The 72,089-nt window shown below is 44.7% G+C and overlaps 1 protein-coding gene across 1 annotated transcript; it reads left to right on the top strand.

The window, feature by feature from the left end:
• Positions 1–16,242: 16,242 nt before the first annotated feature.
• Positions 16,243–64,862, top strand: LOC144251420 (tyrosine-protein kinase SYK-like). Its single transcript, XM_077794350.1, is given in 12 exon segments — positions 16,243–16,656; positions 17,990–18,150; positions 34,183–34,321; positions 40,321–40,402; positions 50,767–50,853; positions 52,022–52,092; positions 52,094–52,203; positions 55,376–55,585; positions 56,107–56,296; positions 60,823–60,963; positions 62,075–62,187; positions 64,790–64,862. Coding segments are annotated over 12 exon segments (1,791 nt in total).
• Positions 64,863–72,089: the final 7,227 nt, after the last annotated feature.

Here is a 72,089-nt window from a genome sequence, read left to right as displayed (position 1 = left end):
TACTTGTGGAAGTACATGGGTTGCCTCACTTTTATAACACCTCATTCTCAAAGTCACTCATCCAGTTCCTTGAGACCTTGCTCACTCCTTTGAGATTGACATCAATCTTGTCCAAGGGTGGTACCTGGGAACAGATTACCACATACTAGGCCCCGCCTTTTAAAGGTCCACAACCTCAATACACCACACTGGGGATCAGTTCCAGTAGCACATGGGCCTTTGGGGACACACTCAAACCATCTCCAAACCATCGCCCTACGTTAGATAAAGGAAATATGGAAAGTTAATAGCCTACAGTTCCACTTTAGGAAACTACAGGGGGGGAAAAAGCAGATTAGGCTTCATCCAACAAAAAAAGGAACAAATTAAAATGAAGACAGAAATCATGGGAACTGAAAACAGGAAAACAGTAGGGGAAACCCAATAAAATCCATGTTGGTTCTTTAAAACCATCAGCCAGATTATTCAACCTTTAGCTCAGGTTAAACAGAAAAGAGAAACAAAAGATGGAGAAGAAAATGTGGATGCACCCTAAGACAAAGCTCATTTTGCCAGGAACCCCCCGGGAAAGCGTGGTTCCTGCCTGTCGGGAAGAGGCCCACACTTGTCCCTGGACCCCCTCTTGGGCTGGCCTTTGTTTGGGTGGGGTCCAGGCCTCCCGGCAGCACTTGGTTCTGAAGGTGAAATTCAAAGAGGCCCCACAACCCGGGGCCCTCACACTTCTGCTTTCTGGTGTGTTTTTCAGGCGGACACTAAGGGAAGGCGCTGGCCTGTCACACACACTCCTCCTGGCAGCAGGAAGCCCTCTGGCCTGCCCAGGCCTGTCTTTAGCTCTCTCTGCATTTCAGCAATCAGGTTTTTAAAGTCCTCTCTTCTGCACTCCGGCCTCCCTGAGTTCCATGCAGTCTGGTCTCCAGCCTGGGACCCTCTGGCTTCCTGTGTCAACCCAGGGAAGGAAGGTAGGTCCCATTGGCAGGAATCCAATCAGGAGGAGACCACCGGGGGTCTCAGGGCTCCTGTGGCTGTGCCCAGGAGGGGCGATGGTAGGTCACATCTGTGCCTGTGTGTTCTCCCCATGGGACACGTCCCTCCAGGGGGTTAAACCACTCTTCAGTCCCCGTGTATGACCTTTTCCCCTTCCTTTAAGCACTGGATACATGTACCTGCCGGGTTTGTGACAGAGACTAAGCAACTCTCAGAGGCTTCTGGAATATTTTACAATCACGAACCTCCCATGATTATTTTTAATTGTTGGGGAAAAAAATGAGTTTATATGTGCTCAGGAAAACCCTGGAGATTTCTTAGTACACGTCCAGGGTGTCCCTTTTGTTTAAATCAGGGAATTTGATTCTTGTGGCAGCCACAGGGTCCCCGTACAGCTGGTGCTAATGACATGGAGGGAGTGCAAAAGTAAAAATAGGGCCTGGAAGCTGGAGACTTCTGCCCAGCCCCTGCGGATCAGACAAATGTTGTGTCTACTGACTGTGTCTCTGCCGACCGCTGCTTCCCCGCAAGGGTGTTGGGGCTTGGAGCAGGATCAAGGAGAGCTCTGTACCTTGACTGCCGTATTTATCTTCCCTGGGTGCTTTGCCCAGGCAAGACAAAACCAGCACGATCTAGCAGGCATGTTCTGCAGGAAGTCTTTAACTCACTGCTTTGCCAAGGGTTGGTATCTCTCCCAGAGGACAGTGGCAATGAGGTGGCTCCCGGGACACAGTAGATGGTTGAGTTCATTGGGGAGATGTTCTTGCTTAGGATCCATACACGCCCCAGGCCACTGGCAGAAGCCTGGCCCTGTCCTCCTCTGTTCCACAGAGCGTGAGACAGACTTTGCTAAGGTATGACCTTGGCCTTGACCTAGTCTCCACTGAATTATTCACAAAGCCCAGCTCTTTTTAATGACTCATCGCCTGTGTGCCCCTCCCCATCCCCTGAGCCCACCTGTGTGAAGTGGGCTCTGCATGGAGAAACTTCAGAGCCGGCACCCAGGTGAGGTGTCTACCTGGGTCCCCTGCTTCAGGCATGAGCCTGCCATGGATGACTTTCCTTGTCCTCCCCTGCTCGCTTCTCTGCCCAGGGTAAGGGTCCTTATTGGGCTGGTTGCTTATTTGTAGCCAACTATGCTGAAAGCTCACACCCACCGGTGTGGACATGGAGGCATATCATCTAGCTTATGGAGCCTCCACAGTGGAGTCTGAGGAGGTCTGTAGGTTTGCTGAGGCACATCAGCCCTGGCATTTTCAGGGCTTCCAAGTTCTGAAGGTGCAGCAAACGAATTTGGTTTTGAAGCTTTGGATGGTGTTTTCTTCTAGGGCAGCAACTCCTGTATTTCCAAACGACAATGAAAGCCAGGCTGGCCATGCCTAGCTTTCTTTTTGTTTCTTGAAATGGGAGGTCTCTGTATTCTAAAGAGTCCCCTGTGGTTGCCTGCGGGTGCAGAAACAGGGGTGCACTCTGCAGAATGAACGAGAAGCATGATTGCCTCTTGGGAGAGCAAGCATCAGGCGGGCTACAGGGAGGCTGGGGACAGGCTCTGCATGGTGGTCTCCCAGAGGGCAATCCCACTTATCCACAATGAAATATCCACCAGGTAGGCAAGGGGCTAATACAGGTTGACTGTGTTCTGATTTCCATTCCTTCCATGTTGCAACCCCTGGTTTGTAACAACATGTTTGCATCTGCATGGTGAGACCCTGCTACAGAAGGCTGTGAACACCCACCCAGGGCAGACTAGTCGAGGGTGGTGGTCTGTGGAAGCAGGTGCTGTGGGGGATGATTCCTGTAGCATCTCTCTTGGCTTGGTCATTCCTCTATAGCTAACCAGCCAATCCCTAAACAGCCCTGCAAGACTGATTCTGTCTCTTAGCTTGAGCTCATTCCTCTTTCTTATGAAAATTAATGTAACCCACAGAGGAAGTTTTTCCTTGTACCCAAATCTTGACAATTTTATCAGCTTCAAACCATGAAGAAAATTCCCAGACGCATCTGAACAGGGCTACTTTGCATTTGAGTGGCTGTGTGGTTTTGAGTATGATAAACCTAGATTTGCATCTTCCTGATTTTGTTTCCCTAAATGGTATGGATTTTTTTATTTTACATATTATTCATGATGTTTGTGGTTTAGCAGTGTAGCAAAGCATTTGCTTATGACACTAAGGATCTTTGAAAACATGGCTTTGAATGGTTTGATAGTATCATCTTAGATGCCTGTGCCATAACTAGCTTTTACTAATTCCTTATTTTTTAACAGCGAGGGTATTTCTCATATTCAGTGCAAGAGGGATGAGCACTTGTATAAATAGATCTTTGTCCACGTCAGATTGTTTCCTTAAATTCTTGGAGGTAAAATTGTTACATGACAGGATGGCACACATCTCTTAATTCATGCTGGTATGGATTTATCAGATAATCATCTTCGCTGCTGTTTGCCCAGAGAAACTTTTACTTCTGCCACCGTCTATATGATAGGAGGTACTCTTGTGGCCTAGAGATGGGAAAATGAGCCGCTTTCCATGGCTAAGTGCTGTTGGAAATGTTTGCTACAAGAAGTTACCGGGCTGGGGCTGGGGAAGCTAGCAGCTGCACGAGCCATGCTTCAGTGGTCTCAAGAAAAGCAGAAGCCCCAACCACAGGTCTGAGGCCCTTAGATAACGAGGACACACAGGGCATTCAGAAAAGGCTACAAAGGTTTCCTCTGCTGTTTCCCAGTCAAGCTAGAATATGCTGGAAATTAGACAGATTCAGAGAACAAGAATAATGTGTTTAAGAACATCGTCATAGGTGAGTGGTTTTCCCAAAACGTTGAAGCACAATGGTATGTTTTTGTGAATGAGATTCAGGGAAAGTGAGGGGGTGCAGAAATTACTTAGAGTCAATGCTCACTACTTGTGACTTTCAGATTTACAAATTGATCTGTTCATTAATATGTACTTGAAACCCCCAAATCAAAACAGTACTTTTACCACTGTTTGTGTAAATGTGCAAGGTAGTAAAAAATCCCCTGACACACATGCTCAAGTTGAATAAGAGACATTCTGCCTTGGGTTGTATAAAGGGACACTCTGCCTTCTTGTCTCAGCCATTCTGGTGTGAACAGGTGTCCCTTTGCCTGGTCTTTTTATGGCCACTTTGGAGGGGGAAATTTTGTGCTTTCTGTTGGTGACTTCACCATGGAAAATGGTCCCAAGCATAGTGCTAAAGTGCTGCATCCGGTCTGAGATATGCTTTACAGAATGAAAGGTCAGCTTTATACATGAGTTGCAGTATTGGTGGCCATGAGTCCCCTATTAATATATCAACAATATATATGAAGTCATTTTTTACAAATAGAAACACACAGTTGATAAAAGGTCACATATTGATCAACTGATAAAAAGGTAACCAGCCAGCCGGGCGCTGTGGCACAGTAATCCCAGCAGCTCAGGAGGCCAAAGCAGAAGGATCTCGAGTTCCAAGCCAGCTTCAGCAACTTAGTGAGACCCTGAGCAACTCAGAGAGACCCTGTCTCTAAATAAATATAAAAAAGGCTGGGGATATAGCTCAGTAATAAGCGCCCCTAGGTTCAATCCCCGGTACCAAAAGAAAATAAATATGTAGCCGGAGGATCCCAAGAATTTAACTTTGCATTTTCCTAAGGAGCAGTGTTCAGAATTTGCAAATGTGTTGTTGTACATGCTGTAGAACATAACTACCATGCATAACAAGAAACCGCTGTATTTTGTCTCATGCATGAAATGAAAAGAGAATAGAACCCAGATTATCAATCCTGAAGAAATGAAGAGAGGAGAAAATAGAGAAAGAAATGATACTCTGAGGCTTTATAAGTTATGATGTTAGTGACAGTGAATTAATCTGAACTTTGAGAATCGTCTTTCTTCCTGGTTGCCATTATCTGTAAGTGCTGGGCTCAAGATTGTGGCCCTTGCAGGATTTGGGGAGCCAGTCCTGTCCTCTGGTCTGAGACCTGGAGATGAAGGAAGATAGCATGAAGCTGGCCGTTTCCACACTGGGCTCATGCAGCTTAGCTCTCCTCTTCCTGACCTCCGACTACCTTTTCTCAACTCTTCAATACCATAAAGGCTTATCCTGGCTCTGCCAGGAGTTTTTATCCTCAGTCCCCCTGGCTTTAGGTCTCGTTTATCAATAACTCCTTTATATATCAATCAAGCAATGGTTGCTTCTGTCCCCCAACCCCATTGCACTTACTGTATTAGGTGTCTGTTGCTACCTAGCAAATTGCCCTGAACTTAGTTGATTAAAACTATAGCCATCATTTAAAGGTTGAGAGCACCTCATTCAAAAATCCAAAATTCAAAATGCTCCAAAATCTTAAAATTTGAGTACTGATATGACACCACAAATAGAAAATTCCTTACTGTGAAATTCTGTATTATGCATAAAATTATTAAAGTTATTCTATTAAACTACCTTCAGGTTATATGTATAAGGTGTATATAAAGCACAAATGAATTTTTGTGTTTATACTTGGGTCTCATCCCCCAAAATTCTTCTTAGTTAGGTACATAAAAATATTCCAATTTTTAAAAAATCCAAAATCTGAAACAATTCCATTCCCAATCATTTGGGGTAAGGCCTACCCAACCTCTATTTTCTCTCACCATACTTGTGATCAGGTGTTTGAGACAGCTGGGCTGACTCAGGGTCTCCATAGGGCTGCGGTGACCTGGGCTGCAATCTCATTTAAAGGTTTGAGGGGGGCTGGAGGACCCTCCTCCAAGGTGGTTCCCATGGCTGGCAAGCCCATGCTGACTGTTGGCTGACGCCTCAGTTTCTTTCCACATGGGTCTCCCCAGAGAGCTTGAGCATCCTTACAACATGGCATCTCTCTTCCCCAAGGGTGAGCAATCCACTTGAATAGCCCTATTTTATCATGCTAGATGGAGGGGAAACTACAAAGGCTTTTTATGGATCAGCCTCAGACATTCCACACATCAATCTGAGGTCAGCCAATGGATGTGTGAGGGTGTGAACACCAGGTGAGGCTCACTGGGTGCCATCTTGTAAGCTGCCTCCCAAAGAGATACTTGAACTCTCCAACAAACTTTGCAGGGTAGAGACCCATGGTGAAGGTAGCCTCTATTCTGGGGAGCAGGAAACAAAATGGTAAGCATATTTACTCTAATGGAATGTCAATTCTTGTGACATTGGAGAACACAGACAAGAAAATAAATGAAAAGTTATGACGTGAAGTGGGCCAGGGAGTGGGTTGTGGGCCTGAGAAGCTGTGCTCCTATTCACTGTGTTGGCATTCATGCTGGCTACTCCTCTGCAGGAGATGGGATCCCTTCCACTGGATTTATGCATTCTGGATGACTTTGCACCTGCCTTTTGGATCTGTGCCTAATCTACTTATAGTGCCCTTAAAAACAGCAGCTCAGAGTCCATGAGAAATATCATGCTCATGACAGCAGGTGTGAGGCTATGGCTCTCCATCTGTAAAGTTGCTCCCTGACAAGATAGAGCTGCCCAAGTGATATGTCTCAATCTAAATAGGTTTTTAAGTACAAAGGTCAAACAGTCAACTTATTTCTGGAACCGAAGAAATGGACTCCTAATGTCCAGTGAGAAGATTCAGTGGTGTCAGTCGGTTGCAAAACAATACAGGGGGCTTGAAATAAAACACATGGGAGACATGCAGGTGCTTATTAGATATAGAGGGACTCCTCGCCATTCACAAGAATTCATTTCCACAGGTTCAGGGTGGGCTGCTGGTGGGGCTGCTCAGGGCCAGGGCAGACAGAGCCAACCCTGGGAAAACACATAGGATTCCTTTCTAGATCGAACCCCTCACAGTGTGTCATGTGTGGAATGAAGCCTGATTGGCACCCGACTGGCACAAGGGAGTCTTTGTGGGAGGGAATCACTGTCTATGGTTGATCCCAGGCCTCTTATGAGCTGTCCACCATGGTCATGTGGGTGTGTCTTGTCTCTCTTGGACAAGCGCACACGCGTGCGCACACACACACACACACACTCACACTCACACACACACACCCTCCTTCTAAGTGTCGGGTTTTCTATTCCTTTCTCTTCTGCATCTCACCATGACCTAATCCTTCTCTATTCCACACTTCCACTCATGAGGTACCAATGGTCCTGGGCAACTTCCGTGTTCTCCATTCACTGCTGACATTTATTTATTTATTTATTTATTTGTTCTTTAAGTTAGACATGATAGTAGAGTCTATTTGGACATATTTATATAAACATGGGGTATATCCTATTCTAATTAGGATCCTAGTCTTGTGGATGTACATGTTGCAGAACTTCACTGTGTTGAATTCATATATGAACAAAGGAATGTTATGTCCAGTTCATTCCACTGTGTCTCCTATTCCTATCCCCTCCCTTCCCTTCATTCCCCTTTGTCTAATCCACTGAACTTCTATTCTCCCCCTTTCTTTATTGTGTGTTAGCATCCACATATCAGAGAGAACCTTTGGCTTTTGTTTTTTTGGGGGTTTGGCTTATTTCACTCCAGATCCATCCATTCACCAGTGAATGTCATAAAGTCATTCTTATTTATGGCTGAGTAATATTCCACAACGTATATATAACACATTTTCCTTACCCATTCATCTGTTGAAAGGGCACCCAGGTTGGCTCCATAACTTAGCTATTGTGAGTTGTGCTGCTATACACATTGATGTGGCTGCTTCACTGTAGTGTGCTGACTTTAACTCCTTTGGTGTGTGTGTGTGTGTGTGTGTGTGTGTGTGTGTGTATACACACACACACACCAAAGGAGTTAAAATTGGGGTGGGATAGCTGGGTCAAATGATGGTTCCAATCTTAATTTTTTGAGGAATCACCATGATTGTACCAATTTGCAGGCCCACCAGCTCATTGCTGCCATTTATTATGGTGGCTTTGGTATATTGCCTTCCCCTTTCACAGGTGAAGATCTGTGACACTAAGGTGCCCAGGTCACATGGAGCCGGGATGGGACACCAGCCTTTCCATGTCCCAGCCTCTGCTCTGTGCCCATGACCTTGCCTTCATCTGGGCCAGCAGGCACCACTCCCATGGGACTCCACGTCTTTCCCACCCTCCCCAGCCTCTGCTCGTGAGTGATGATGCTAACAAAGTAGATTAGGGTCGCTTCTCCATCTAATTTGTTGGTGAAAGAGCTAAAACCTAGAAGGCACACTTGAGATCTGTGGTCAGGCCACAACAGCTAATGCAGTGATTTCCAGGTGTGGGTATCTTTGTCCCCAAAGAAGGTTGGGCAATGTCTGGAGATGATTTTTGTTGTCATGACTGGGGAATGGGATTCTATTGGCATCTGGTGGGTAGAGGCCAGGGATATTCCTAAATAACTTGTAAACTCCAGTAAATCACACAGCCCCCTGACACACTCAGAGCCGAGAGTGGCCCAGCCCCAGTGTCAAGAGCAATTGGGTTGAGTGACTCTGCGCTAATTGCAACGAGGGATGCCAAATGAAAATAGACAGAACCAACAGAGGGAGTGGTGAGGTGAATGCAGCTGCCTTACTATGTAAATAAAGGGTGGGGGACGTGTTGTGACCACATGTGAAAGGGAAACTTCAACCTCCAGAAGCCCAGTGTAACTTCTGGGCCGCTGGGGCCATCCACGCCTGTGCTGATAGACCACCAGGCACAGACCCTGGAGATGATGGCAGTTAATGTCAAAGTTAGTGGCACTTTTTTGGCACTTTTTTTTGGTACTGGGATTGAACTTAGAAGCACTTTACCACTCAACTATATTCCCAATCCCTCTTTTTAAAAAATATTTTTAGTTATAGATGGACACAATAACTTTGTTTATTTAGTTTTTTTGTTTTTTTAGGTGGTGCTAGGGATTGAACCTAGTGCCTCACGCGTGCTAGGCCAGCACTTTACCACTGAGCCACAACCCCAGGACCCCCGCAGTCCCTTTTTATTTTATTTTCAGACAGGGTCTTGCTAAATTGCTGGGGTTGGCCTCAAACTTGAGATCCTCCTGCCTCAGCCTCTTGAGTGGCTGGGATGACAGGTGTGCACCATTGCACCCAGCTCAGCAGCACTTTTAAGAAAGGTTTTAGCAATAGGATATCATGTGGGCAAAGTCAGGGTGCCGACCGGGACATGGGAGTTTGTGAAATATCAGGTGAAGGAGAATGTGTTGATTTGGAGTAGCCACTGTGGGTGTGCAGACACGGGGAAAGAACTGCGTGTGTGCTTTGTGTCCTGGGGTCACATGGAAGAAGATTGGGGCTGGAGAAGAGTCAGGGAATCAGATGAGGAGGCATTTCCTGCCAGAAGCATCTGGCAGATCCTCATCAGGAAAAGCCAGTTCTTTCCCCCTAAGAAGCTATGAACTCACACAAGAACCAAGTCCCAACCAAGTGGCTGCAGGACAGATACATCTATAAGTTTGGACCTATTTATCACCAAGGGTCTCTGGATGTGCAGTGACTGGACATTTAGACTGTTATTAGAAAAGCAACATGCATTCATTGTAGAATTCTAAAGAGGAAGGAGCAACATGTTTCTATTGAAGAGTTATTTTGTGGAGAGCTTGCAGACCCTGAAGCATGAGAAAGTCAGTTAAAGTTTTCAGATCTTTGATGCGTACATTTTAGGATAAGAGAAGGCTTACAGGGATGTTATGAAGGAGTAGGTTCTGTGGTTAAGTTAAATATGAGTGGGGAGCAGCCGGATTGGGCACAGGCAGACTCCTGAATCTGGAGCCATCAGGGACCATCTGGACCACCCTCCTTAAGAGCATGATGTCGAACTGAGACCTCAGGTCAGAGAAGGAGAAAGGCAGCCAGGATACAGGTCCATGGCTGGACACGGACAGACTTGACCCATGAAGACAGGCAACGAGGCTATGTGGCTGGACAGGGGAGCAAGCTGAACCTGGAGGTCTCAGGCCAAGGCAAGGAGAACCTTGTAGGAGAAGAGAGTTTGGAATGTGGCATGAGAGGAGAGAGGTCACCTTGCCTGTGAGTAGGGAACAGACAACCAGGAGCACAGGATCAAAAGCAAGGACCAGAGCAGATGCCTTCACCTGAAAGATGGGCGGCTGCTGCTTCTCGGGCAGCCTGGGGAGATGGTGGGAGGCAGAAGTCCCGGGGATGTATTCTCAAGGAAAACTGCTGAGAGAGCCCAGGAGACCAGCTCATCTGGCCTCTTAGAATCCTCGGCTTCTTGGCTGATGGGTGGACCTCAGTGCCCACGTGAGCTGCTGCCTCTTTGGGAGGGGAGCCTGCCCCAGCATTGCCCGATGCTTCTGGTAGGAGCAGGTTCTTTTCTGACCTGAGATGTGCAGAATGGAGGAAAGGGAAGACGCCTGCCAGTCTCTAGGTCTCACCCTGACCAACCAGTTGTAGTTGGTATCATTTCCTAAGTGAGGAGACTGAGGGAGTGATATATTTGGTGAGGTTATAGGCATGAGGAATTGAAAGCCCCTTCTTGGGTCTCGAAAGATTGAATTGCCTCTTAGATATCCAAGCGATGATAGGTAAGCCAACATACAGGTCAGGAGCTCAGTGGAGAGAGATGGGTATCCATTAATCCACCAGTATTTCCTGACCACCCACCATGTACTAGGAGCTGTTAGGACCATGGAGACCTGGCAGTGGACAGAGGCTTCCCTATTCTAACCTTCTAGAGCTGGCCCTCTGTAGGGGGGGAAGAAGATAGACTCAAATGTGACAATCAATGAGGATGTGTTAAAGGGCTGTCACCTTACGGAGATTTGCTATAGGGAAAAATTAAGTAGAGGAGGGAGAGATTCGACCCAGGGAAGCATGGACAGTTATTCCACGTTAAAAATCATTTTTCTATTCCTAAGGGCACATTTAACCTGCATCATGAAAAGGCCCCAATAGAGCAAGGAATTCTGTTTTTAAGGGGCTCACCTGGCACCTGAAAACCATTTCTGCTGAAGAGCTACCTGCACAGGTGTGTGCTGAGGTGTATGGTCTGGTAGGCTGAGGGGCACAGGTATTGGAGGGCCTTGCTGGGGATCATGTGATGTTACCCCCCTGTCCAGTTGTAACGAAAGGTCTTTTTTGTTTCTCAATTTTCTGCTGTTAAAAAAAAAAAAAAAAAAAACTGGTCATACACATGGAGAAAAATAACGGGCAATGTTGAATTAACAAAAAATACAGAGTGCACTCTAAGTAGCACTGAGAAAATGATCCCCAGGGGAAGTGAACTTGAACTCTGGACTTTCACTGCAAACAGAGGAGAAGGGGTCGGGGAGGTGGTGAGCAGAGTGTGTAAGCAGCAGTGACTGGGACCATGGTAGAGTTCGTGGGCACGCAGGAAGAAGGCTCATGGCATGTGTGTGGCTGGCTCCCCCTGTCTCAGGACCCAGGCTTGGTGAGAAGGTGGAGCTCCTTGAATCTGCCATAGTGGCTGAGAGTGAGCATGGAAAACAGAGCTGAGAACAGCAGTCTGGCTGTGAGGTTGGGGTGGCTGGTGGCTGGAATGGAGTGACCATCTTGAAGCTCGGGAAAGCGGAGGGTGGAGACCAGGACAGAGTGGGGGGGCAGCCCTGAGAAGGCAGGAGTGCCGCCATTGCTGCTCTATCGCCGATTCTGTTTGTGCCTTAAGTTTAATAGTCCAAGGATGCCGTCAGCAGTTCCTATAGTGAACAGCTCTCCTGGCCAAGCACCCACCACACAGGACAAGGTCACTCTTCCTTCAGATCAGCACCTGGTCACCTCCAGTACAAGAAGGTCAGAAGGAAGAGGGCCTCTAGGCCAGGATAGGGCTAGTATTGAGCACAGGGAGCTGTTTTTCTCCCCAGGGAAACCAGAGGTGGCCTTCTGCTCAGGAAGGAGGTGGAAATGCAGCATCGGGGTGGAGGTTCCCAGAGTCTGGGAGGGTGGGGCAGGGGCAGGGGTCCCCAGGGACAGGATTACAGTTAGACAGAAGGTTCTACTGCACAGAAGGAGGACTGCTGTCGTTTCCATCTGGAATGTCCCTCAAAGGCTCATGTGTTGAAGACTTCCATCTCATCTGGTGCCACTGTTGGGAGGAGATGGAAACTTCAGGAAGCGGAACTTAGTTGGAGGAAGTGGGGGTCTCTCTCCTTGCTGGCCACCATGGAGCGGCAACCTTTTCTCCACCACGCACATCCACCACAGTGTGCCGCCTCTTTGTAGGCCCATAGTGACAGGGTCAGGTGACCAGGGACTGACACCTCCAAACAAGAAGCCGAAATAAACCTTTCCTCCTCCAGGTTTATTTTCTCAGGTATTGTTGTCACAGCAACAAAAAGCTTATAAACACAGTGACTGTCAACAGCATGTTGTAGATTTTAAAATAAGGGGGTTTTGAAAGTTTTCACCACAAACATATGATAACTGACGTGGATACGCCGATTACCTGGATCTGATCAGTGCACATTTTATACATGTATCAAAACATCACACCATGCCCCGTATATTATTAGAAATGAAATAAACAAAACCAAAATGAGCTATAAAGGACTTGTACCTCAGAGGGCCTCTAGAGGACCCCAAGACCTTGTGACAACCTGCTCTGTCTTCTGTCGATGCACTTGAACCTGAGATTCAGGCCACATCACCAGCAGAGCTGTAGCTATTACTAAGAAACCAGTGAACTTTCAAAGAAAATGAGGTTCTGATTTATATCGATCAAAAGATGGTTGTTAGCATTTCATTTAAAATATTGTTCCTTTAAAAAGTTATTTAGTTGGAGCTCTTAGTGGATTAAAGCTACCTGAGGAGGAACATGGGGACCTGGAGGGGGTATGAGCAGTCAGGGACAGTTACACAGCAAGGGGCATAAGAGGTACTTCTGTGAGGATGGGTGAGAGTGGTCAGGGGTGTGGGGGAGGCCCCAGGGGGCGTGAAGTGGGCCCAGGAAAGGGGGGGTGTCCGTGGCAGCCCTGGTGAGGTCCAGAGAGCCGAGGATGGGATGCCCGGAGTAAGCCTCATGGCAGGGGCACAGGCAGCCTGGAGGGCGCACAGTCTGTGCGCACAGGAGGGAGGCCATGGGAGGAAGTGTACGGTCAGGGTGCGTGGGGTCAGAGGTGAAGGTCAGCAGCTGCAGGTGAAGCCTGTCATGGTGCAGGGTGAGGACCATGCACACAGCCCTTGGGAGTCACTCCTGGGAGAACACAAGACTGCAGAAGGTCCCCTGTGTCCCTTGCTGGGCACTGCCAGGGGATCCACATGTGGGCAGGCAGCAGAAGAACGCTGTGGCCTCCCCAAGAAGGCGGGAACAGCAGCACAGTAGGACAGCCTGCAGGGTGAAAGGAGGTAGGAGGGATAGTCCAGGCCCTACAGGCCCAGCACCCCTGGCCAAAAAAGTGTGGAGTGTGACAAGAGAGGACTTAGGGGCAGGGCCGAGCCTGCGGCAGACACCATGGCGAGAGAACCAGGGAGGGGAAGAGTCAGAATAGATGTACCTCCCAAAAGACACTCGGTTTCACCAGAGACGTCCCTTCCTTAACAGCATCCTCAACCTAAGAACAAGTTAGACTGTGCTTTAAATTCTTAGAAATTTGTCGGACAAAGAAAAATCAGACATTAACAGTCAAATACTATGAAAAGCAAGCAAAAAAATGTGCATCTTATCACTCTGGACCACACCCCCATCTTTGCAGGGCCACTCAGTGTGAGGATACTGTCCAGAGAAAATTCAGTGACCTGCATCAGGTGGGTGTTCCTGTGCTGTGCAGCCAATTCGAGGACAATTCACATCCGAAGGGGTTGTTTCATATAATCATGTGGCGGCCGTGCTGTGTATCATGTGGGGTGTGTGTGTATATGTGATGTAGTCAGTGGATATGATGTGGCATGTGGTGCAGGCATGTACATGTGATGTAGGGTTTGTATGATGTGTGTATGGTGTGTATATAGTGTGTTATGTGTGTAGTATGTGTGGTATATGTGTATGTGATGTGTATGTATGTGATATGTGGGATGTGATGTGTGTGGTATGTGTGTAATTGTGCTGCGTGGAGCATGTTTGGTGATGAGTGGTGTGTATGGTGTTTGTGTTGTATATATGTTGTATGATGTGTGTATGTAAGACACATGTATACATGATGTGTGATTGTGATATGTATGTTGTGTGAATGATGGTTGATGTGTATACGTGTGTGGTATATTGTTTTGTAGGTGTGGTGTGTTGTCTGTTATGTGTGTGAATTTGATGGTTGATGTGTATATGTGTGTGGTATATTGTGTTGTAGGTGTGGTGTGTTGTCTGTTATGTGTGTGAAGTCTGTGATGTGTGTATGTTGTGTGGTGAATATGTGATATGTGGCATGTTTATGGAGTGTGTATGATGTGGAGGTGGTGTATGGGTGATGTGCATGACATGCGTGTTGTGTTTGTGGGTTGTTTGTGGGTTTGGTGTATTTGTTGGATACCTGTGTATGTGATGCAGTGTGTATGTCATATATGTGCGTGTGATGTGTGTGTAGTATGTTGTGTATGCCTGAGGTGTTCGGGGAGTCTGGAGAACATGAAGGGGCCAGTGCTTTCTCCCCAGATGAACAGTGAGGCCATCTGGATAATCTTCCATGACTAGTCCCTTAGTTTAAAATACACGCCTCTGTGGATACCTCCTGGACATCTCATTTACAAAGCTCCATGTTAAAACTGCATCTGCACCAGGTACAGTAGCGAATGCCTGGAATCATAGTGGCTCAGGAGGCTGAGCCAGGAGGGTTGCAGATTCAAAGCCAACCTCAGAAATTTAGCAAGTCCCTAAGCAACTCAGAGACCCGGTCTCTAAAATCCAGTGAAGTGTTGGGGATGCGGCTCAGTGGTTGAGCACCCTTGGATTCAATCCCTGGTATCAATCAATCAATCAATCAATCACCTTTGTCTGCAGCTCCATTTCCCCTCTGCAGTGTGTGCTGGCACCAGGGGGCAGTACCTTCCTGCTCAGATGTCCTTGTAGCTGTGAGCCTGTACTATCTATCACCCATGCATTGGAGGAGCCCTGGTCACCTGGGAAGCCATGTGACAAAGGGAGGTGATGGAGTGGAGTGGAGTGGGGTCGGGGCATACTGTTCCCACGCTCAAGCAAACTGCAGGAGGATGTGGCTTGGGTGCCTCAGGCAGCTGCTGTCTGGTCTCCACCCCAGACCACAGGTGGGGAGGCCTGTGGTGACAGAAGGGGACAGTGTTCCATGGTCACAGATGAGGCCCCCACGGCTCTCTCTGGATTTCAACTCCCCCAGTGGCTATCTGGAGTCATCTCTGTAGTTCAGATAGAGAGGAAAGGAGGGCTGGGGTGTGGCTCAAGCGGTAGCTCACTTGCCTGGCATGCGTGCGGCCTGGGTTTGATCCTCAGCACCACATACAGACAAAGATGTTGTGTCCACCGAGAACTAAAAAAAAAAAAAAAAAAGGAAATTAAAAAAAAAAAGAGAGGAAAGGAGTTCAACAGCATCTTCACTGGCAATGCGCCCTGCAAAAATAAAAAATCGTCGCCATCTCCAAAGCAACCCTGGCTTTAAGCTTGTATTGGTCTCTGCTCCTGGGTGCTGCCGTCCACCCACACGGGGAGTGCCTGAGCTTGTTTTGCAATAACAATTCTGTGTACTTCTCTTTTTTAGTAGGTTTCTTCTTAAAATTTTTTGTCCCCCACCAAAAAGAAAAAAAAAAGTGAATTTGGTGACTTTGGCCAAAGGCTGTGATTTGGGGTTAATTATGCAGAGGGCGGGTTGGGAAACTGTAAGTCCTGTGAGCAGAAATGACAGTGCATGATTGCCGCAGTCCGGCTGCGGCAAAATAACGGGGGGGTGATGAATAACTTGTGTACGTTGATACAGCAGGAATGGGAGCCATTTATTGTAGGGCAACAGAGCTATTTATACATTTTGCACAGCTTATCTTAATTAGCATAAACTAGATACATCAATCAACCAATAAGGAATCTCCACACTTAATGGCTCGCTTTTGTTACTTCTCAAACCACTCCCTCTGACATTTTGCCAGGCACCATCCAGACTTGTTTACGAACTCTAACATTTCTCTGGCAAAATACCAGGTGTTATTTTTGACTTATTTACGGACCTTAACACATGATGGGAAGTCCAAAGAGGGAAGCACTTCCATTCTGAGCTGGGAGGATCTGTCTCCAGCTGGCAAGAGTTCAGAGGGATTCAGCCCACATTTCTCACAGCTTGAGTTGCTTACTGAAGTCTTCTCATCTTTGTCTTGTCCCCAGGTGTCTCCCTGCCTGGGCCCTGTCACTTCCTGAGGAGATGGCACAGGCATGTCCAACAGCCCAACAGAAAGCACCAACCACCTGCCCTTCTTTTTTGGCAACATCACTCGGGAGGAGGCCGAAGATTACCTGGTCCAGGGGGGCATGGCAGATGGGCTCTACCTGCTGCATCAGAGTCGCAATTACCTGGGTGGCTTTGCCCTGTCGGTGGCTCACTGCAGGAAGGCACACCACTACACCATCAAGAGGGAGATCAATGGCACCTATGCCATCTCGGGTGGTAGGACCCACAGCAGCCCTGCTGACCTCTGCCAGTACCACTCCCAGGAATCCGATGGCCTCATCTGCCTTCTCAGAAAACCCTTCAACCGACCCCTCGGAGTGCAGCCCAAGACAGGGCCCTTCGAGGACCTGAAGGAAAACCTCATCAGGGAATATGTAAAGCAGACATGGAACCTGCAGGTGGGTCTCAGTTGGACCTGCACCCTGTGTTCATGGGAACCTGGGATCCCACACAGATGTCCCCATGACATGCAAACCTAGTGTGCCCAAATGAGCACCCAACTCCTTAACCATTAATTTTAGCCAAAAAGCGACTGACTCTAGGAAGACTACCATTCCTCCTTTATATGCTGAGGCAGGGAAACTTCATGCCCGGGATGTGGCTTTCTGCACTACAGGAGATGATGCCACCAAGTTCATGGAGGGACTTTTCAAAGAGACATTGATATTTACCTAACAGGGTCATGCCATGCATAATGATTGGCCCTTGAATTTACAGATTCTTAATATCTCTCTCTGAATGTTCTGTCTCACACACACATAGGTGCACCACCCTTTCTTTGGCCACCTGGCATTGCCCACTGGGCATGATAATTTATTTAACTAGTATCCACTGATGAACCCTTTTATCAATTATAAATACTGCTGCTAATGATATCACTCTATGCCAATACTAAGCTGGATTGCAATATCTCTGGTATAAAGCCCAAGAGGCCAGGTTTGCCACGGCAGAGGATGCTTGTGTTTAATTTGGACACGTGCACAAAAGTTTGCCTCTGGAAAGTTGGCAAAGGTGTCCACATTCTTACCTACCCTCCTTGCTCTTCTCAGCTACACATTTGGGGTGGTTTTATTTTTATTTTTACTTCTTGGGTTTTTCTTGATTAATGCAAATTCAAACACTGGCTTCTTCGTTAGTAACTCTTGAAAAGATTGGTTTCTTTCCCACTAAGAAAGACAAAGTATTTGATTGACTAAGCACTCGTTCCAGTTTTCCACCTTTGGTTTCCATCTCGCTTTGCTCACAGGGGCAAGAGTTTTCCCCTGTGCTTTCTGTGATGACGCTTCCTACAGGTACAGGGTCAGTGAGGTGCCCAGTGTAACTAGGTAAAGGGGACCGGACACCTCAGGTGCCTTCCTTGTTCACCTCTTAGGGCTTCTTGACCTAAGACCTTCTTGGAATAACCAGGTTCTATCATAGAACTGTCTACCTAGTGGATGATTTGGTTTTCTGGGCCTCGGTGTTTATACCAGGTGGTATTCAACATTTTGTCTGGTTTTGAAAAGGCCAAACTCTTTCTTCCAAAACATCTTTCTTATTTATACACTTGAAGGTATTTAAGTCACCTTCAAGATCCTACAGTTTGTTTTTTTCTGAATGAACAAATGATTGGATGGATGGAATCTGATCCTCCTTGGCCACATTAGAGCTCACCAAACATCAGACATGGTTTGTGTGTTTTTTTTTCCATTTCTACCTGGTGTGGCTCATTCTCTCTCCCTGGTCACACAGGGCCAGGCTCTGGAACAAGCCATCATCAGTCAGAAGCCCCAGCTGGAGAAGCTGATCGCCACCACGGCCCATGAAAAGATGCCCTGGTTCCACGGGAACATCTCTCGGGATGAATCTGAGCAGATTGTCCTGATAGGATCAAAGACAAATGGAAAATTTTTGTAAGTATTATGTGTTTTCCCCTCTCCTTCTACCTCTGGGCTTGCTTGGATAGTTAAGGGGAACTCAGCTTCCCTGTGAGTAGACTCCATGTGACCCCAGGAAGGGGTCACATATTTTCATCTGATGACGCATGTGCTGACCTGTCCTAAGGACACTTCATATTAAACTATTTACGGTGACCCAGTGTGTTTTGCCTAGTGTGTCCCTGAAGTGCACACCCTTCTTGGGTATAGAGGGACTCCATGTTTAAAGAAAATGGCATTCAGCCACAGACAGTTGAATAATCCTTATCCAAAATGCTTGGGGCCAGAAGTGCCTTGGATTTTTGATATTTTTTTTTTCTAATTTTGGAAATATCTTGGGAAATACACATTGTGTAAGGTTGTATAAGAGAATCTCAGATGGTATTTTCGGTGCACCCATTTTGACCCACTACATAAGACCAGGTGTGAAATTTTGCATTTCTGGTAATATGTTCAAGCTCCCAAGTTTCAGATTTTGGAACATTTCAGATTTTCAGCTCAGAGAGGATCAACCTGAATTCCACTTTTCATGGCAAATATGGGGAGCACAGACAATGTCTGTGATCATGGAACAGAAAGGCAAACACAAATTTGTTCCTTCAGATCCTCCCACCCCCAACCTCAGACTGTACTTCTATTTTTTTCTTAGAACTAAGTGCTAACAGGGTAGACTTTTTCTTTTTTGGTTTCAAAAGATTCCTGGGAGTAGTCTATATAAACAGTGATTATAGCTATTTAATCAGAATGGGTTTGCGGACTTCATTTTATAATCTCAAACATCAGAAGGTATGAATCCTGGGTTCTGTTACTCGTGGTCTTTATTGGGTCAGTGTAAACCTGAATTTGAGAAGGGCCTTGGAGGAGCGGGCCAGCTGGGTGGAGTCATGGTCCAGAAAGGTTGAGAGCTGTTTTGGGGTGAAAGCACCTGTCTCCCAAGGTGCTCTGGCAAGATGAAAGGGCAGATGGTTGCTAGCAGAGAGAAGGCTCATGTGCATTTGTCACAACTCAGTGTTCCCAACAGAGATGCTTCCTGGGGACCACAGAGGACCCCATTCTTGCCTCAGAAACTGAACCAGAAACAGTGAGGTAATCTAGTGGTCAGGCACATTGATGAATACCGGGCAGACTCTGTCAACTTTTGCTAGAAACAGAAGTGTATTCTCTGAGTATCCACCTATTTAAAGAATTTTTCTCATAGTTCTGATTTTTTAAAATGATTTTAAACACAAACTTAAAAAATAAAAAAGTACCCCAGGTTGAGATGCATGATGTCAGATTGTGACTTTCAGGGTGATGCAGCCCCAGCTGCTAGCACTGATGGTGTGCAGAAGAAAAGGTGTTTGCCCTCCGTGTAGACACCTAGAAGCTCATTTTCTCAGTTTGGACTTTTTCCATTTCCTCAGCAATAATTTCCAACACACATGGCACAGGACTGCATTCTTCATGTATTGAGTGCCCGAGGGACAAGACCCAGAGACAAGGCCTTCTGGCTCTTTGCTAAGAGGACCTGTTCTTAGACTCTTTGGGAAATAACCATGGAGCAGATTTTATTTCTCAAAGTTACCTGTTGCTGAAAAAAGTGTTCACACCCTACATGGGCCCGAGTCCTGTTCTCACCTTCTTTCTTCAAGGCCATGTATGAACTTCATGCAGAAGACAGGGGACCCAATGTGCATCCTTGTCTGTCTGCTGCACAGACTGACATCCCATGCACCCTCGTGGTCCTGGGGCTCACAGTTAACATAGGAGTGTCTCAGAACCACTGTGCATCTGCATCAGCCAATATTAGAGCTCATGAGGTGCAGGGCCCCGTGGAGAGGGCTTTTCTCTCTCCACTAACTTTTAGTGTTCCTTCTCCAACATCCACATTTTCATAGTCCCCCCATGTCGCGACCCCTCGCTGGCAAGGGAAAAAACGACACAGGATTCTTCCTTCAGCAGTTTACTCAGGACCTTTGAATCATAATGAAAAGACAGGAACAAGAGAAGAAATAGCGCGCGGTCGGTCTGCCCTAGCTTAAGTACCCAGCCCTGCCAATGAACCAGCACTACGTGGAAGAGTCTAATAGGTGCAGTGCAGTGGAAGCAGGCCAGAGCCCAGCCCACAGCCTAACAATGAGTTATTTACTACTAACTCTGTAACCGCTGAGTCATCAGAAGCAGGAAGCCAGCGCCATTTTCAGGGTGCGGTCGCCTGCTCCCAACACCCCCAGTCAACTCTATAACTGGGTTCTTTTTTTTTTTTGGTGGGAGAGGGGTACCAGGGATTGAACCAGAGGCTCTTAACCATTGAGCCATGTTCCCAGCCCTTTTTCACATTTTATTTTGAGACAGAATCTTGCTGAGTTGTTTAGGGCCTTGCTAAATTGCTGAGGCTGGCTCTGAACTTGCCATCCTCCTACCCTCCTGCCTCAGCCTCCCGAGTGATTAGGATTCCAGGTGTGTGCCAGCACAGCCAGCTATGGACTGGGTTCCTGCTCTGCCTTACACGGTGATCTCCAATCTCTTGGATGCTACCTTGCTTGTTGCCCACACCCCAGCCCCCACTCCTTCCTGGCGCTGCCAAACATGCTGGGTTGCCCACCATCAGCACCCTTCAGTTCAGGCCTTGTGTCAGAGAGGTTACTATCCAGAGGCAGGAGCCCATGGTGGAGCTGGAGAGTCCCCACTTCACAACCAAGGTTCCAATGCCAATGGTAGGACCTCGGACTACGGGATGACCTTCCTGAGGCTCAGCTTGTCTGGGTCTGGGGTCAGTGGCGATGTTGCCTACTGTTGCCTTGCAGATTCAAGGAAACACATGCCAAGCTCACAGCAGGGCATGGACTCTGGGTCCATACCAGTCTGCGTTTTTCTCTCTCCACTAACTTTTAGTGTTTATTCTCCAACATTAGAACCAGGAAATTCTCTTCACTAGGAACCTTCATGGTTATTTGTTACAGATAAAATATAAAGAGGCATCCTAGAAACCTTTACTAATGAAGGTTTTATTTTATGACAGTGAGTCCTCCTGCAATACCTAAATGGGGTACTTGGTGGAGACCAAGACATTTCTGCAAGACAGTGGTGTACAGTGCTTGAGTGTCTGAATATGGGCTCGTGTACTTTTGTAGACTGTGAAGTTTTTAGCATCCTGATTTTGGCCCAGATCCTCCTTGTGTCTGGCATGGAGCAGGGTCTATGTCAACAAATGTGATGATTCTCCCAAGTTCAGGTTGCCCCCAGGCTGGTCCAGATTCCTTCATCTTGACAAGTGTCCGCTGGTGTTTATTTCGTGGGAAGTAGAGCTAACAGACTCCAGTGACTCTTATGAGCCAGCAGCAGATCTTGAGGCTGCACATGTGCCATGAGTACTCCTGTCTTCAGTCTATGACAGGCGTCTGTCCTACCTGCCCCTGCGGGGGTGCACCACGATTGCAGGAGATCCCAAGCCTGGTTTTGAGTGATTCAGATCTGACCTGTCCTAAGATGTTCTTTCCTTCCAACAAATAGCCATGGCACAGGGTGTTTGAAGTCACAACTGGATTCCAGTCATGGCTGGGCATCCTCACTTAGAAAAGGCGGGTGTCTCCAAGCTGTTGGTTTCTTTCTCCTAGTCCTTCCCAAGCCTTTATTTAGATTTTCCCAAAGAATGTGGCTGGTATCTCCTCTCCTGTTATTATATCTGCTCATCTACCCATGAACCAACATTACTGGAGTCTGTAGTTCTGTAAAGCACCAAATACTGGGTGCCCTGAGAGGTTCTGCCGTGGGAGAACTCAGCCCTGCAAGTATCTGCCTTTGTGGAGCCAGCTTCTTAGTGAGAGACACTGAACAGTTAGAAGTGCCCTCTACGGTCATCACTCCACATCCGTGGGGCAATTTGTTCCAGGATCTCTTTAAGATACCAAAATCCACCAGTGCATGAGTCTCTTGTATAAAATGGTAAACTATCTGCACATAACTTCCCAGATAGTCTAAATCCTCTTTACATAGCTTGTAATACCTAATGTAATGTGAATCTTGTGGAAAGAGTTGTTAATCTATGTTATTTAGGAAATAATGACAAGTACAAAGTCTGTGCATGCTCAGTCAGACTGATTTTTTTTTTTAAATAATTCAGTTTCCCAGTTGGTTGAACGAGTATTGGATGTGGAACCTGTGAATATGGAGATCCAGTGACTCCCTCCAAGTAGCAATCCATCCTTCAGGCGAGCGCACAACCGCTTGAGCCACATCCCCAGCCCGCAATCCATCCTTCAATGAAGCAAAGGTGATCCAGCAGCTGCTGATGACCAGACATCACCCATGAGGTGCTGCTTTGCAGCACAGATGGATAACTAAATACAGCCAGCTTCCCATTTATGTGGGTTCCACATTCATGGATCTGAATTTTTTGTTTTAAGGCACAGATAGAGGTTTATTAGGAAGGTAGATGCACATTCAAGGGAGAAGGTAGGCTGTCTCAAAAGTAAGAAGCCCTGCCTTGGATTGGGGGGGGTCAATATTTATAGAAGGGCTACATCAGGGGCTGGATGGGAGGTGGATCCAGGGTGTTGCCGTACAATATCATGCCAGTTTTCCTGTGCGCTTGTGTATTTCCCTCAGTTTTCAAGATCACAAACCAAGAACATGGGCCAAAGTTTGCAAGTGTGTTTTCTGCATCTCAGTGACTTAACTCTGCATTTCAATGGCTTGAGGGTGTTTCCCTTAAGATTCCATAGTTCTGTCTCCTTATTCTAAATCCCTCTCTATTTCCTCCCCTGAGACTCTGATCCCTTAATCTTTCCGTTAGTGAGGGGTGAAGATCCATCTTCTATGGCCGCTTCAGGCTAGCAAGGGGTGATGACCCTGCCTAGCCAGGGATCAAAAGTCCCGTCCTGACTGTTCTAAAGGAGATAGACACTGGTCTCAGTTGCAGGGAGGGGTTGATAATCTTGTGTTGCCATCTCTTAACATGGAATTGTTGTAATCTGGAAGATACAAGCTTTATTGGATTAAAAAGACCTGGACTGAGCAAGAGGAGCAGAAGTAGAGTTACCAGAGGTCCTAGCAGTGAAAACAGCCAAGTGAGGTTATGAAAATAAGTGCTGATAATTTTATCCGAAATATTTTTAAATTGGTACCTGTACTGAGCATACAAAGACTTTTTTTCTTTCTTGTCATTCTTTCCTAAATAATATAGACTAACAATTTTTACATAGCTTTTACGTTGGGTATTATAAGTAGAGATGATTAAAGTTTACAGTAGGATGTGTGTAAGTTCTGTTCCCTTTAACATAACTTGAGCAGCTTATGGATCTGATCCTTATGGGGTCCAGGAATTAATCCCCCCTGGATGCCAGGTGACTACAGCCACAGTGTGGTCTCGCCAGTGTTTAATGGAAGTCTGGAGAAGGCTCTGAACCCAAACTAAGGAAATGACCTGGACACTGTGGTGCCCAACTGTAATCCCAGCAGCTCAAGAGACTGAGGCAGGAGGATCGCAAGTTTAAAACCAGCCTCGGCAATTTAGGAAGACCCTGTCTCAAAATAAAACACACAAAGGGCTTAGTGGTTAAGTGCCTCTGGGTTCAATCCCCAAGACCCCCCTCCTCCCCTCCCCCCCAAAAAAGAGGAAATGAGCCAAACCTCAAAGAACAAATACACAGAGAACAAAAACTGCTAAGTAAATTCTTTTGTCCTGATGTTTCTGATGCCTGTCCACCCATTTCCCTGACTTGCCTGTTCCGGGTAAGGTTCCCACACAGGTCTCCCACACAGGTCCATTCCTAGCCCAGGGTGACCCCAGCTAAGTCTCCCCAGACCAACCCTCCTTCCCTCAGACCTCCCTCTGATGAACCTCAGGGCTCCCTAATCTAGAAACAGGATCTAAGTTTTGTGATTCCTGAAGGAAAGTGAGGAACGAGGGATGGGTAAGTGAGAGATGAAAGATAGAGACCAGGCCAAGATACACAGCACAGTTTATTTGTCAGAGGTGACAAAGGCCATCTCTCTATAGACAGAGAGAGGCAAAACTGGCTGGGGGCTTGGGACTTTTATGGGGCAGACTCAGGGATCAGAGCAGGGTGGGCCCTAATGCCAGCTGTTAAGGGTGGGATTGGTGTAAGGGAGTGGTGAGTCTTTCTCAGAAACACCCTCGGGCAGGAAAGCAAAATTTTTCTTAAAATGGTGGCTGTCACTGAAGATGGCTGTTGAGATACTAAGCAGGGACCTTACAGTGTGAAGATGCTGGGCATGTGTAGAAGCCTACCAAACAGACTGAATTTGACTCACGAATGAACATAGGGAGCTAGCTCCCAACGACTCCCTATGGGGTACTGTTGAGTGACCTGCTAGAAGTCCCATTTAGAGAATCACCCGAGTAGTCGCAGGTGAAGCTGTGAGAGTTCATTCTAGAAGTTTGGGGTTACTTTATGGTTCAACATAGCAAGACCCCTGTTTGGGGGAAACTTGTGTCCTTGAAGCCCTCTTTAGAGGTGACACTGATCACCTTGTCTCAGGTGGGCACAGAAAGATACAGAGCCCGTCCCTCACTGCCTCAGTCCTTCCCCCCTCTTGCCTATCTACTAGCTACCAAGGGCTACTTTGATCAATGCTCCTTACTATATCTTGTCTCTGGAGGTTAAGGGTGGAGTGGTCTTCAGGGACAGGGAAAGAGGCTCTTGGATGCCGAATGGCCTCATTTCCCTGATATTGCACACTGTGAACTCCAAGCATGCCCCTGTCACTTTGTCTCTGCCTGTGACTCCCCGTAAGCCACCTATGACCTTGTGCTGTGCAGGCCTGTGACTGACCTGTGCGGGGTACTCAGTGTCTGTCCACCACCTGAATTAGTGAATTTTTGTGGATCTGTTCTGCTTCCCTAGCTCATGTTTGCTCCTTGTGATCTGAAATGCTGTAGCACATGTTGTTCCACATGGGGACAGGTCCCTGTGAGACTATGTGGGGAAGGAATGAAACACGATTCTTGGCTCTCTCTGATCTCCTCCAGCTTGCTATTTTGAGAAGTTAGTCACAGCTCAGGTGGCTACAAAGTGAATTTGTTAGAAAAAGGAAACAAAAAGTTTATTTCCTTTAAATTATGTATCCCTCCCCCCAGGGAAGAATCCAGGATTGGTGGAGTCCAGAGCCTGCAAAATTTGGAGACCCTCTTTAAAAAAATACAAAATTAAGAGCAAAGTAACCATAATCAATTACTGCCTTTTTAAAAAAGCTGGTAAATACTATTAGCAAACAAATTTAGAAAAATAACATGATTTTCCATGAGCTGCCTGATACATCTCTAAAATCCCCTTTATTTTCTACAAGGTTTGTATCACATGGTATTTTGACTGCCTCCCCATTCACAGAAACTGAGTAATATTGCTCTCTCTAGAAATAGATATCAGTCCTTTCTGTAAGTTCACAACTCATTATTAGTCACAATTTGTATATTTTTTGGGTCCTTGTTAACTCTGAGAACGGAAGTTGGCCACAGAGTAATCTTTCTGGGATAGAACTAAAATCTATTAGGAGGCCCCTCAGCTGGCCTGAGTATGGATGGGGGAAGGTGTTATGGTTTAGATCCCCTTCCTCTCTCCCTCTCCGTTCCTGACCCCACCATGATCTGAGAGCTCTCCCCACTGGGGCCTCTGGCCATGACGCTCTGCCTAATCTCAGACCCAAAGAAATGGAACTGGCAGAGATGGAAACCTTGAGCCAAAATCAACTTTTCATGCTCTGAGTTGATCTTGTTAGATACAAAGAGCAAGGGCTTCTTGGAGTGATTTTAACTAGTGCACCCAAGATCTGTCACGGGAGAGGAGCACTTATAAGGTGCAAAAGAGATGCAAAGCTTGCAGAGATGCAAAGCTGACTAACACAGACAGGGCACTCTGAGCCCACACAGAGCCAGAGACACTGGAGCCCAGGGTCTGAGATGGCCACCGCAGCCTGCCCAGGTCAGGATGGGCCAAGGGAGGGAAGGGTGGGAAACCAAGAGGGGGGAAGTCCACTGTTTCATTGCAGTGACCAAAAGGCCTGACAAGAACAATTTTAGAGGAGGAAAGGTTAATCTGAGGCTCAGGGCTTCGAGGTCTCCGTCCATGGATGGCCACCTTCGTGGCTGTGGATCCAAGGTGAGGCAGAACATCATGGTGGAGGAGTGTGGTGGAAGAAAGCAGGTCAGGATATGGTTGTCAAGAAGCAAAGAGAGAGAAGAGATGAGACTGCAGACAGAGATAAAATGTCAATTTCAAAGACCCGCCCACTGACCCACCTCCTCCAGCACACCCTACATACCTACAGTTACCACCCAGTTGATCCATTCCAGCAGATTAAGACACTGATTAGGTTAAGGCTGTCATAACCTGGTCAGTTCACCTCGGAAATATCTTGCATGGTCACACCCATGAGCTTTGGTGGACACCTCACATCTGCACCAAGATGCTAGGCAATTCTGAAAAACAGGGATTTGAGAGGCAACCATGTGGAGCAGTTCTCAAGGAAGATGTGGCCTGTGGGCTTACCTTGTGGGTCAGGAAAGCGTTCCTGGCCCCTTTGCTCTGGCCTTGGTTATTATACGTGATCCGGTGGGACACCTTATACGTGCTCCTCTCCCGTGACAGATCTTGGGTGCACTAGTTAAAATCACTCCAAGAAGCCCTTGCTCTTTGTATGTAGGGGGGAAAAAGTTGTTCAGAAGGCCCTCTGAGCAGAGAGCAAGGAGGAGTGCAGTTGGCCCTTCAGAGGCCATGGTGGACTCCCCCCTATCCAGTTCCCTTGGACAATCACAGCACCTGTGTGGCCTTTTCTTATGTGTTCTGTATATGAATTCACATGCCCTCCTGCCCTTCCACCCCAGCCCCTTTCATGAAGGAATGAACACTTAGTCCCTGAGTCATCCTTTTTATATCAGTCATTTTCCAGGGGGAGTATGATGCACTCAGTTATTTTTCCCCTTCTCTTTCCTCCTTTCCACACCAAACCCTTAGACTCCTCCTGTACACACACGCACACACACACACACACACACACATTCACTCACTAACTCATTCAGGCCTCTCAGGTTTGGGGCTCCGTGGGAGGCCCTGCAGGATATGATCCACAGGAATAGATGGTTTAGAGGGCTGAACAAATCTTTGTACATTGCCAGCCAGAGACTAGAATATTCAGTGATTTGGGCCTAAAGAAAGGGCTGTGTCCACACATAATTTGGGGTGTGCAAATCAGAGCCTGGAAGTTCTTGTTCAGGATCAGACCTGGGAAGACCTGGCTTGGGGACACCAGAAGTGACATCATCACCCTGAATACCAGAACTTCAGAATTTAACTCCTGTCACTGATCCCTGCACCCTCCCTGCCCCCTGCCTCAACCACATGACCCAGAAGACAGGTAGATACCGTGTTTCAGAAATAGCATCACCGATGCCCTTCTGTGAATGGTCACCTGATATAAGGCAGCCATAAAAAATTTATTCACTCTGCAGCCAGTTCCTCAGCTTGTGAGAATACACACTTTTGTATTATTCCCTCTGCCCAAGGAACAAATCTAAATTAGGGTTAAGGATAAAGATGGATGCGATACCTTAAGTTGGGCTTCACAGAACATATACAAGGGCCAGAGGAGATGATATACTGAGCAGCAGCTTTCACATCTGTGTGTGTGTGTGTGTGTGTGTACACTAGGAGTTGTGCCTGCTGGGTCCCCACTCCCTGCATTGTTAATTCACTAAGATTAGGTTAATATTTAGTTAAGATTAATGGTTGACATTTCTAGCAAGTTTGCCCATGTTGCTGATTCTGCTGGTCTGGGGACCTCGTTTAAGCCTATTTGAGATGTGTGATAGCTGTAAAGGCTGAATCAAGCACAGTGAGTGTGTGAGGTTTCCATAATTCACTGGAGGGTCTGTGCCCATATTTATAGGTGAGAATATTCCTGTATCACACCCCAAATGCTGCCATATTTGTCTGGTGAGACAGTGTTAACCTTAAAACTGTTTGTACTTGTAGAAACTTGAGTGGGACCGTGTAAAACACAGGTTATGAGTCAGGCAAGCCTGACACCTAGGAGCCTGATACCTTGAATCAACAATTCAGAAGTTTTAAATTACATGGTGTTCTGTGTCCTTGATTGGAATCTTCTGTTGTCCTATCCTGTCCCTCCTGAGATCTGAGTCATTCTTTTGTCCTGTGTATCCACACTGTATACACTACCCACCTGTTATTCATTTAGCAGCCATCTCAATTATCAGATAAACTGTTGTGATATAGCAATGCTTCTATTCAGTTAATCCTTATTTTATTTAATAATGACCCAAGAGTAAGAGTAGTGAAGCTGGCAATGTGAATACGCCAAAGGTAACCTGTAAAGTGCTAAGTATATATAGTGAAGTACTTAATGTGATGCTTGGTGTACCCAGAGCTCAGTACCATCCACAAGGTCAGGTACCCACTGGGAGTCTTAGACAGCGCTGCCTTCATATAAGGGATGACTACTGTCAGGTTTTAACTTGAATCATTTGCAGATGAACAAATTAATATATATATATATATATATATATATATATATATATATATATATATATATATATATAAAGCTGAGCCAGTGGTTCTCATGTATCTATCTTTTCTCTTATCAGTTCTAAAGAACTCTTAGCTATTGTTTTCCCCTATAAATTGCCTTCTTTCATGCCTATCATTTCTTGCTTCATAGGCTCCTATTTAACATATGTTAGACCTTCTAAATTTATCCTTCATAATTCTTTCTTATTCTCTATCACTTTTCTCTATATGCTCCACTGGGTAATGTCACTGAATTTATTTTCCAATTCACTAATTTTTGCTTGGTCTCTTTTTAATCTGCTGTTATACTCACTCATTGATTTTTCCTTATCATTTCCTTATCATTTCTAGCAGTTGTAGCTTTTCAAATATTTCTGGGAATTTTTGAGAGAATCACATTAGTAATTTTTATTATCCCATCTTTTATTTCTCTAAACATTTCATACATAGTTTATATTCCATATCCGATTTTTTCAAATGCTGAAAGTAACAGGGTGGGGAGATTAATCTCTGTCTCTTCCTCTCTCTTTTTAATCTATGGCCCTTTTCTCATAATTTGTGTTCCCTTGTTTTTGGGGTGATCATTTCTGCTCTCATAATTCGATTGCTATGCATCCGTGGGAATCCTGGGTGTCCTATATTGGGATTGCTTTCCTCCAGAGTTGAAGAGGTTTTGCCCTGTTCATGTGGACTTCATATCCAGTGCCTGCCTGGTTGCTGGATTAAGAGGTCACTCCCTGCTCACTACAACACCAGTATTAGTGTTTGCCCTAAACCCACTGTTTTGCTCTTATTTGATACTCACCTTTTCCCTTCTCACATTTCAACTCAATTTTAGTTCTATTTTTTGAAAGTGAGCTATGCATTTTACAGAAGCCTTCTCCTTGTTCATTATGGGTGGGACTGTTTGACTGCTGTGAGCCTCCGATGCCATGATGAAAACCAAGTTCAGTCAGAGCTCTCATCTGTGGCCGTGATTGATTAAAGTGGACCATTTTATACGATGTGTGTGGCTTTGCAGTCATAGGCCAGCAGAAGAGCATCCCAGCCTGTCTGAAGGTAAATGAATGTTCAAAGGCAGTTGAGGGCGGTGCCCGCATCAGCTCAATGGTGCTGACACAAGTTTCAATGACGCTGAAAGAGAGGAAGCATGAACTTACTCCACCCTCATAGACTCCAACAGAGAGGTGCTTGTGATAAAATGTTTTAAAAGGCAGAAGTGCTAAAAGCAACTTGGCATGGTCCCCGACGTGGATTGCGTTCTGGACTGATCTTATTTTCTGTGTTGTATGGCCTGTGCATGCTGTGCCTAAACACTGCGATGGCACAGAGCCAAAGTCCCTACAAGTTGCCTTTTTATTTTATTTATATTTATTTATTGTGCCTTTTGGGGGATCAATAGCCTTGTCATCTCTTTTGAGTGGCATGACACTCTTCAGGATGTCATGGCCTCCCGCATTCCCTCCTCCCTCTCCCCCGAGCCCTGCTTTCTGGAGAAGCCACTGAGTGAGAACTGAGCACCCTCTGCCTCGAAGCCGCAGTTAATGTCCCTCCTGCCTACACAGCCGATGCCAGGTGCCCTTCGTCCCCTCTGGAATGACATCTTGCCCAGTGATGCTCTACTCTGCCCTGAGAGGGACAAAAATGTCAAGGGAGAACAGGAACACTGAGTGGGCGGGGATGTGCCTGGCTGCTCAGTTCTGTCATTATCCTAGAAGCCTCAGAGAGGCTGCCTGGAGCAAGTGTCCACCACTTCCCAGGTCCTCAGCTGGCCCTCTGTGCCCAGCATCACGACCATGCATTTCTTTCACCCAGGAGGGCACAAGAGGGTGAAGAAGAGTGTCAGCACTTCCAGGCAGTGCCCAGCCTGGGAACAATAGTCTCCTGTCTCGCCTCTGCATGGCACAGGTTCGAGGCCTCCCAGCCCAGGCCTGGGCCTGTCCCCCCTAGGAGGGGAGCCACACCAAGGAGGACAAGGACTGGCCTAGGGTCTGTAAGCACAACTTCTCAGCATAACCTTGAGATCAAGCCTTGAAACCCCCAAGCTTTCTAAGGGCAAACCACAGATCTGTTAGCTTCTTCTAAAGGAATCTTTGGGAAAAACAATTCCAAATAAATAGTCCAAGGTTTTGGTGAACAGCCCGAGGCCTGTTGGACCTGACAGGAACACAAGGACTTGTGCTGGCTCTTTCAGTAATCCTGGTGCTGCCCACACCACTTGCCAAGGGGAGTTTGCTCAGGAACACGAGGTGGCCCAGAAGAGGAGCCAGGAGGCAGGTTCCAAAGCCATTTGTCTCATATTTTAAATTCCGTGTAGTCCAGCCCAGGACCTGCCTGCAGCCAGCAGCTGGCTCCCGGTTACTGGCCCGTTAATGTTGCCAAAGCCTTCTGGTCTCCACCAGCTCCAGATGCTGGGCTTGTGGGTTCCCTTCTCGGTGCTCACTTCCTGCTAGCTGCCCGGGGCACTGCTCAGGCTGTGTGTCCACAGCAGCTGCCACACCTGTCAGCTACCTGTCTCAGGGAACATGCAGGGGCTGCCAGGTAGAGAGTAGGAATCTGCAGGACCCATTCCCTTGAGGAGCTTGAGAAAGTGGGGGTCTTGCAGAAAACATGTGTTCAAAAGCAAGGGGTGGTCTCCGATTCCTCTTTGATCCAGTGCTCTTATTATGCTGGTTTTATTGTGAGATATAAAACACCTGCGAGTGTCAGACTCTATAGAGGGGCAGCTTAGTGAGTAGGTATCAAGTCAACACCACCCAGGTCAAGAAATAAAATCCAGCCCGAGTTCCAGATGACTCGACCCTCTCCCTCCACACAATCCTCTTGGGAGGGACCACTTACTGGACATTTTGGTGGTTTTTGGTTTTGTTTTTACTTTTACTGCCCAGGCATCCATTTCTGTATAAATCAGTTTGCTTTGGGGGGACTTCATGTTCTTGGAGTAAGTTTTCTGTCTGTGAGACTTACTGATGCTTCATATGGCTGCCACTTGTCATTTTATTGCTTTGGTATATTGTATGAATAGATTGCTTATACAATTTGTTTACTTTATGGTGAGTGAAAATCCAGACTGCATACAGGTGTCGATGAGCCCAGACAGAGCTGTTATCACATTCCAGCCCAACTTTTTTTTTTTTTTTTGCAGTACTGGGTACTGAACCCAGGGGCGCTTTATCACCGAGCCACATCTCCAGCCCTTTTGACTTTTTATTTTGAGAATTGCTGAGGCAGACTTGAACTTGTGATTCTCCTGCCTCAAGCCTCCCAAATTGCTAGGATTCCAGGCGTGGGCTACCGAGCCTGATCCATAACACTTTCTCAGGTGCACCATACTCGTGTTTTTTTTAATACCTGGAGATAGAATTGTTGATCCATGAAAGTGTGGATTGCGAGACAGCCCAAAGAGTTTTCCAAAGTGGTTGACCCAGTGCATGCTCCACCAGCAGAATGCTGCCCCCCCATTTTTAACAACATCAGAAGTTATCAGTCTTTGGGGGTTTTGCCGGGAGGAACAGTCTTGTGGTATTTCCGTGGTGGCCTTAAGTTTGCATCTGCCAGATTTCTTATGAGGTTGATTGCATGCTCACCCTGGGCAGTCTGTGATCTCCTGTGTCTATTTGGGGGTTTGTTGTTTAAAGAAGCAGGGTCTCACTGTGTGGCACAGGCTGACCTTGAACTCCTAGGCTCAAGCCATCTCCCTGCCTCAGCCTCCTGAGCCACTGGGATTGCAGGCGGGCACCACCACACCCAGCTAAATCAAGAAGAATTTTGATGTGACCTCTGGTCATCCTTCTCCCAAGACCAACTTTTATATGTATATGCATAATGCTTAATTATTTGGTATTTATATTATTTATACATCCACAAAATTCTGTGAGCCACTGATGTTTATAAGATAAACAAAGCAAGCATAAATCACCCCACATTATAAACTGGCTTCTCTATAGAGTAGACTCAGTTTTCGTCCATCTAAAACTATGTTTCACTGTGTGCTTTTTTGTGGGGTGGGGGGGGGGTTCGTTTACCAGGAGCCCACTGTGGCTTTAAGTGACCCATGACTGTGAAACAGGAATTCAATCTTGAGATGCTGGTGTTTCTGTGGGTTTGGGCTGTTTTCACAGAGGGGGAGGTTTCAGTAGAGTCACCAACCAGAGCCAGGGAGGGTCTGGGTGTGTATCTTCCCCCTGGTCTGTGCCCTGAGCAGTGGAGCATAGAGGAATGCAGCCGGCCACTGTGCCTGGCTAAGCACCACTCGAGAAGAAATTCATGTTTCAAGTTCCAACCCCCCACGCCAGGGTTTGGTTTTCAAGTCCTGGGCTTGATTTTGGAGATAGAGTATGTGGTGGGAGAAAGGGAAGTGTGGCCACATCCTGTTTCAGAGCTTATCTTACTCTCATGGTGACTGTGGCCGTGACCTCTTGCAACCCAGAAGAGGCAGCAGAAATCCCCCCGTTCACTGACATTCTCCGCGGCAGCTGGGCCACAGTTGAGCTCTCCCCTGAGCATGTCCCCTTGGGCATGTGGCTTCATGCTTTCTGACCTCTGCTTCCTCATGTGAGCAAATGCCAGGGCTGGAGAAGCTTCCTGGGGCCTTTGTGACTCACTCTTGATCAGACCTCATGATCTGGAGGGCCTGAACAGGGCCAAGAGGGCTGCATCTGGTGGTACCTGAGATGCTCAGAAGACTCTCGTGGTGCATGAGAGGGTGTCCTCATCTGTTTGTCATCAGATCCCAAGTCTCAGTCCCCTGGGACACCAGGTGGCACTGAAGGTTACCCATGATGACAATGACAATGGATTCTCAGGGACCATCAACACCACAGATAGCAGCCCTGGTGCTGCCAGCCACTCACTCCCCGGTGGATGGCACGTTCTTCCCTGAAGGACTTCACCTGACTCAGCTATTTAAACATTTTGAATCCCCCCTGCCCCTGCATCAGGAAAAGGGGAAGGAGTAAAGAAGGCCCTGAGGATCAGAAGCTTCACATCTCTAGATTTGTGCCCCAGAAAATTCCTGGTTAGAGTGCCCACCCTGCACCCCTCCCCATCAGACCCCTCCCACCTGCATCCCTGGCAAGGCTGTGGGTCTTGCCATCTAGGGTTGATCCAAACCAAGACCCTGGTCCAAAAGGAGATGAGCCCACCCCGCTCCACAGACCCTCAGAACCCCGCAAGGTCCCATGTGCTAGTCACCCTGAGCCGTGTTTGCTGTCCTCTGAGCCTTAGGCTTACCCTCCAGGGCTGCTGGGGCCCTGCTAGACCTGAGCCCTGGTCCTGAACCCACCAGCCTCTTCTTGCAGAGCATCCCTGAGCTAGAAGTTGAAGCTTCCTGGGCCCTCGAGGTTTGGGACAGCCCACAGGCTGTGTCACCAGCTGAAAGTTCCTGAGAACATCTGCTGGCCAGGTCTCTGGCCCGGACTCTGCTTCCCAGGCTCCTGTCTCAGGACTGGCTGGAGTGGGGATGACCCAGTGTCTTCTCTTCCAGGATCAGGGCCCGAGACAATAATGGCTCCTACGCCCTGTGCCTGCTGCACGAAGGGAAGGTGCTGCACTATCGCATTGACAAGGACAAGACAGGGAAGCTCTCCATCCCCGACGGAAAGAAGTTCCACACACTCTGGCAGGTACACGTCGTCCTCTCCCTCCTCATGGCTGGCTCTAAGGAATAAGAGGGGACAGGCTGCTGTCCATCCACAGTGTGGCCCCCAGACCAGCAGAGCCCCTGGAGCATGTTAGGAATGCACACAGGGGTCCCTGCCCACCTCCTCAATCAGAGCCTGCTTCCTGATCTCCAGGGGACTTGCATGTTTGAGAAGCCAGGGCCTAAGGACCATTGTGCCAGATAAACAAAGGTCCAGAAGGTTCTGCCCCTTACCATTCAGGCCTGGGCTCTGAGTTGAACAGGCAGCCTGGCTTTGGGGAATTGGAAAATGCTTCCTTCTAAGATATTCTAACTAGAACCCAGAATAGTCTTTCAGACAAATAGACACAAAATACAGACGCAGATAGGCAGGGAGCCAGGCTCAGGGGCCGGGACTCAGAGCTGTGAGATGCAGGAGTAGATATCGAATTCAGGTGCCATCTGCACTGCAGGTACAGCCTCTGTCTCTCCCTTGAGCAGCTAAGACCCCTGGTGAAATTAAGTCTGCATTCCTGGGCTCCAGGGTGCTGCTTGTCTAGGAATGTTGCAGCCCTGGTCTAGAAATGGTTTCCTCTTGGCCCTGTTCTACTCACAATGGGGGTCATTACCTGAGCATTCAGGAACATCTGAAAGTCTTCCCCTGCTTTTCACAACTCTGCAGGGAGCCACACGTTGCTCTCCGATTTAGATCACACCTACTTTCTTTCTTTTTTTTTATTATTGGTCTTTCAAAATATTACATAGTTCTTAATACATCATATTACATGGTTTGGTTCAAGTGGGTTATGAACTCCCAATTTTACCCCGTATACAGATTGCTGAATCACATCAGTTACCCTTCCATTGATTGACATATTGCCTTTCTAGTGTCTGATGTATTCTGCTGTCTGTCCTATTTTCTATTATCCCCCCTCCCCTCCCCTCCCCTTTTCTCTCTCTACCCCTTCTACTGTAAATCATTACTTCCATTTGTATTATCTTGTCTTACGCCTCCTTTCCTCTTATATGTCATTTTGTAAAACCCTGGGGATCGCCTTCCATTTCCATGCGATTCCCCTTCTCACTCCCTTTCCCTCCCACCTCTCATCCCTGTTTAATGTAGATCTTCTTCTCAAGCTCTTCATCCCTACCCTGTCCTTGTTGACTCCCCTTATATCAAAGGAGTCATTTGGTATTTGTTTTTTAAAGATTGACTAGCTTCACTTAGCATAATCTGCTCTAATGCCATCCATTTCCCTCCAAATTCTATGATTTTGTCATTTTTTAATGCAGAGTAGTACTCCATAGTGTATAAATGCCACATTTTTTTGTATCCATTCATCTATTGAAGGGCATCTAGGCTGATTCCACAGTCTTGCTATCGTGAATTGAGCTGCTATGAACATCGATGTAGCAGTGTCCCTGTAGCATGCTCTTATTAGGTCTTTAGGGAATAGACCGAGAAGGGGAATAGCTGGGTCAAATGGTGGTTCCATTCCCAGCTTTCCAAGAAATCTCCATACTGCTTTCCAAATTGGCTGCACCAGTTTGCAGTCCCACCAGCAATGAACAAGAGTGCCCTTTTCCCCGAATCCTCTCCAGCACTTATTGTTGTTTGACTTCCTAATGGCTGCCAATCTTACCGGAGTGAGATGGTATCTTAGGGTGGTTTTGATTTGCATTTCTCTGACTACTAGCGATGGTGAGCATTTTTTCATGTATTTATTGATTGATTGTATGTCCTCCTCTGAGAAGTGTCTGTTCAGGTCCTTGGCCCATTTATTGATTGGGTTATTTGTTATCTTATTGTCTAATTTTTTGAGTTCTTTGTATATTCTGGTTATTAGGGCTCTATCTGAAGTGTGTGGAGTAAAGATTTGTTCCCAGGATGTAGGCTCCCTGTTTATCTCTCTTATTGTATCTTTTGCTGAGAAAAAACTTTTTAGTTTGAGTAAGTCCCATTTGTTGATTCTAGTTGTTAACTCTTGCGCTATGGGTGTCCTATTGAGGAATTTGGGGCCCGATCCCACAGCATGTAGATCATAACCAACTTTTTCTTCTATCAGATACCGTGTCTCTGATTTAATATCAAGCTCCTTGATCCATTTTGAGTTAACTTTTGTGCATGGCGAGAGATAGGGATTCAGATTCATTTTGATGCAAATGGATTTCCAGTTTTCCCAGCACCATTTGTTGAAGATGCTATCCTTCCTCCATTGCATGCTTTTAGCCCCTTTATCAAATATAAGATAGTTGTAGTTTTGTGGATTGGTTACTGTGTCCTCTATTCTGTACCATTGGTCCACCCGCCTGTTTTGGTACCAGTACCATGCTGTTTTTGTTACTATTGCTCTGTAGTATAGTTTGAAGTCTGGTATCGCTATAGCGCCTGATTCACACTTCCTGCTTAGTATTGTTTTTGCTATTCTGGGTCTTTTATTATTCCATATGAATTTCATGATTCTTTTATCTATTTCTACAATAAATGCTGTTGGGATTTTGATTGGCATTGCATTGAACTTATAGAGAACTTTTGGTAATATCGCCATTTTGATGATGTTAGTTCTGCCTATCCATGAGCAGGGTATATTTTTCCATCTTCTCAGGTCTTCTTCTATATCTTTCTTTAAGGTTCTGTAATTTTCATTGTATAAATCTTTCACCTCTTTTGTTAGGTTGATTCCCAAGTATTTTATTTTTTTGGGGGATATTGTGAATGGAGTAGTTGTCCTCATTTCCTTTTCAGAGGATTTGTCGCTGATATACAGGAATGCCTTTGATTTATGTGTGTTGATCTTATATCCTGCCACTTTGCTGAATTCATTTATTAGCTCTAATAGCTTCTTTGTAGACCCTTTTGGGTCTGCTAGGTATGGAATCATATCATCTGCAAATAGTGATAATTTAAGTTCTTCTTTTCCTATTTTTATGCCTTTAATTTCTTTCGTTTGTCTAATTGCTCTGGCCAGTGTTTCGAGGACTATGTTGAACAGAAGTGGTGAGAGAGGGCATCCCTGTCTTGTACCAGATCTTAGAGGGAATGCCTTCAATTTTTCTCCATTCAGAATGATGCTGGCCTGTGGCTTATCATAGATTGCTTTTCCAATGTTGAGGTATGATCCAGTTATCCCTAGTTTTTCTAGAGTTTTGAACATAAAGGGATGCTGTACTTTGTCTAATGCTTTTTCTGCATCAATCGAGATGATCATATGGTTCTTAATTTTAAGTCTATTGATGTGGTGAATAACATTTATTGACTTCCGTATATTGAACCAGCCTTGCATCCCAGGGATGAATCCTACTTGATCATGGTGTATAATTTTTTTGATATGTATTTGAATCCGATTCACCAGAATTTTATTGAGGATTTTTGCGTCAATGTTCATTAGAGATATTGGTCTGTAGTTTTCTTTCTTTGAAGTGTCTTTGTCTGGTTTCGGAATCAGGGTGATGTTGGCCTCGTAGAATGAATTTGGAAGTTCTCCCTCTTTTTCTATTTCCTGAAATAGCTTGAAAAGTATTGGTGTTAGTTCCTCTTTAAAGGTTTTGTAAAACTCTGCTGTATACCCATCCGGTCCTGGGCTTTCCTTAGTTGGTAATCTTTTGATGGTTTCTTCTATTTCCTCTATTGTTATTGGTCTGTTTAGATTGTCTTTATCCTCCTGCCTCAATCTGGGCAGATTATATGACTTAAGAAAATTATCTATGCCTTCACTATCTTCTATTTTATTGGAGTATAATGATTCAAAATAATTTCTGATTATCTTCTGTATTTCTGAAGTGTCTGTTGTGATATTGCCTTTTTCATCCCGTATGCTAGTAATTTGGGTTCTCTCTCTTCTTCTCTTCGTTAGCATGGCTAAGGGTCTGTCAATTTTATTTATTTTTTCAAAGAACCAACTTTTAGTTTTGTCAATTTTTTCAATTGTTTCTTTTGTTTCAATTTCATTAATTTCAGCTCTGATTTTAATTATTTCTTGCCTTCTACTTCTTTTGCTGTTGTTTTGCTCTTCTTTTTATAGGATTTTGAGATGAAGTATGAGATCATTTATTTGTTGGTTTTTTCTTTTTTTTGAGGAATGAACTCCAAGCAATGAATTTTCCTCTTAGAACTGCTTTCAATGTGTCCCATAGATTCCGATATGTTGTGTCTGTGTTTTCATTTAACTCTAGGAAGTTTTTAATTTCCTCCTTGATGTCTTCTAAAACCCATTGATCATTCAGCAACCTATTGTTCATTCTCCAAGTGATGCTTGATTTTTCCTTCCTTCCTTTATCATTGATTTTCAGTTTCATTCCATTGTGGTCAGATAAGATGCATGGTATTATCTCTACCCCTTTATATTGTCTAAGAGTTGCCCTGTGACATAATATATGGTCTATTTTTGAGAAGGTTCCATGAGCTGCTGAGAAAAAAGTGTAACTACTTGATGTTGGGTGGTATAGTCTATATATGTCAATTAGGTCTAGGTTGTTAATTGTGTTATTGAACCTACTTTCGATGACAGGGAGGACCTGACAGTGATGGTCCTTTGTGCACCATGTTCCCAGGGCATCTGCAATCCGTAGAGAGTCCAGAGACAGACAGAGACAGCCAGCCATCTCTGCCCACAGAAAAACCACCTTGAACTTTCCTGGGTGAGGGACATACTTGTGGTGAGTTCACAAGCCCCCACCCAGGCCCAGCCAGGAACCCACATGTAGTCAATCAGTGTCCAGGAAAGCACTCAACCCCAAACCCTGCCGTTTTTAAAAACTGAGACCACAGATCCTCATTTCCTTTAGAGTTTCTTCCCGGATGTGATTTCATTCTTAATGCTATAATCAGAAAACAAGATACTCCTTTTTTGAGTAGTAGTTATTATAATTAGTCACACATGTCACTCATAACATGGGCATTGGCTTTTGGTAATGGGGCTCATCAGTATGTGTCTCCCTGGTGATCACAGGCTTTGCTTTATTTTAACGGTATTGATTTGAAAGAGTATTAATCTTACCTGTACCCGGAGCTCCAAGCACATTAGGGAGATTAATACAGAATGTTGCCTTCTGGTATTCTTTTCCCATCATGGTCTTTTGCCTCCTGCAAGAATTATTTAAAGGCACCTGGAGGGGCTGGGGCTGTAGGTCAGGGCTAAAGCAGTTCCTAGAGTGCATGAGGCCCAGTACCATCCCCAGCATTGCAAAAAGAAAAACACAACTAAATATAAATAAATAAAGGCATCAGGAGTCTTTTCTGCTAGTCTAATACTTAGATCCCAGGCCTGTCACTTATATATAGCCACTTATTCAACTTCTCAATGACAGTTTTACTGGTGTGGTTTTTCACTCACAGTTTCAAAGGTTGTGCCTCACTCTAGAGTTCTAGGAGCTGTGAGATGCAGCTCAACATTGGTAATTGTTGGAATGTTCCTTTCTAAGACACTTTGCTGTTTTCATTGGGTATATCATAACATTCTGCCCGCACTGAGTACTTCTTAGTGTGTATTTTCTAGCCAGTTATGTCTTCCATTTTTTATGACCATGATTACTTTGGTTTTCCTTGACAGCATTGGAAAGTACCTGTGTGCCCTACTCCAACCCCAAGACCCCAGGATTATTTGACTGAGAGTCAGTAATTATGACCCTGCTCTATTTTCACATTATTTACTTTAGCTCAGGGGTCTGCAAACCTCTAGACCAAATCTGTTCCATGGCCTGTTTCTGTGCAGGCCCTAAAGACAGAATTTTTTAAAATGTTTTTAAAGGATTGTTTTAGAAATAAAGAACTTGGTGATACTGATGTTAAGGGGTCCCCCAAAGCCTGAAGTATCACTATCTGTCCATTTACACAGAAGGTTTGAGGACATCCCTGGTTGGGTGCCCACCTCCCTAGACACCTGTAGAGATTTAAGTGTATTCTGAGTTCTTTTAAGTCTGACAGGTGGTCAGTGTTTCTCTGTCCCTATTTTTCCATTTCTTGCCCTGGTATTTACCACACTTTCTCCCTTTGTTCTCTTTCAGCTGGTGGAACATTATTCTTACAAGCCAGATGGTTTGTTAAGAGTTCTTACAGTTCCATGTCAAAAAATTGGCACACAGATGGGTGACTTCCCTGGACCCAGGGATATCTGACTTTCAGATATGAGTCTAATCAACCATGTCTCAGATTTGGTTTATTCCAGGCTCCTATTGGATGAGGCCTGGTTCTTATTGAGTGATTAGACGTGCCGTCAGAGTGCGCCCATTTTAAAAACCATGGATTTAAAAGACAGCCAGTCCCTTTAACTTAAAAAAAAAATTCATTCATTTTAGTTGCATAAGTGTGAAAGCTAGTGAAAGAGGATAAAAAGAAATGGATGCAGAGGTCTGTAGTCTTCTCAAGAATCAGTGTGGTGCAGACACATTGATGGTGTGGGGTGGAGGAGGGGACAACGGCGGGGGGTATGTGTACAGAGGAAGCCTTCCACACTCTTTCTAACCAGGAGATGTTACTTCTGTAGCTCATTAACAAGGACCAACTGCTCATCCTGTGGTAAGTGTCACTAGACATACCTCTGGCAGCGAAGCAAATGTTTATTAGCACAAGTGCAAAGCAGAGTTTAGCTAATAAGAGTAGTGTTCATTGTTTTGATTGTACTTCACAACATACCCCTTGATGAACTGGGATTTCTGTTGAGTGTTGGTACAACCAACCTATTTTCAGTGCTAGGATAGACAAGTTTTCCTAAGTTCTTGGTTGGGTTAAATTCTCTCTATTTATTATCTATTTATTTATTTATTTTTGGTACCAGAGATGGAACCAGGACACTTAACCATTGAACCAGAATCCTAACCCTTTTCAAAACTATTTTGTATTTTTTTAAAGAGAGAGAGAGAGAATTTTTTAATATTTATTACTTAGTTTTCGGTGGACACAACATCTTTATTTTATTTTTATGTGGTGCTGAGGATCCAACCCAGCACCCTATGCATGCCAGGGGAGCGCGCTACCACTTGAGCCACATCCCCAGCCCCACTATTTTGTATTTTGAAACAGGGTCTTGCTAAGTTGCTTAGGGCCTCACTGAATTCCTGAGGCTGGCTTTAAAATTGTGATCCTCCTGCCTCAGCCTCCCAAGCTGCTGGGATTGTAGGCATATAGCACATACCCAGCTAAATTCTCCCTATTTTCTAAAAGTATCTAAAATAAGGAAGAAACCCCCATGTCAAATCAGAAATAGGCCCTCTGTCAGATTTGAGAAATGGAAACATTTCATTCAAGTTCAGCCTTGAACTCTGGATTAACACATATGCAGGGCCATATGTGTAATCCATAGGGCCACATGTTGAGCAGGGTGACTTGGCAGGTAGATAAGATGTCTCCCAAGTGATAAATTGATATCAGGGAATTAGATCTTTCCGAGTAAACTGGTTCAACAAAAGCTTAGAGGAAGGAGAACTGGGAGGTGGATGATTGGTGAGATTTCAAAAGAAGTTCCTGGAGAAGGAGGGAGACTGTGAGTCTGGCCCAGAGCTCTTGTCCTGGCTCATGTCCACAGGGGGTGAGAACGAGGCTACTGTTCCTCTCCATCAGAGTTTTCCCAGTGTGTGCCTGAAGCCTCTGAAGGGAAACCCTGCCTTTCTTCTCCTTCTAGACTGCTAGGAGCTGACTTATATTCAAGGCAGGAATTGATTTTCTCATTCCTTTGGGGTACATCAGTGTGGACTTTCTGTGACCTCTAATGCCACCAGGCAAGTGGGCCTTCTGTACCTCACTTTGTGCCTGATACCCCACCCCTCACCCCCAAAAGCCAGATCCAAAGAAAGCCACATCGATATGTATGTTCTGCCAGGGGCGATTGCCACTTGGGATCTGAGTCTTTGTTGCAACCAAGGAGGCTGCTCAGGGGTGGAAAAGATTTCCCTAATATTTTTCTAGTTCCTTCTGCTCAAGTAGTAACCTCTACAGGAAGCATTTCAAGTGGCCAAGAGTCAACCTCACCCGCAGGGTAGGGAGGGACTCAGCAGAGCTCCATTACAGAAGCAAGTTCAGGTAGGATGTCATGTATGCTGTCCTGAATTTATTTTCTGACACTAAATTTACTGTTCCTCTTTGCCATTATGGTTTCTAGAGTTGGTCAGCGGGTGGAATAATCTCAAGAATCAAATCATACTACTTACCAAATCGGGACGGCAGAAAGGTGCTAAACCGTGACCCCCCTGCCCCCTGCTTGCTGTCCCTGAGCCACGGTAGGACTGGCCTGGCTCAGCCGGCGCTCAGCCTGCCCTCCCTGTCCACTGCCCATGTAGCTGTGCTTCGGTGCTTTGCCGTGTGCAGCCCTCGTTTGTACCCGCAGCTCGCGACACCCACACCCCATGTGCACCGTGCTTTCCGTGTGGGTCCTCAGCTGCTTTGTTATAAAGTCCATCCATGTCCACCTGCTGACGCTGCTCGAGTGCATCTTCAAAGTCATTGCAGTGAGAGTGATCAGTGGTAGCTAATATTCCTATCAGAAGAGCTTTTCAAAGACAGCCAATTTTTGCCTTGCCAGAATCACTCGGGGCGGTGTTATGTGATTGACTGTCAGTTGCATCTGTTGGGAACAGGTTTGGTAGGTGCACTGCATATAAAGACCACAGGTTGTATGCAGAGGGTGTGCCCCCCTCCCATTTCATGGCTGCTAGGAGGTTCCAGCGCAGAATTAGAGTCCATTATCCTAATTCATTAGACTTGAACCTTAGTTAATGAATTAGAATTGTGATGCATATTAACTCATTATCTAGTATTCATTCAATTCTTTCTATGTTGTCACAGTTCCAATACAGAACTTTAAATATAACAGAAAAGAGATGGAATAGGAGGGCTAGAAAAACTATTTTTCTTTTTGGGGCAGTTGACATCGAATTGATTTGTGAGTTTGGCTGTGTGACTGGATTTTTGAGGAGGGAAGTCATTTTTAATGATTTTATTTATAACTAATCATACATATGTGCATGAACTCTGGATTAACACATATGCACAATTGAACTTGAACTCTGGATTAACACATATGCACAATTCACAGGGCCATGTGTGTGTGTGTGTGTGTGTGTGGGTGTGTGTGGCATGGACTGCTTTTTCTTCCTATCGACTTTTGTCTTCAGTGGGAGTAAAGTTCATTCTTGCCATTTTTACATTCATCAGCACTATCCCAAACATTTTGGCATTTAATCGAATATTAAACTCATGGAAGAGATTGATTAAGCTAATTATTAAAATCAACATAAATAAAAAGCATAAGCACACTGCGATCCTATTCAATAGTAATTTTCCAAGTTGACAGCCATACTCAGATGCCCTTCATCTTGTTGACCACAGAACAGAGAAGTATTTGAGGGGAACGGCCCCTCACACCCCTGGGGGGAATACTCGGTCTGCCTTGGTGTTGGCGGGCAGAACCCTGCACAGCTCCACCCCTGTCCGCTCACTGTTGGCAACACTCCCCTGGTGTGAGAGGCCCTGCTGGTTGGCCAAGATGGCTACAGTCCAGCAGGAGTCGTGTCCAGTGGGAAACAGGCAACGAGGTGTCTCCTAAGCCTAGGAGCTTCAAGACCTGCCCGAGGGAGGGTGCTCTTCAGGCATGAGTCTCCTTTTCAAAGTCATGATGTTGATCCAGTTGAAGTCAGTGACCACCGTCCTGTGGCAGCCACACTCACAAAGTGCATTCGTTGTCAGGGGGACATCACGTGTCCAGGGCTTCATAGAGCCCAGGGCAGGCCCTGCCCGGGACAGGCTGCCTTCCCCCAGCTCCAGGCCCAGGTCCCCTCACGTCCTTGGCCACCTCCCTGACACAAGATTTGCCAGATGGCCAAGGGAAGGGGCATGGTCCACGTCTCCAAGCCCCACCCCTTTTCATTCATCATTCCACTTATCCTGGCCTAAGGCCTACGTGCTACCTTACAGTCCCCAGCTGATGCGTCATCCCAGAAAGGAACATTTTCACCATGTACCTTGACCACAGCATCCTGTGTTTACCTTAATTCTATGGCTTACAGGCAGATGGCTCGGGGTTTGACCAGGGAAGCATGACCAATAGGAGATATATGTACACACACAGAGAGCACACATGTGACATACATGTACACACATATTCACACATGCATACATGTGCACACATATACCTATCTGTATGCATATATGGTATGTACACACACTAACTACATAGATTTATACATGTATGCACATGTATATGTGTTATATATAACATGGGCTCCACATGTATAGTAATGTATAGTAATATGCATGTCCATACACACTCATACATATATCAGTGTACACACAGATGTATTACATGAACTTACCTTACAAAATCATGGGGGCAGGCTTAGCAAGTCCAATATCCATGGGGCAGGTTATTAGGAAAGGAAAGTCAGAAGCAGGTTGGAACCTCAGAGGCATGTCCAAAGCTGTTTTCCCCTGGCAAAATCAGTCAGTCTCTCTATGCTACCCTTTCTCTTTCTTGGGAAACCTATATTCTCTTCCTAGGGACCCTCAACTGATTATGTCAGGCTCACCCACGATAATCTTCTTAACATAAATTAACTGTTTAGGTGTGGTGATTAAGTCTGCAGAACTCTTTCACTACAGTGCTGAGACTATTGTTTGATTCAATGACTATAGCTCAGGGTAACCAAGTTGTCATTTCAAAAACCCATCACCATGAAAAACCAATAAAACAGTCCTGTGAGACGACAAACCTCTGTCATTTTCTAAGTAGTCTTAAGCCAGCTAGGGTCCCTCACAATAGCTAAGGAAATACCTAGAAAATAAGATTTAGTATACCTTTTTAGACTACAGAGAATGTCTAAAGAAAGTTTAAGAATCTATAAATACGACTACATAAAAATAAAGCAATATACACATGATAAGAGCCATAACTTTGCCAAAAGAGAAATGTAAAAACTGGGAATAAGTATTATAAATAGTATCAATAACATGTATAGAATATTTATTTCCTTAATATATAAAGAGATTCTATAAATCAATAAGGGAAGTATTCAACTATCTAAGAGGATAATGGGCAGGGAATTTCAGTCAGTAATTGAGAGTAAAGTAAACATATATAGTTTTTAATATATTAACTGTTGCTCAAGTTTATAATAAGAGAAATGCAAGTTAAAACTATGGCATACAGTTAAAACTATGGTTATACAGTTATGGTAGCAGGCTAAGCAAATCCAATGTCCAGGAGGCAGGTTGTCAGTAAGGGAGGATCACGAGTAGGACGGAACCTCATGATCCTGTCCAAAACTGTTGCCTGTATGAAACTGAGACTGGTCCAAATCTAAAGGCTTAGTATGTTGTGTCTCAAGGGTGTAGTGAATTACACTACACTTTATTAGAGAAAAAATGAAATGACACAATCTACAAGAAAGGCAATTTTGTGACATCTATGGAAATTAGAAGTACATAAAACAATCGTATCACAGATGTATATATATGAAAATGCTCATTCTAATGCTGAAAATTGTCAAATTCCTGTAATAATTTAAATGTCTTTCAATGGGAAATAAATGTTATCAGTTAAGTAAAATTGCTACTGTGAGAGAAGCTGAAATCTAGAATTATTTCCAAAATACAATGTTAACTGCTAAAAAGCAAAGTCATAGATAAATAGATAGATAGACAGATAGATAGTATTGACATAGTGTGAAATATTCTAGAAGAATACAGAAAATGCTGGTAATGCTTCAAGTTTTCATAGATGCCAAAAATATCAGTAGATAATTGGTAAGGGAGCAGGATTATATTATTTAAAATAGGGATTAAATATTTTAATGATTCATCAGGAATAATCTAAAAGAATTCATACTTATGTTCTCAAAAATGGATGAGGAACTTTCCATTGTTTAACCATTCATGATTAAAGAATCGTGACAATTATGTCAAGTAGCCCATCTGTTATACTCAGGAGTAAACAACTTTTAACTTGTTAATTTGCTTAACATTAACAATTGTTTTTAACAATTCAGATAAAAAATATGTGTTGGAACTTAAAGTAACTCTAGCATCTATACAGCTAATGAAAAGTATGCTTTGATTTTCAAATGATTAGAGAATTTGAAATTTTCATAATAAAAACAAGAGTCAGATGCATTTTAAACTTGTCTTTAAAAATTAGTATCACGTTTGTATTTACTTATTTTTAATTTATTTTTTAGTTATAGGTGGACACAATGTCTTTATTTTACTTTATTTGGTGCTGAGGATCAAACCCAGTATCTCATGCCTGCTAGGCGAGCGCTCTACCTCTGAGCCACAACCCCAGCCCATGTGTTTATATTTATATAACTGAATTTAACTAAAGAATATAAGTCCTGGGAGTCCTTACATAGAATCATATCCTTCTTGTCATTAGTCCTGGAATTCTGTTTGTCTTTTTTAACGTAAGCACAAAACTGTATCCATCCTCTAACCCCAATATTATTCATAATTATAATGCACTAATAAAAACATTGATAAAAATGTATCCTATTAAGAAAAATGAGCAGAATTTGACCATCAGCCTTAAAGACCCGAAGGTGGCTTTTCAGTTTTGCATTTCAAAGACACATTTCCTAAGATGATTAGACTGAGATGTGTCCCCAAATTTCTCATTAAAAACCCACTTTTTTTTCCTGTTTTACTCAACACATACATGGGTAATTGAGATATTTAAAAACATTTCTCTAAATACTCATTTCATAGGGCCCCACAGAGAGAACAGGAAGACAGAAATTCTCCAGGCACATCTTTTGACTTGGCAGTGCCAAGCCAGCAGGCTACATCACCGAGAAAGGGTGTCCATGTGGTTATAGAGGGACAGATTTTACACCTTTACTGTCACATAAGAGAAGATTCCTTGTGCAGATCACGTGTGCTTTTGTGCATCTGAAACAACCCTAATACTGACCCACAACCTGGAATGACTGTGGTCATTCCACTGAAGATTACTGGTAGCCACGCATGGTTTACTGCAGCCAGTAGCTCCGAAGTTGACTGGCTGCCATCATGATTATATTCTCACCTATATGACTACAGCTGCCTCACTTGAAAACACCTTTCAAGAACCTGACAGTAAAAATCAGGATCTAGATAATAAACCGGAGGACACTTACGGTACTGGGAAACCAGGAAACTCGGAAGTAGCTTATCTCTCTGTGCCATAAGAGCATTCTTTTTTTTTTCCCTACTCTTGTTCACTTCCAAATTCCAAGCACTTTAATAAAAAAAAAATTGTCAAAAATATTTTCTATTTGCAGTTAAACCTAAACTATATAATATCAGGGACCATAACTTATAATCAAACATGACTTTTAAATTATTTCTATGGAATAGGCTATCATCACCTGAATTGATGAGATTTAAAAATTTCCAGTTTCTCTTTGGAAAGTCAGAAGCTCAGGTAGCTGGTGCCACCTAGTGGTGCCCAACAGCTGTGTTCTCTGTTTTGAGTGTTGGCAAAACTGGGTAAAAGGAACTGTCTGCATTTCCTTTAAGCCTTGTTGTTCTCTATGGAGAAAAGATGATAGTATTGATCAGGGCAGAGTAGATTCCCCAAACAAAAAGCAGAAGGAAGATGGCGAGGAATAGTAATGCTCACCAGCCATATGTTTTTTCACTAAAATTAACATTTCATTAAATGTTACGCAATAATAAATACCTTCATAATTCATCATTATGCCTTTGTTTTTACTCCGTACAGAGGCCTCAAATTGTTCTCGTCAGCTGTGTTTTGACTTCCAAGGTTTAAGCTATTGTTGTTTTTCTACCAGATGGCTTATTGACCCCTTAGGGAAAGGTGGAACTTGGATTTGTATCATCTTCATCATAAAATGGACATTGCTTTCTTACCTGACTCAGTGGGAACCCCCCATTTCTGCCACAGAATGTTCTGTCAAGTGCGGTGCCATCTTTTGTTCCAAACTGATCAGGCTCCAGAAAGCAAGGGGTGCTGAGGATGAAGGCATCCAGATAGGAGAGAGCTGACGTGGTTAATGGAGGGACTCGGGGCTCTCTGTGGCTGAACCCTGAGACCTCCTTGTCACAGGGTGGTCTGTGTGGGGCAGCATAGAATCAAGCCCTGAGCCACCTTTGCTGAAAATATGGAGCCCAAATTTTCAGAGGAGAGCCCCAGTCTATTTCCTTGTCCATAATAAGCCCCCAAAGACAAGGAGTATGTAACATACGGCCGATCTGAGTCTGAGGTACTCACGTCCAGGACTTTAGATTCCCTGGGTCAATCAATACTAATTCCTACTTAGTGCTTATACACTGTATTCTTTCCAGTATTTTTTTAAACAACTTCACCTCTGTTTTAAGATTGTTTCTGCAGGATTTCTATGTTAGGTATTTGCACTGTGATTTAGTTGTAAGAAGTCTTTTTGAAGTCCCCTTGCTCTGGAGAACATTCTACTGGGGGGAGGTCGAAGCCTCAGGATAGTGTCCTGAGTGAGCAGAAGACAGTAGTTCTTAAGGCAAGGATTCATGGTCCCTTCCTCCCTGGTGGCCTATCATGGGGTATCCTTTAACTCGTTGTCTGTTCAAGTTTTGCCTTGGGATCTAGAATTTTCCTATAGGGAAAATCAAAGTAAATTCAAAATTATAGTAAATGTTAACCTGAAAAACAACTTTTAAAAAAGTATTCCAGCTTAGAGTTTGTTTGAGGGAGGGAACTCAGCAAGAAGGATGGAGAACAGGGTAATTGTATTATAAATTGGACGTGAAATCATATACAATGTTTAAAAGAGGCAGATTGTCATTTGGAATAATCTGTACCTACTCCCCTCTATTAAAGTCTGGAGAGAAAACTCTTTTTAGCATCAATATTAGGTTACACTTGGCACCTCCCATTTATAAGGAGTAATTTTCTTTTATCCACCCGCCCACCCATCCATCCATTCACGTGCTTGTTTAACACATTTTTATTGAGCACCTATCATGTATATGGCAGACACTCATGCAGGCAATGAATAGTATACCTCGGGAAACTTTTGTCATTTTTGATATGTCATAGTTCTTTTAAACAGTTCAATAAGAATGCTGAGATGATCATGAGAACATAGATCTGATGATATCCCTCTGACAGATAAGACCTCATGTCCTTTAGCCTCACCACTGTGGGAGGCCATGCCCTCAGCAGGAGAGGAGGACATCAGCATGCACCGAGATGCACAGCCAGGTGGCCCTGTGGTACATTATGACTGCATTGTTACACGTTGGTTTCTGAGCCTATAACTAATAAGGCAGATGAGGATTTAGTATGTCCTGTAAGATAAGTGACGGTGTAATGTTAAGCTTAAGTGTCTCTCTGTTTCTTTAAATTTCTCCCAAATCTGGTGTTATCTCATTTCTTCCTGGCCAGTGTTTGGGATAAATAAAGTTGCTACTCAGTTCATATCAATGGGGAGTAGGGAGGGATTTGGATTGTGGATTTTCTGTGAACTAAATTTAGTAGCAATCACATTAATTTTTTTTTAAAGAGAGAGAGAGAGAGAATTTTTAATATTAATTTTTTAGTTTCCGGTGGACACAATACCTTTTTTATTTGTATGTGGTGCTGAGGATCCAACCCAGCGCCCCATGCATGCCAGGCAAGCTTGCTACTGCTTGAGCCACATCCCCAGCCCAATCACCTTGATTTATCTTAAAGGTGAAGATGGGTCAGGAAATTCAGGATAAATGTGTTCAAGAAGGAGAGTCCTTAGGAATATAAGGAGTATATTTTTCCCCCATTTATTTCATGATGCAAATTGATGTTAATCAAATGCATATTATTCAAGTTTGTAATGACCCGCAAAGCTTTGCTTTAGATGGGCTTCTGTTACCTTCCTTCAGGTAATCAAAAAACATTCCTCATCTCACAGGATCCATAGCTTTGCGATGGCCCGGGTTGGTGGCAGCCAGACTTTGGGACCTGTAGCTTCCTGGCTAGGGCTATCTGCCAGCATCGACTCAGATGGTGCTAGATGTCCCCTGCGGCCACAGAAGCAGGTGGCAATAAAATGTACCTGCACGCTTTGGACTTAGGAAGTAGATGGTAGCAGCTGGTGGGTATTGAATTTTCCTTTTAAAATAACTTCCATGTAAAATAAGATCAGAGAGACAGAGTTAGAGCAGGAAAATGAATCCAAGGGGAGCATGAATACCCTCAGCATCTTTTGGTAGGTGGGAAACTGATGTGAAAAGCCACAGAAGTGGGGAGGGAATTCTTGATGAACGGAGGGGATGGTCTCCCCACACCCTCTGAGACCCCAGCCGGACCTGAGCTGCATGTACTCCTTCCACAATCCAAACAGTCGCTGGAAGAATGAGATAACCCTTTTTATTTTCCTTTTCGTTCTTCTGAATTCTTTCCTTTGTCTTCCCTGCATAAGTTCAACTGTGATTATTGGAAAATAAAAAATACTCAGACCTACCTGAGTGTGTGTCAGTGAAAAAAGTGATAGGGGGTCATCTGTGTGCTTCAGGCTCCCCATCCCCCAGGACCCTGCCAGAGAGCGCTGTGTCCTTCAACCCTTATGAGCCAGAACGAGGACACTGGGCTGTGGAGAGAGGTGAGAAACACAATTTTATTCTCTGGACATTCACAGAGCAAAGTGTATGGGCACTTGTAAGTGGGTAGAGTTGGCTCCAAAGTTCAGCGCATGGTCTGTAGTTGTGAGACAATTGTCCCGTGGTAGCAGCGATGTCATGTGTCCGTGAGCAGGACGGGCCTGTTGAATGAGATAGTGTGCTACCATCAAGACCCTCTCCATAAACTGGCTGTGTGGACAACATCCATGAGTCTTCTTCCGAATGTCTCCCCATGGAATTTGGCATCTACTCTATTTGCAGTTCTGAGAGGGTCATGTTCTTGGAAAGCCCTGTGTGTCCACTGTTAGTTTTGAAGAAGGTCCAGTCAGAGGTGTGGGGATGGAAGAGACGTGTGGGTCGCTCGTATTCCAGGTGTGTGGAGGGAAACTAACTCTGTGAGGCCGTGAGGAGACACAGTTCCTGAAGATACCCCCATCATGGCATGGCCTCAGAAGTGGGGCCTTTGGAGGGTTTCCTTGGGTCCTCTAGGTATCTATCTCCAAGTTTCTCTTTTTGTTAATGAACTTGGAGTCTGTTTAATGCTATAAAACACCTTAAGGCAGTGCTTTAGAATAATGAGAACCAGTTATATCTCATTTAATTAACTTCTGTAGGTCGGGATTTGGACCTGCCCCATGGGGTAGACTCAGGCTGGACCCTGCAGGTGGTCCAGGGCAAGGCCAGGGCAGCCTGTCTCTGTCTCCCCCGTGTACTAACTAGAGGTCCTCTTGGTTTGGTCCCTGTGACTGGGCTACTGTGGACTGTCTCACAACACGGTGGCCTCAGAACACCTTGCATGTCACCTCAAGACTTCAGGAATGAGGTTTCCCACAGACGAGGAAGAAGTCGTATGTCCTTGGAAGTCACACGCATCACTTCTCCTGCGCTCCACTGGTTGACGCAGCTGTAAAGGCCACCAAGGAGCGGTGACCTAGGCTGCACCTCTCAGCAGGAAGGATGTCCCATCACTATCAGACCTAATTTAAAGCCACCACAGCCCACTGTTCCATCTGGGGTTGAGGACCCTTTCCTGATGCCTCCCGGCCCTGCCTTCAGTTCTCTGTCACACCCTACGTTCCCACGGCGACCAAAGGGGTGACCCTCACAGGGAATCCCACCTCAGGGTTGTGTTTCCGGACTGTGTTGCAGGTCCCCAGATAGAAGCCATGCCCATGGACACAGAGGTGTACGAGAGCCCCTATGCGGACCCCGAGGAGATCAATCAGGCCCAAGGAGGTCTCCCTGGACCGAAACCTGCTCACTCTAGAGGACAAGGAACTGGGCTCTGATAACTTCAGGATGGTGAAAAAGGGCTACTACCAAATGAAGAAGTAAGTAGCGGTGCTCCATTATGCTATCATCCTCCCCCCATGAGCAAACATTCTAGAAACTTCTAAGAATACATCTATGATATTCGTTTAGTCCTGAACTTAAGATCCAGCCTGACATGGCTGAGTTCTTTATACATTATAAAGTTTGTTTATTTCTGGTATTCTTATAATGAGAGCATCCATTATGTGTACTAACTATGGGTGTAGGAACTATTTCAGTTTTAGTACATACGCCTTATAGAAAATCGGGGAATGGAAACAAGCACATGCGTGAGAACAGCATATTCATACCCAAACACGACCACTCTTAACTACACTTAGTTATGTGTATTTTTTTGAAGTTTAATATGCACCTGTATACACACATGAATTATCTTATTTAAATAAAACAACAGTATGGTGTTCTCACTTATTTGGGGGAATTTTATAATGTGTCTCAATTTTCTTACCTAGAAAATTCTTAATTCCAAATACCATTAGGACAATTTGTTTTTTTTTTCTTTCTGGTATAATTGAAAATCACAATGTACCATAAATCAGTTAAAATTCCTACATTACTAAAATGACTTTGCATCTTACTTGATCTTTAGAAGGAATCACACATAGAATGTCCCATAAAAATACTGATTTCTAAAGTCCTTTGAGACAAACCCTCTCTTCAGATAGGTAAAAACACTAATACAGGTTTGATAGGGTTTATTGTTTCATTCTATTTGCGATGGAAGAAATTTTGGTAAAAGTGATGTTTTCTTGAGTAGGTAATTTGCATGATTCAAAGATCAAAAATATAGATGAGGACTAGGGCTGAAGCTTGCCTAGCATATGAGAGGCCCTGGGTTTATCCCCAGCAATGTAAATGAAAAACGAAAAACATATAGGCAAAAGCACACACAGAAACCCTTGCTTCTGAGGCTGCCCCTCCATATGTGTATGTATATTCATGTGCATTTACCATATGTGTGTACATATGCATAGCATATGTGTATGGGGTATATATATGTGTGTATATATATATATATATACACATTGTCCACGATGCTTATTTTTATATATGTATATAATCACGATCTTTTTTTTTTAAACTGAATATTAATTCTCATGTATTTAGGCACACATTTTTTCAACTTGTTATAGTTGGCCATATTTAAATTCCTTGCTTAATTAAGTATTAACATAGACATAGGTACATAATTTCCACTAGAGGGTGTGGGGAGGGAAGAGGCTCTCTAGGTTAATTTGGGGCAAATAACATCTTCACCATACTGAGTCTTCTAGTCAGTAAGCACAGCCATCCTTCCCTGAATAATGAATAATCACAGTTTTGTTTCCTCCTGTCCAATCCTTGTGTTTGTGTGTGTCTTATGTATTAATCAGGAACTGTAAAGCAATGCTTGATAAAAGGGGACAGTAGCCTGGCCACTGATCCAACAGAGAAAACTTCCTATATTTTACCATTAGGAATAATGTTAGCTATAGGTTTTAGCTGCTCTCTATCAGAATAAAGAAGTGTTCTCTTATTCCTGCACTTCTCAGAGTTTTCTCTAAGAATGAATGTATGCCTAATTTTGCTGAACACTGTCCCTCCACTGAGATCACCATATGGCCTGTCTCCTTTATTGTGTTTATATGGTGGATGACACTGATTGGCTTTCGAAGGTTAAACGCACCTTGAATTCCTGGAATAAACTCTCCTTGTTCGTTATTTGTTCATTATATATTTTCATAAGTTACTGAACTTAGTGTATTAATATTTCTCTTAGAATTTTTACATCTGTGTTCATGAAGGATCTCAGTCAATTTGTTTTCTTTTCTTGTAATTATCTGATTTTTGGCATCAGAGTAATGCTGGCCTCAAAATGAGTTGGGGAGTTTCCTTCATCTAATATTTTTCTGGAAGAGTTTGTTGTTTCTTCCTTAAACATTTGCAAGAGTTGAAAGATTTTCACTTCTTAATTTTGACCCCTGCCTCACACCATACAGAAAACCAGTTCCCAATGGGTGGTAGACCCAAATGTGAAAAGCAAAATAATCAGCTGTGTAGAGAAGGCATAAAGGAGTAACTCCATGTCCTCAGGAGGGTCCAGGGAGTTTTCTGGGGTGCTGTAATGTTCTGAACCTATCTGTGTGAAAGCAACCACCATGGTCAACTACTGACATTCACCGAAGTTACAAGTGCTTTTCTCTCTAGTGTGTCAGAATGAGTCTCCGGTTCTTTTTTTGATCTATTTTATTGGATAGTTCTCTTTTTATTCTTCAGTTTGGGGGCTCAACAAGATACTTCCCATACTCCTGGGAATTGTATCACAGAGAGGTGCAGTTTTTCAAATCACGTACAATTAAGTTCTATTATTTTATTGAGGTCTCACTATATTAGAATATTTTCAGGAGTTCAACATGATCTAGATGGTGCTTTTTGTTATAATATTAAAAAAATCTTAATTTTTGCAAACTAAGTTGAAGCTTGCTTAAAATTAACAAATTTCAGATGGAAAAAAAAGTATTTTTTTCCAACTGTGAGATTTAGCAATGTATGTTTCATAATTCTGCACTGAGAAATTTGTTTTCCATTGTTATTAAAGGAATCTTATGATCACATAATCTTGATTGGTAAATCACAAGATGTTACAGAAATCCATGTATGTTATGGTTGGTTTTATGTAGATGCTCTTTAAATATTTTACAATTTAGGGGTTTTGCTTGGTTTGGGGCATTCTTTAGCATGGTCCCCTACCATTATTTGTAAGTAATGTGGTGTTACTCTCTTCATCTATAAAATAAAAGAGCATGGTTAGAAGACTATGCATTCATCACATGGCATTATAAGATGCGCTCTGTTACAGATTTTTTGGTTTTGTTTTTTGTACCAGAGTTTGAACCCAGGGGCTCTCAACCACTGGGCTACATCCCCAGACCTTTTTTAACATTTTATTCTGAGACAGGGTCTTGCTAAGTTGCTTAGGGTCTCACTAAGTTGCTGAAGCTGGCTTTGAACTTGCAGTCTTCCTGCCTCAACCTCCCAAGCCACTGGGATGACAGGCATGAGCCACCATGCCTGGCTGTTGTAGGTATTTGCATAACATCACTCTGCATAGGAATCATGCTTCATGGAAGGTAGTTTTGTAGACAGGAGTCATTCTGGAAAGTTCCCTACAGGTTATGCCCTGTTTTTCAGAGTGGTGAAAACAGTGGCTGTGAAAATCCTGAAAAATGAGGCCAATGACCCGGCCCTGAAGAATGAACTATTAGCAGAAGCAAATGTCATGCAGCAGCTCGACAACCCCTACATCGTGCGCATGATCGGCATCTGTGAAGCCGAGTCCTGGATGCTGGTCATGGAGATGGCAGAGCTTGGTCCGCTCAACAAGTATCTGCAGCAGAACAGGTATGGCAATGGGCCCAGAGGCCAAGATGCTGTGCCTGGAGGGACAGGGCCCCTGCTGACCCCAGAACAGCCTGAGTTCTATGGGAAACCTCGCCCTTTGCACCTTCCCACGGTAGTCGATGCTCAGAAACCTCGAGAGAGGAGGCACAGTCTCTGGGTCCAGCTACTTAGAGATAATCTGTAATCCACCCATTTTTGTTCTCCTTTACTCATTCTCTACCCACACTTCCGGTTTAGCAATAGAATCAGCCCCTCAGATGATTTGGACAAGAAGTCTGCCCTCGCTGGGCAGAATATGACCACACCTTTAAGCTACCTTCCTTGCAATTCAAAGCATGCTGTGAAAATCAAACCTATTGAATATCAGGAAAATGGAGTTCCATCTGGAAGTGCTGTTATGTTAACAAGGTTACCTCTGCTGCCTCTGTATAAGATTAGGGAATGAAGGGTCTCATCTTCGGTGTGCAGGAGGAGTGAGGGTAACTATCCATGGTTCCTAACAGCAGCCTTGTGGTTTTCAGGCACATCAAGGATAAGAACATCATAGAGCTGGTTCATCAGGTTTCCATGGGAATGAAATATTTGGAGGAGTGCAATTTTGTGCACAGAGATCTGGCTGCAAGAAACGTATTGCTGGTCACTCAACATTATGGGAAGATCAGCGACTTTGGGCTTTCCAAAGCACTGCAAGCAGATGAAAACTACTACAAGGTAGGAATGAGTCCCTGATGTTCAGAACAGCAGGTTGTCAAAAGCCCAGAGGTAAATCAACCTCTTCTTTATTTTATTACAGTAGGATTTTAAGAAGAAGATTCCCTAGTAACCATGCCAAAATTTTCTTATCAAACTCTGATTCTAGGGGGCTGGGGTTGTAGCTCATTGGTAGAGCACTTGCCTAGCACATGTGAGGCCCTGGGTTTGATCCTCAGCACCACATAAAAAAATGAATAAACCAATAAAGATATTGTGTCCGTCTCAACTAAAAAATATTCTTTTAAAAAAACTTTGATTCTATTTTTTTAAATGGAAATACTCAAATATGTCACACCTTGAGATTTACTCAAATTAGTCTCTTTCGAATTATGTTCCATGAAACAATACTCAATAATTTGTTTTGAAAAAGAAGGATGGAGTTCCTTCACTAAATTAACTTTGAAAACTATGGACTGGACAGGTTGATTCTTGTTAGGTTTCCCTAAGCCCTTTTATTTAACTGACACTGATGCTCAGAAGAGGGTTTTCCTCTGTTGTTTTTCTCAAACCTGATTCATGGTGTATCTAATAACATCTAATGGAACACTGTTCCAGAGCATCTGGTATGGATCTATTTCAAAACAGCCTTTAACGTACACATATCTACACATATGTCAAAGAAAGCAGATGAGAAATATCATATAAATCCATCATCTCCACCCAAATCATCATCTATGTCCAGATCAGGGCCCATGTCTTCCCACTAAATATGTGGAAATTGTTGGTATCCATTAGAATTAAAGTGTAAGAAATAAAAATAATAAAATCCTGGAAATCAAAAATCAAGGTAATTATGTGAGAGTAGAAAAGAAATATACCCTTTGGTTTGTTAAGGCAGAAATTATGCAGAATTGAGGATGGACTCTCAGGAAAACATAAAGTGATGACCAGGCCTAAGTATGTGTTTGTACTTCCTAAAAAATCAATTTCACAATGACCATTCCTGCTTGCCAAGGTGACTTCACTCCTGACTGTCACTCTTCTGCATGCCCTCAGATGAACTGATAACTAAAAGAAAGGAACAAGTCCCATCTTCACAGGAATGCAGTCACAGCATATTCAGAGGGTCTGTGTTGACCAACTGGAAAGTGTAACAGGATTTGTCACCAAGTTATTGGGACAAGTGTCACAGAAGGATTGACTCTTTGGGTTCCTAGAAATGTCCAGGGTTCTCATAAATAGAGAAGGCGCCCTGAACGGTCAATGAGTGAGTGGCAGAACACAGGGGACGGGGTGGCTCCAGACACAGGTTAGGGGGTTGCTTTGGAATCTTCCCTGAGCTGCACCACCTGCAGTAATCAGAAAAGTCCCCCTAGAGGACAATGCCCACCCATTCACCCTTTTTCTGAGAGGCAGTACGTGACTCCAGGAGGTGGCAAGGGGGTGGCGGATGTCAGTTATCTTGGGAATAGAAGCAGGCACTGGTTGAACTTGCCTGCCCTAGGGAGAGTATTTGTGACTAGCACCTGCTCCCACACAGCCCCCTCCTTGTGCCATTGCTCATAAACCAGCTGCCCACTGGGGTGCAGGTAGGACCTGAGCAACCTGAGACAGGTGTCAGCAGGAGCCCATCTGAAGGCCCAGGGGAAACAGCAAAGTAAAGTGCAGTCTGGAAGGAAGGGCACCAGGACATATGGCAGAAGGAAAAGCCTTGTAAAGCAGGCATCAAGTTGGAATGCCATGGCTAATAGAAGAGAGGACAGCCAGTTGGGAACAAGTATTAAAGGAAGACATGGAGAAATACACATCAGAATATGAATGCTGTCCTCAGTATCTACTGCTGCTGCATGAAAGACTACTGCAAACTCAGTGCAGGGAAAGACCAACCAGCACCCATTTACTGATACTAAACTGGTTGGGCTCAGTGGGGACAGGGTGTTTCTGCCCCGCCCAGTGACTCAGTTTACTAAAGGAGCTGGGGATCCATCTCCATTGTGCTCATTTGTACAGCTAGAGACTGACTGACCACAGCCTGTGGCCTGAGACCTCCACTGGGCTGTGGGCCAGCACGCTTCTGTGTAGTGCCTCCTTGTGGCCCTTGGGCTTTCTTGCAGCATGGCGGCTACAGGAAGCAGGGTCATTTTTCCCTGCTTCTCTTGGTCACTGCAGCCATAGCTCACCCAGATTCAAGGGACAGGATGGACAGATTCCCATGATGGGGAATGTTGACAGGTTTTCTATTTTGTTTTCCCTGCAGAGTCTGTTCCTTGTAAGTTGCTTTTCTTTTCTGTTTTGATTCATTCTCTTTTAATCTTTGAAGCTTTCTGCAAAGATCTAGTAACCTGCTTGTGCTTGGATGGGTCCCTTGAGAGGAAGAGCAACATACAACTGGTGGTCGATTTTAAAACTTCCACAGATATTAGATATTAACGTACAGTTGAGGAGCAAACCAGCAGATCTCTGAGAATCAGAGAAGGAGAAAAAGGAGGATACTCAGAAGTAAGGACCCTGTTAGAAGCAGTGAGAAAGGACCCAACACCACTGAAAAGATAGAGATAGGGAGGCTTTTTAAGAAAATTTATATTTATTCTAATAATCGAGTTCAGGAGGCCATAAAGCTGGCAAAATAAAACATAAAAGAATCAAGAGTTAAGTCAGATCACAAAGAAATAATAGGAATGGAGGCACATGAGCTCCCCAGTGCCTGGGGAGCCACACATGGCAGCCTGCTCCGGGTGGTGTCACAGCTGTATTCACAGTGCCCTAGATCCACAGCTCCCCACAAGGGCAAACATAAACACTCAGTGTTGTGCACTCTAGCAGGATCGGATCTGTAACAGCAAATCCCTGGAAACCACCTTGTGTCCTCTCAGTAGGAATCTGGCTCTGTGAGTCCTGAGAGCTTCTTAGGAAGCACACACTGCAACTTTCAGAAGTAACATTATTTTGCACGTGTCAATCTAGAGCTGTGTCCAAGATGCATGGTTAAGTAGGTAAATTAAAAGTAAGGTACAGAATACACATGCCCTAGTTTTATTACCAAAAAATACATATTACCCGCTTATGCTTGTATCTAGCTTGTTCTTGAAAGATACACCAGATCCTATCAAAGTTGCTTGTATCCATAGAGAAGCTGGAGCTAGTAATGGAGAGAGGCTGACTTTTCAGCATGTTTAGGATGTGTTAAAGGTTTACCTTGTTATTGGTTCAAAATTCAAAATGAACTTGAATTAGCACCCCTGACTATATGGTTCACAACATTGAAAATCAGAAAATGTAAAAATAATGTATCACATGATTAAGACAGCAGTATAGTTGGTTGTGTAATTTTGAGAAGTCTAAGGGTATCCTACCATCTCCATAGTGACATCCCCAGATTGCTACTGCTGACCTACATCAGTGAAATGAAATCAATTTTCACTGAGATCATGTCCCTCTCACCACCCCAGGGAGATTTTGTTCATATGAAAGGGAACATCAGGGAGAGATAACAAGACTCAACAGTGTACCATACTAATCCCAAACCCTCCAGGGCTTCCCTATGCACAGTTTTGATCTTCTTAATACTACTGGATTTTTTTTTTAATTAGGAAGTTTAAAGCATTTAATTTCCATTTTTTAAATGGCACAGCAAATAGCCTATGCTAAAATAATTAGCATTGGCTTAAAACTACAGACCAACACATAGTTTTAGTTGAATATGCTTGTGAGCAGCCCGGTGTTGGCATGCAACCTTGACCTGACACTCAGGCTTGGCTGGTCCATTGCCAACTTCATGTTCCGTGAAGCCGTGTGCAGCCAAGAGGTGAAAGAAAAAGACAAGAAAAGAGAAAAAGGAGTGAGCAGTTTGACAGTTTGACCCAACCAATTCTTAAAAATATATATTTAAATCTAAAATTAGTGCTTAAAGTTTTAAGATTTCATAGGATTTTAAAATTCATTTCAGAGCTAAGGACATGGTAGAGTGCTTACCTGGCATTCATGAAGGCCTATGGTCAATCCCCAATATCACCAAAAAAAATTGTCTTTTCATTCCAAATATACACACACGTACACACACATGCACAGAGCATTGTGTGAGTCATACTCTTCTCCATTTTAAAAATTGTGTTAAAATGCATATAACATAAAATTTACCACTTAACCATTTTTAAGTGCATTGTTTGGTCATGTGCTCATGTTGTACAACTTACCTTCAGAACTCTCTACATCTAAAAACTGAAACTGTATCCATTAAACTACTTCCCACTCTCCCCTGTACATCTCCTGAATATGACTTCTCTAGATCCTTCTGAGTAAGCAGGATCATACCATATTTGCTGTGTGGCGACTGTCCTATTTTGTTTAATGTGATGCTCGTCGGTTTCTCCCGTGCTGTAGCAGGCATCAGAATCTCCTTCCTTTTAATAGATGAATGTCTGTGCAGATGACATTTGGTTAATCCACCTGTCTGCTGATGGTCACTTGGCTTGTGTCCAGGTTTCCACTAATGGGGATAAAACCCTGGTTCACATGGCTTTTCTCTCCATCTGCTTTGTGTTCAGGCACAGACCCACGGGAAGTGGCCCGTGAAGTGGTATGCCCCCGAATGCATCAAATACTACAAGTTCTCCAGCAAAAGCGACATGTGGAGCTTCGGTTTGCTAATGTGGGAAATCTTCTCCTATGGGCAGAAGCCCTATCGAGTGAGTCATCCATGTCTACACACTTCCTTCCTAAACTATGTGGCTTATAGAAAGGATAAGCGCCAGATTATCTGCCCAAGAACCTGACAATCATGAACTCTGGGCACCCTGAGTCTCTTCTTACCTTTTGACAGTGGTTATTAACATGATCTCAGTTTACACGGACCTGAAAGGAATGGTGTATTTTCTTCATGGTGTGTCACACATATAGATATGCATAAAATATCCAGACCATGTTTCACTAGAGCTAAAATATAAACAATGACTATTGACAGAAACAAATTTACAGTTTGTTTACACTTCTCAGATTTTTTAATCAAAGTGTAATATCAAAAAGTATACAGATCCTAAAATTCAGCTCAATGAGTTTTCACAAATGAAGCACACATGAAATCAGCCCCCAGATGAGGAAATAGAGCAGAAATCCAGAATATCCTCATGTTCTAATCAGCTTTTTGTGGTTGTTGTTTTGTTTTTGTCGCTGTGATTAAAATACCTGAAAAGAACAACATAGAGGAGGGAAATTTTATTTGGGGCTCACCATTTCTGAGGTTTCAGTCCATAGATAGCTGACTCCATAGCTCTGAGCCCAAGGTGATGCAGAACATCATGGCAGAAGAGCATGATGAAAGAAAGCAGCTCAGAACATGGGAATCAGGGAGCAAAGAGAAAGAGAGTTCTACTCACCAGGGACAAAATATAAACCTCAAAGGCACACCCTCAGTGACCTATCTCCTAGGTACACCCTTCCTGCCTACAGTTACACCTAAGCAATCCCTATTGGTGAATTAACCCATTGAGTAGGTTAGGACTCTCATAACCTAATCATTGCACCTCTGACAGTTCTTGCATTGTCTCACACATGAGCTTTTGGGGGATACATTGTATCTAATCCATAACACCCCATTCCCTGTTCTCCACATATAGCTCTTCCCCCAATCTGTGTACCGGATCTAACTTCTAACCTCATAAATGATATGCCCCTGGCTTGTGACTTATATAACTGACAACACAGCCCATACTCTTTGGTGTCTTGGGCAGTGAGGTGGTTATTTGGGTTTGTTGGTTAACACTGTGTTTCAAAAGCTCCTGTGTATTTTGCATGTCTTAGGGGATGAAAGGAAGTGAAGTTACCGCCATGCTGGAGAAAGGAGAGCGGATAGGGTGCCCTCAAGGGTGTCCCAGAGAGATGTACGACCTGATGAACCTGTGCTGGACCTACGAGTGAGTACCCAATACTGCTAGCACCTTACCCAAGAGCTATGGAGGATGATGGCATCACTTGGCATGAACAGGAAGCACAAATTCTACCTTGTCATGCATCAAGATATGCCCTTTCCTAAACAACAATAGGGGAGGGCCAGGAACTGTCCTCTTTAAGATACAGTCAGATGTCCCTTAGTGACATGGACATGTTCTAGGAATGCATTGCTGGGTGACTTTTGTCTTTGTGCTAATGACATAGAATGTGTTTACACATACAGATGTCTACAGTGTCACTAGGAGGTATGATCTTATGGACCACTAGGTGGCGTAAGGGATCCTTGCTTCTGCAATCTTGGCTGCCCCATCTGAGAGCACCCCTGGTTCTACAATATATTAGGAGATTCTCCTGATCACAGATGGGTTCAGTGTCAGGGGTCCAGCAGAGCATGGCTCAGGGTCATCACATAACATTCGCAGGCTACCTAGCACAGGCAGAGTCAAAAGTCAATCCCTAATTCTGGGTGCAATGCATTTTCCTTCCCTGATTACCTCCCACACAGCCCCTGAGCAGAATTCAGGTGCATTCAAAAAGCTTGAATGGCACCCGGGAGCCACAGGGCATGTTCTCTAAGAGCAATCTGTGGACCCAGAGGCCATGGTTTGAAGGGCTATTAGTTTCTCAGGAACTGCTGTTGAAATGTTTGCTATTCCAAAGATATTGGCAGTACCATTTATTTTGATGCCATTTGACAAAACTACTCATCTTGGTTTTGCAGAAACCGCTCTTATAATAGAGACTCTTGGTTCTTGGGCATGTTCTGTGGTTGTTCCCGTGTGTCTAGACTGAACGAGGTGGAACTGCAGCTGTCTTGGGTCAAAATGGTTAAATGAGGACAGTTGTATACCGCTTAACCTCAAGTTCTAGTTTACCTACTGGGCAACTTTAACCACTTGCATTATAGTGAAAAGTATTGCAAAATGAGAAAAATAACTTCTTAGCAAGGATAGTCTCAAGGTTGTAAGAAACACAGTCATCCCTCAATGTCAGGGGTTCCCCATTCACAGGTACAGCCAACTGCAGATCAGATTTCTATAGATGGAAAATATCATGTCTGCACTGAACATGTACAGACTTCTTAATCTTATTGTTATTCCTTAAACAATAAAGTCCAACTATTCCCATAGTAAATACAATTTACATCCTATTAGATAGTGTAAGTAATTTAGAGGCAATTTAAAACATACAGGAGGACATGCCTAGGTTATATGCAAATACTATACTATTTTGTAGAAGGGATTCAAGCATCCTTGGACTTTGGTGTCCTTGGGGGTCCTGGAACCAATTCCATGTGGTCAGACTGTACTCCTAAGGGTTCCATGACCTCTGCTCCTGTTACGGAAAGCAGAGATAGCTGTAAATGTTTTTTTTTAAACCAATTCTTATTAGTCTTTTTATTCTTTGCTAATAAAACTTGAAACTTCCATTTGATCCAATAAAACTTTTAATAATCTTTCTTTAGAAATCCATTTTTATATGTTCTAAGTAAAATAATTACTGAATAGTGAAAAATATATTCTCAATTCCACTATTCCTTTTTTTATTGGTTGTTCAAAACATTACAAAGCTCATGACATATCATCTTCCATACATTTGATTCAAGTGGGTTATGAACTCCAATTTTTTACTCTGTGGCGCAATGGGTTAGTGCGTTCCACTGTTAACCTGAAGGCTTGTGGTTCGAGCCCACCCAGGGACGTCAGCGAGCTCTGTAAATGGCTTTTTAGAGATCAAGATTGCAAAAAACCTTAACCCGTAGTTTGCTTACTTCAGCACCTCATTGGCTCAAAGAAAGGCCTTGCCCTGTTAAGATTTGCAATAGAGAATGCTTGGGTCTTTGTCTCAGCCATGAAAAGAGGGAAATTTTGCTGGTCCTGGTGATGCTCTCCTGTCATCCCAGCAGCTAGGAGGCTGAGGCAGGAGAGGGCAAGTTCAAAGCCAGCCTCAGCAACTTAACAAGGATTTAACTACACAACTTATCGAGATCTGCCTTTGAAAGGGTAGGAGGGAGGCTGGGGATGTGATTCAGTGATTAAGCACCCCTGGGTTCAATCCTGGGCACCAAATAAATGGGGGAAGTTTCAGTAAGAACCCATATAACATCCCCTATCAGAAAACTGATACATGTTCAGCAGGAATGTGGGGAGGAGAGTTGCAGCTATGTCCATGTTTTTGGACTTAAGAAAATCGAGTCAGACACTACCTATCTGCAGCACATTCACCTGAGAGGTATCTTCAGACTTGTTGATGGCATCACCAGGAAATTCCAAGAACTTAGGGTATAAAAGATTCTGAGTTCTAGTAAAAATTTTTCTCTAACTTCAAAGTGGACATGAATCCCCCGGGGATCTTGTAAAAACGTAGATTTGGGTTCCACAGGTTTGGAGTGGAATCAGATGGGATCTATTTCTCACGGGCTGGGGATCACCCAGTGATGGGCGCAAAGACCGTAGGGGACCACCAGGGGGCACAGCTGCTTGAAATCTGGGCCTGCGAAGGCCCCAGTTTGGAAAATGCTTTTCACAGGCACCTTGACCCCCACCTGGTCTCTTCCCCTTCCAGGGTGGACAAAAGGCCCGGGTTTGTAGCAGTGGAGCTGCGGCTGCGCAATTACTACTATGACGTGGTGAACTAACAGCCCCGTGCCTGCCCACCGCTGCCTTCAGTCAAGGAGCCATCTCAGGAGCATGTATTCATTTCCAGCCCTTCCATCTCCAGCTGTTGGGGGAGAGAGCCGCCCCCGGGGGGACATGCTGGTGACTTCGTAAGCAAAACCTGTCCTAGGACTCACCAACCACCAAGCCAACGGGGTCCCACAAGAAGACAGAGGACATGTGGACTGGAGGGGCTGCCAGACTGGTTCGTGTCCTTTGTCTGGGTGGATTTTGTGCCGACGGATTCTAGGATGTTTCTAATTCCTTTCGTGTCATTCCCGTTCTTGGGGTCTTTGGGGTTGCAGAAAGCCCTGGAGACCTGAGGGCAGGGCCCCATGGCTCCAACCCAGTTAGCACTGACTTCGGAAATGAAGGAAGGGGAGGGAAGGGCAGAGGAAGCCGACTTCCCCTAAAACAGGACTCTGACAGCCCAAGACGGATCCTTGGCCAGAGAAAAGCTGTCCAGATGAGAAAGTGCTTGCTGTGAAGCCAAAAAAAAAAAAAAAAAAAAAAAAAAAAAAAAAAAAAAGTTCAGCCAGAACAATTTCTAAGCATGGAGCCAATTAATAAAATGACACACCAATCACTAACAATAATAAGCCTAGGTATGGCTTTTGCTCTCTGTTATGGGATAGAAGCATCATCTAGATGAGAAATGAGGACTGTGGGGGTACATCAGCTGAGGTTACATCTTCTGAAGTCCTCTCCCCTGGAGGTGGTCTTAAAAATTGTTCTTCTGTGCTTTTATGGAGACTAGTGAATGAAGTTCTGCATGGAAATTGCATAGTGATGTCAGGCTGCCCTCATCCCGTGTCCCATCAGAGGCAGCAGAGTGATCAGGCTGCTATCTACTGTGCATGGGCCAAGCTTCAAGATGAAGTTTACCCTCTACAGAGGAGCTGCAGCCAGAATTCCATCTTTTATTTTTTTAAAAAATCCTGTTTTCTGTTGCTATAATTGAACAGCTGAGACTGAGAAATTTATAAAGAAAAAATTATCTCTCACACTTCTAGAGGCTGAGAAGCCCAATTGTCAAGGTGCTAGCACATGGCAGGAGGCTTCTTGCTGCATCATAACACAGCAAAGGCATCACATGAAGAGAGAGCCATGCCAGTTGGAGTCACTCTTATGAAGCCACTAATCCCATATAATCCCCATCCTCTTGGCCCATTCTAATCCCAATCACCTCTCAAGGTCCCACCTCCAAATACCATTAACATGTGAATTTGGGGATTAAATTTCCAGTACATGAACTTCGGGGGACATAGTCACACCAGAGCAGAGGACAACGTGGTGGCCAAAGCCATCAAAAGAGGAGTTTCTAAAAGAGAGTATCAGTCATATAAAACCAAAGACTTTGATCCTCACCACAGATAGGCCTTATTTGTGACTAAGTGTGACCTTAGGTTAAAGATGTAAGACCTGAGAATTCTGTTAGTCTTTGAATCCTGGACATAATGTTTGATCTTCTATAAATCATCACCCACTAATACCAGTCTTGTGGCCCTTGAAAGTTAAAAAGTTATTTATCCGGTATTTCAATGTCTATAGATATGCATAATCTTGACACATCTTCACATCTAAGGCATTTTAAAGCATAAACATAGCCATGGAGGGCAGAGGAAGCCCTGTTCCTAACTTGAGGTATGAAGGAAAGTAGCCATCAATACCTTTGCTTAGCCAAAAAAAAAAAAAAAAAAAAAGACATGAGCTGTTGTGTTAGGAAATTTTTAGGAACCAGCCGCACTTTTTGGAATTGTGCTACCTGACCATTCATTCATTTCATTGAAGAGAGGATCCCCATGTGTTGAACTCACTGAGCAGATCCTCAGAGCACATTTACAGTCTCTGAAATTACAAAGATCAGTGAGGAAGGTTTCTGTTGGTCAAGCCATTGATAGATTTGGATCATGAGGGAGGGTTGGATGTGCTGGATTTGGTAAAGTGATGAGTACTTCAGAGATGGACACTCTGCCATTGAACTCTTGAGTCACTTCACCCTAAGTGTGTCTTTAATAAAGGCCACCTGCTCCTAGGAACATGGATGCCCATGTGTAGCAAACAGGTGCTGTACTTGTTGTCTTTTTTTCTAGTGTGAATTTCTGGCATCTTTGGCTATACCCCTCCCAGGAGTCCAGGGCTGACACTTATCTAGAATGTGCCTGGGGAACTGGGATGCAGGAGCCTTGATCGCTGTAGAAGGTCATGTATGTGTTCCTCTGTCCTGAGATTATCCAGTGCCTCTCCCCTGGGAGAACATGTTCCTATGTGCACAAGGTCCACTGTGGCCAACCAGTGAAGTTAAATCTGTGTCCTACCATCAGGGATAATTTTCCTTTCCCCTGGGGTCACAAATAGAGAAAGGCAACCTCATTGAAGAATTTAGACTGTGAAAAGGGTTAAATTTGGAAAGTGGGGGAAATATCTCCAAGTCCTTCTAGAACTTCTATCCTGAGCTGTATGTCTGTCCTTTCTTCATGAACTGTGGATCTGCTCAGTGGGGACTTGACAGCCCACACCAAACCAAGGAGAACCAGAAATCACCAACGATGCCAAAGCAAGAGTGTAGAGCATGAGCTTCATCTTTCTCTATGAAGACAGCCTCAGAGTATTGGGTAGAAGAGTCCTGATCTCCTATTATAAAGGACATCTCTCTCTCTCTCACACACACACACACACACACACATGCAAAATACATACATGCATACATATACAAATAGACTGCATTTACATACATGCATTCACTTGCATTTACAAAGCCTGCATACACATGCACATGTATATGTGTGTGCCCATGTATGTGCAATGTACACAGTATGCACATGTGTTGCATGAACACATATGAATGTATGCAGCATGCACAAGCAAATGAGTGCACATACATTCACATGCACATACTCAGACTCTCACATATATGCAGATGTGGAGGCAGATGCATGGCACATATGGCACAAGTATCATATAAACATAGGCATCACACTCCAAATGCTTGATGCATCTGTGTGCACATATACACAGCGCGGCCATATGTGAGCCATGGAATCCAGGCATGTCACAGGAACATGCACACATCCTCATCACACACACTGAACCTGGCTTCAAATAACCACTTAAAAATCAGTGGGGCACCCATCCTGCCCAGGGACACAGACCCGCATCTGTGTTGAGACACTCCTCTGCTTTTCTGGGTCAAGTATTGGTGGGACCCCATGCCATAATCTTCTTCTATGGCCCACTGGGGTCCTCTGCTCCTGTCCAGTCCAGGGAGAGGTTAGGAGGGAATGATGGTGTTGGTGGCCCAGACCTTCTTGGAAACGGGAGATGGGAATGACACAGAGTGGCGATGGCCCTGGGGCTGCTCTTGAATGCAGAATGTGTGGACAGAGCACCTCCATCGCTGGCCTGGGCAGGTCAGGTAAACTGAGCCTCTGAGCGCCACAGTGGAGGCAAGGTGTGCCTACTCTGGCACACGCAGATGCCAGGCCCAGTGACCTCAGATGCCAGTGGCTGCCATGGTGTGTGCCCACGCCATTGGCTACCTGCTGGCAGGAATTGTGTGGACACTGGCCTAGGGCTTTGAGCCTCCACCCCAGGGGAGCAGGGGGGCCCTTGCCACGAGGTGGTCATTTCTCCTGACAGCGAAGGATGGCTTCAGAGCTCACTTAAGCTCAAGCACAGAGGCTCTGGACTCATGCTCCCCTTCTGGAGATGGGGTGGGGGCTTCAGAACAGGTTGGTAAGTGTGTTCTCATTTGGGGAAGGAAGAAAGCGATTTGAAAGCACCAAAGCAAGTTTGGGGGTTTTGAATTCTCCTTTTTTCCTTCTGGGTGAACATAGCCTTGTTCTTCCTTTGCCTGGGCATTGGCTTTGGCCTCAGGCTGGAAATTCGTCCCTGCTCCAGGGAAAGCCCATCTTACTGAATCCTTGTTTGTGTGAGTCTGGGGTTCTGTCTCCAGGGCCTCCCTGCTCATTCCGTCTCTATGCCCTGACTCTGCAGCCTATCACAAAGTGTCTGCCAGGGACTGTGGATCTGGGGGGCAGAGGTAGGCCATGCAAGTGTTTCCTTGATTCAATGACTTTGAACATGCCATAGAGAATATTCCCAGTGAAGCACTGCAGCTCCCACGGGCCTACAGAAAGCTCTGAGGAGTGAGGACTGTGACCAAGGCCATTTCATGAACTGTTTTCTAGCTCACCATTTTCCAGCCTTTGTCCTCGGAGCCACTCGTATGCTGCATGCCCATCAGCATGATGGACAGAGGGCTTCTGGTGCACTAGGAGGTAGAACCGTAAGGACACAGTGAGTGAAAATCCAGTCCTTTCCTGTCGGTTCTCAGGTGGTGGTGACACAAGGTGTCAGCTTTCTGTTGCTTGACTAAATACCTCAGAAAAACCACTTAGAAGGAGCAAAGGCTTATTTGGCTCACAGCTTCAGAAGTCTCAGTCCATGGTTGCTTGGCCTTGTGGCCTTTGGGGCTGGGGTAAGGGAGGGCATCATGCTGGGAGCATGTGACAGAGGAAATTCCTCACCTCAAACACCTGGATACAAAGACAGAGAGAGGCAGGGGCTGAGGCCCCAGTGTCCCCTCCAAGGACATGCCCCCAATCACCCAACTTTCTCCCACTAGATCCCATCTCCTGAAGGTGCCACCACCTCCCAGGCGGGGACCAAGCCTCCAACCCATGGTCCTTGGGGGACACTTCTGATCCCAATTATAGCACATCATATATCTTCCCTCTCTCCCCTTCTCTCTCTCTCTCTCTCTCTCTCTCTCTCTCTCTCTCTCTCTCTCTCCTCCCTCCCTACCCGTAAGACTCATAATCAATGATTAATTCAAGGATAAAGAAACAGTACCATTTGGACACAGAAAGGGGCCCCAGGGGACCTGAACTTTAAAGGCCACTTACTATTTTGCGATTTTGAAAAATTAAGCTATGGGAAGAGAGAACAGTTTTCCAAAGCTGCCACTACCAAATCCAAGAAGGATCTACCAGGATGCCCAGCACATCCTGAGCTAACCATCCAACCCTTCCTGCACTGACCACAGGCCTGTCCCCACCGGTCACTGTCCTGTATGGGTCATTAGACAAGCAAGTGAAGAAGCCCACACAATGTTTGGCTGGGGACATTTCCAGCAGTTATTATTTTTTTTTTAAGCTAAGCATGATTGCACCGAAGCCATGAGTCACAAGCCTTTGCAGCTTCTCCATCTTGGAGGACTTTCAATGACTCAGTTTTCCACACCTGTCATCAAGCTGGGGAACAAGGAGTGGAAAATGTAGGCTGTTCATCAACAACTCTTCCTCATTCAGAAAAAATAAATAAATAAAGAGCCGATGTCTGGTGCTGTTTCTTCTGCCCAACTCATATCAGGTGACATAAATTTCCATAAACCACAAGGTTGACGAAGCTGGTTGGAACACAGCATGACAAAGACCTCACGGCCTTGAACAGCTGTTGAAATTCTTCTGCCCCTGACATAGGACAGAGGAAAGGCCTCTGCCTCAGGAGGTGGGCAAAAGGTAAGGAAATGGCCAAACCGTCACTTATCAAATCACTTTGCTAAATCAGAGTTGGCTGTGCCAGAAAGAAAGTGAATTCCATGGGAGTCGGTGAGCCGACTGCACAGGGAACTAATTTTTAATTTCAGAACGAAGCCAGAGGTTCTATAAGGACATCTAAGAAGCGGGGGGCTCCTCTGGCTTCACAACCTGCTGGGCGTGCTCCCAGGGGTGCCAGGCAGCCCTCTGCACAGTGGCATGCAGGTGGCCAACTCAGAGCAGCTCAGCATTTCGTGATGTTTTTAAGCATGCCGTAATAGCATTCACATTTGCACAATATTTTACAGCTCATGAAGCCCATTTAGGTGTATCTTATATTTTAAATCTAGAAACAACCATCTTTCTGGGATAACTGTTGTTATTAACTCCTGGTTTTGCAAAAGAAAAGTCACAGCTTAAAAAATAATAGCAAGTAGGGGGGGAAAGAGGGCAACCCAGATTTCTGCTCCTCAGGCCTGGTGAGCCATTAGAATAAGTCAGAGCCTTGAATGTTGGTGCTCAGGCCTTGTCCCTGAGAAGCCAGCATAATTTTTTTTTAGGTCAGGGTCCAGTAGCCCAGGCATTGACAGGCTCACATGGCCATCATTTGTCAGGGCCCGAACTTCGAGGACCTGGAGGGAGCCACATGGGACCCTGGTTCATGGAGTTGAGGGTCAGAGGCAGATCTGAGTTCTGATGTTTCTGCCTTAGACTGAGGCCAAGTGCTATGAACCTGGTGAATCAAGTGCTAGGTCATTGAATGCTCACCAGAGTTGCCCTTGAAGGTGCCCCAGAATTCCAAACTGGCTAAGTGATGAGTAACCTAGACTTGTCTCCACTGATAGAAAAGCCCAACACTGTTGATTCTGCCATTAAATCTGATCACCTTTCTGTAGTTCCAACATTCCATGTGAGAACAGGCAATCAATAGTAGGGAAAGGTCAGGCCCATTACCCGTCATATTGGCTCAGCACATTGGGGAACAGAGCTGGGACCTTGGCCTTATTCATCACTCCTCTGTTGGCAGAGTTGAGCACGCAGGGGTCTGGGGTGTCAGGTTGGACCTGAGCAGGGCATCAGGAGGCCATGGTCAGCCTGGGATGATGTTCCAGAAGAATCTCAGGTGGACAGTAGTTCAGACCTTTCATGGGAAAGATTCTAGGAGATTCCAGCTCAAATGCCGTAACAGTGGCAGAAGGGAGGGAGCTGTGATTGGACGTAGGTGGTGGGGAGAAGAGACAGAAGTCCCCCAAATGGGCGGAATCTCCTGCTGGGGACATGCTCCATGGGCTGCAGCAGAGGCATCCTTGGGCAGCTTCCTGAATGTTCAACCAAAAGCAACACTCAGGTAGTTTTAGCCTGAAGCACTCACTCAAAAAAAAATGCCCATATGTTTCCAGGGATAGGCCCAATATGGCATGTGCCCATCACATGTGACCTTCATGTCTCAAAGCCAGGCAGTCAATCAAGTGGGTGGTGGGCTTTGATGCCCTGGATGGTTGGCAGGGACTTAGCTCCACATGGAAGCAACTGTTTCTACACACATACATGCCACAAGTCTGCGTGTTCTCCAACTCACCTTTCATTTTCTCTTAAAAGTCCCCGTGGCTGAGCTGGGGATGTAGCTCAGTGGTAGAGCACTGGCCTAGCATGCATGAGGACCTGAGT

This window comes from Urocitellus parryii (genome assembly GCF_045843805.1).
Source record: "Urocitellus parryii isolate mUroPar1 chromosome 13 unlocalized genomic scaffold, mUroPar1.hap1 SUPER_13_unloc_2, whole genome shotgun sequence".
Taxonomy (NCBI): domain Eukaryota; kingdom Metazoa; phylum Chordata; class Mammalia; order Rodentia; family Sciuridae; genus Urocitellus; species Urocitellus parryii.
The sequence above is the reverse complement of the archived record's forward strand: the minus strand, read 5'-3'. Positions and strand labels throughout refer to the sequence as shown.